At 38.6% G+C, this 72,089-nt stretch overlaps 2 protein-coding genes across 2 annotated transcripts; one reads left to right on the forward strand and one right to left on the reverse strand.

Annotated features, from left to right (window-relative positions):
- The first annotated feature begins 19,265 nt into the window (after window positions 1–19,265).
- On the forward strand, window positions 19,266–19,745 carry LOC113780275. Its single transcript, XM_027326088.1, has one exon. The coding sequence runs from the start codon at window positions 19,266–19,268 to the stop codon at window positions 19,743–19,745; it is 480 nt and encodes a 159-aa protein (XP_027181889.1).
- A 5,439-nt stretch (window positions 19,746–25,184) lies between these two features.
- LOC113780276 lies at window positions 25,185–26,541 on the reverse strand. Its single transcript, XM_027326090.1, has 3 exons — window positions 26,455–26,541; window positions 25,362–26,324; window positions 25,185–25,286 (listed from the first exon to the last, which is right to left on the reverse strand). Exons 1-3 carry the CDS (start codon window positions 26,539–26,541, stop codon window positions 25,185–25,187), a joined length of 1,152 nt encoding a protein of 383 aa, XP_027181891.1.
- Between the last annotated feature and the right edge of the window lie 45,548 nt (window positions 26,542–72,089).

Genomic DNA, 72,089 nt, shown 5'->3' on the forward strand with positions numbered 1-72,089 from the left:
AGATTTGCTCCACTAGATTATGGGACCCTTCACAATTATGTGCATGGTCTTGGCCTGCAATTGTCGTTTGAACGTTGTGCAATGATCCCTCCCTGTCATCATCAACCACCGACTGTCCATTTGCATCAGCAGCGGAAGCTTCGGCAGCTTGAGCTTGGGCAGTAATGCAGTTGAGCTTATCATCTTGTGGAGGAGTTGTATTCTGTTTCTCAGCTATCCGATCAGGTCCAACAGATTTCTCCATTCCAGATGTGGAAGCTCCTTGGACTGCAACAGCACCAGGTCGCGCATCTTCAGTCGATGTCGTAACCTCCATTGTTGATTTCCCTTCAGCTTTTGGGTTGCCCGTAGGTGTAATAACTAACCCATACTGATTGTTCCCAAGTATCTTAGGACCTTGCTGCAGCCGGTTGGTTTGATGATTGTGGTATTGAAGTTCTCCCTTGGAAACGTTATTCTTGCAGTTGCTAGACGAATGACCCAATCTCCAGCAAGATGAACAATATGGTGGGATGTTGTCTGGAACAATTTTTTGCCAAAATCCTGATTCTCCTTCAACAGCTACCCATATCCTTGGCACAACAATCTTCGCTACATCGATCTCCACGCACACCCTGGCCACACTAGGACGTGTCCCAGCAGCCGTTGCCGAATCTAGAAACAATGGTCTTCCTACTGGAGATAATATGGAGAACAAAGAGTGTTTATTGAAATAATGAATGGGTAAATTTGGAAGCTCCACCCAAATCGGAACCAGAGATGACTCTCTTTGCACATGAAACTCCCTGGTCCAGCGAAATACCCGCATCGGATAATTGCCCAATTGCCAAATCCCTCTTGTCCAAATCCTGTTAAAATATACTTCAGCAGAGCACTTAATCAGGACATGTCTATAATCCATCAATCCAATGGAGATGTGGTCTTTTAGATTTAAAGAAGCAAAGAACTTGCGAATATCCTCCAACGAAGGTCTCCCATGAGAAAATTTTCCAACCAAAGCCCATCGAAACGGCACTGCTAGTTTTTCCACATCTGCTCTCGAGAAGATGACCGCAGCTTCACCTTTGTAAATAGTTGCCTGCCGAATTTGGATAGGAGATGTTGAAGGCTGTGAGAAAAGTTGGGAGAAAGTTTTTTTTCTTGTAGGAGATCCTTGCCCCTCAGCCGATGGCTGAAGGGCAGCCATGCAAGAATTACGAACCCTAATAAATTTTTGCAGAAAGAGAGAGAAATGAGGAGAATTGGTATAAATTTTATGGTTCCTAGTAGGTTATTAGACTATTGGCCTACTAGATGAAATTGAGAATTATTGAGAAATAAAGTAGCTCCTAGTAGTAAACTAATGGTCATCTATGTTGATGATTTCTAGTGAGGCTACCGGCTACTAGGATGGAAAAACTTGAAAAATATTTAAATGTAGGTTCTAATATGTATGTATTAGGTTAAATGTACCTATCATGATTTTATAGCGTATTATGAATGTTGGGTAAAAATCTTAAGCAATTAAACAAATTATCTTTTTTTTGTCCAAAATTATTTACAAATGACATAAAGAAGATCAAGATTGGAGAAATGCTAACTCAGGAGTTGTTTAACTTGGCTACCAAATGTCATAGAGGATTCTAAAGATTGAAAATACTTTACATACCAAGGCCAAAGCATCATCCAGCAAGCCCAAATCAACGAACAAAGGGAAAAAAACCACTATAGGAAACAAAGGTTGCAAATCTAGAATCAAGCGACAAAAATTCTGAATATGAATATGAGAAAGAAAGGGATGATGACAAAGATGCCAAAGAAGATGATTCCGATGAAAATGATGATGAGGGCATAGATGAGGGAGCATCTGGAGCGAAGCAATTTAGAATTCCTAACTTAAAATGAAATAAACTGTTTCTGATCATTATAACATTAACTAAACAACTTGTAACTCCCTATTAATTGTTTGTACACATTCACAATACAAGTGTGATAAATTTAGCAGCTGTTTCTGTGGGTTTCATGCATAATAATCGCATATCTATTATGTACTTATACAAATAGTTGACATTATCTTATAGCAATTCAAACAATGTTACATTCATTCCTTGTCCACTTTCAACAATTTGTAAATTCAATCAACATGAATATGAATAATATTTAATAATTTGTAACAATTTCATAATTCTTTTTAAATTTTATACGGTTGATTTACTGATGCCTCAAACAACTTTGGCCGACATGTACATAGTAGCCGAACTCCATTCTCATCAGATTGTTATCGATGAGTCGATTTCTAGTTCATCATGCTAACTCATGGTTATATTTTATGTATATTTTCTACTACTGTAAATATGGTTAGACTCAGCATTCCTTAAATTCTATTGGGAGATGAGGACTGGCAGCCATCTTTGATGGGGATCTTCGGCACCAGCAGTTGTTAGTAGCAACTATTCTGAACGATATAATAATTTTTGAACAAGGTATAACTTTATGTAAACTACTCGTAAAACTTAACAATAGAGGCACAATTTTTGCATATGAGACCCATATATAAATAGTAATAAAATATCACATCTCTATTGTAAAGACGTACAAGTAGTTAAGGAGGAGTTACAATTTGTGCAGAGAGGGTTACGCCGTTTAGGGACGGTTGATTTGACTGCCCCGAATCCCTTTGGAGGGTGTTCTAATTTTATAACAGGTAGTAACTCAATTTCAACTGCTTGTATGTTTTAGTGACATAGATGTTATATACAACTATTACTTGTACGTCTCAATTATTATTGACTCATAGTCACGTGGTACTTTCTAATCCTTACATATCTTATGATAATCATTACTTGCAAAGGTTGTATGCCATTGAGTACAATCATTCCTCAAAGGTGTAATGGCTTACCAATAAGTTATAAGATATAGGTAACTATTTGTAATTTCTCATAACAGTGATGCAATTACTATATCTGTAACCCATATCAATACTAGATAGAGCATCTGTAAGACCCCGATTAGTCCTTAATTTTGATATTATTTGAATAAGGAATATTAGCGTTATTTTTGCTATAAAACCTGGTTTTAAGGTTGGTGGTAATTCTTTAAAATGTTATTTTGCCTAAATACTTTGAAAACCCTAATTTGGGTTGTTACTAACTAAAACCTCTAGTGTTACCATCCATTAGAAACCCTAAGTTGGATTTAAAGCTTTTGATTTTGCCATGTTAAAAAGTGTGTTGTTGAGTTGCTTTTATGTGGAATAAGGGATGATTAAGAATGGGTGATTAAGATAGAAGGGTGGTTAGTGAAGTGATTAAGTGTGATTAAGGATTTTAGACTAGATTAAGTATATAATCTATGGAGTTAATTGAAAGCTTTTCATATACATGGGCAAGAGTGTAAGAAAAAGAAAGTGAAGGTGTAAGGGCTAAGGAGTAAAATTCAAACTTTTGTGTGATTGGTTGAGGTGAAAATATCTCCTAAGGGTCTTGACTTATATTACACCATATAAATACAAGCTAACCATAAGTCTTTGAGCAAACAAACATCAAAGGAGGGAGAGAGAGAGAGAGAGAGAGAGAGAGAGGGGGTCGAGACTTGAAGCCAAGGGAGAAGAGAAAATTTCTTCCAAGTTCATCCAAGTTTAGCCATCCATCTTGATCTTGGAGCTTAGGGCAGCAACTTTGGCACTTGATTGTTGGAGTTTCATCACTTGCAAGACTTGCTTGAAGGTAAACCATCTCACTTGGAAGTTAACTTTTGGTGATTGAATCTTGAAGCTTTGAAAGTGATGTTCTTGTTGTGGTTGTGAACTTTTATGGTTTATATGGTGATTGTAGTGTAGTTTGATGGTTTATTTTGGTGATATATTGCTGCATGAATTCCGGTCAAGGCTAGGGAAAGTAGGGTTTCTTGCTTCATGGTTCTTTAAGTTGATTTGGTTGGTTATTTGGCTTGTTAATGGAATCTTGGGTGTGATAATTTCACTTGTATGGTTGTTTATTAACAAAATTCAGTTTGGTTATGAAACCCTAGTTTAAAGGGAAGTTAGTTTGGTTTAGCTAGGGCTTAGATGGTCAGGGTTTGATTGGTTAGGTTTTGAAGTTAGTTGGGTGGGTAAGATTAGAGCATAGAAAATGGTTAGTGTTTGCTAGGTTTTGGGGTTAATTTGGAAAAGGAATTTCGGGTCTCTTGTGGAACAATTAAGAGCTAGTATATGTGTGTTTATTTGGTATGATATTGGTTAGAAAACTTGCATGAGAATCATAGAAACAGATCATGCGTTTATGACGCGCGAAACCGTTCAAACTGGAAAACAGGGCAGCCCAGAACCCGAACTTTGGTTCCATTTTTCTTTGTGTTATGTATTGATTCAGGGTTTGTCCAAAACACAAAAGTTGTAGATTCTTAAATTCTTGTTGTGCCTGCAAAATTTCAGCCCAATCCGATCAGTGTAGCTCCAGTTATTCCCAAAACAATGTAAGGTGTCAGAATTGCCGTTGAAGCTGGTCAGTTCTGAGCATGAACTTTGGGCCCATTTTTCCCTATACTCTGTACTGATTCAACCTTTGGTCACAACATAAAAGTTGGAGCCTTATGTACTGGCTGTCTATTTCTTTTGGAATTTCCTGATTTGCATTTGTGACCAAGAAGTTATGGTCATTCAAACATACCCTGTCCGTCAGCCTAAATATGAAATTCTGGAACCATTTGTCCCAATTTTGACCTGTACCCATTGAGATCTGGGTTGAGGTGTCTTCATGAAAGTTGTAGCCTTTCTTCTTAGCTTCGCGATGGTACTTTATACACCTTAATCTGACATTCGTAGTCTAACTTATGGTCAAAACGGTTCAGGGTAGCAAATCTGCCCATTTCCGTCATGCCGGCCGTTTCCGTTTTGCCGACCGTTTCCGTTTCCGTTTGCCGTTTCCTCACTCGCCCATGTCCGTTTTGCCGTTTTTGCTTGATTTATACCTTTTAGTAGCCACTTGTGGAATAATGTGGTACAACCTTCTATTGCAGACTGTAGCAGGCTAGGCGGAGCCAGTGGGACCCACTAGCTGTCGCACGCGACGTGATTTTCGCACTTTTGCTATACTTGATCTTTATGTAAGTATTCGGGCCGTTTCTATGTATAACTTGCTTATGTACTTTGATGTGAATGAGAGGGTACTTAGGCGAGGGTGTACTTGATCACACTCGACCTAAACCCTAATTTGCACCTGTGTTTATATATGAGATGTATATATGAATTATTTCGGAGTTGAACCCCTTAAGCTTGTAGTTCAGGATGACTTTTGTGGGGCCCGATCTCAAGACCTAGACAGATTATTCGATCTGGCCGGGGCTTGGTCGAAATCAGTCCAACCTAGTCTTGAGGTCACCAAGTTTGTGAACCAAGTTTGTGAGCCAAGTTCAATTTCATTTCGTTTGCTCGAGCCATTTTGTGAGGTGACTGGCCAGTGAGAGCGATAAGGTATACGGTGGGAGTATAAGTGGGGTTTTACGGACCCCTATTTGTAATCGACGGAGTGTCGACAAGAGGTCACACGTGGCAAATGAATTGGCTTTGGAGCCAACTTGTTTCCTTAACTTGTATTGTTACTTTTTGCGTTTGACTCTGCATTTTTGTGAAATAGTTGTTTCCCTTGATGTGTAACATACGCTTTTACCCCGTGTACTTACTAAGCTTATAACTTACCCATTTTCCTTTATTTTTTTTAACAGGGGCCGATGCGGGAGAGTTTTTGGCACTATCACTAGTATAGTTGGGTATAGTTTGTAATAGTCGGACAATAAAGATGTTTCTTCTTGTTTTGGTGATCCGTGTAAGGACCCTCCTTAGGGTCTACTACCTGCTTTTGGTTATTATCATAGGATAATGTAGTGGTTTGGATATCTACTTTTGAGGATGTAAATAGCACTCTTTTGCCAATGTAGCCAATGTATATGTTGTAAATAGTGCTCTTTTGGTTCATATAGTTTTATTTGTTTTTTTTATTTCGAGTCCTGGCGCGAACTAGGCAGACGGTCCGCTAAGCCTTTTTGGTACGCCTCTGGGTGCGGTGGGATCGTCACAGGTGGTATCAGAGCGCCTAGATTAGAGAATTTGGACAATTGGGACATACGTGATAGGCATTAGAAATATGTTTTTTTATTTAAGATAAATGATCTATTTTAAACTGAAATGCCGAGGAACTGACTGAATAATGTTTTGTAGGAATAGAAGCCGGGGAACCTAGTGGATCAGGACCAAGACCGAGACCTCCGAGTGCGGGGGGCCCGGTGAACCAGGTGCTACGCCAGCGTGTGCTCTGATTCCAGAGGAGGCCTGGGGGGCGGTATACGCTGTATTCCCCTTTTGGTCGGCTGAACCGGCCATGTGAGTGCCGACACACGTTCGGCTACCCAGACGAGGTCGTCCTGGCAGTGGACGACGAGCGACGTCGCCTGGGGAAGGCGAACGATCGCTTGGTTAGGCAGTTGGAAGAGGCTAGAGGGGTGGCTCACGGGCAGGCTATGCGCATTAGGGAGTTGGAGCAAGGCCTCAGGGATGAGGAGGAGAAGACAGACGCTTTTCGTCGTCGGCTCCACGACACACACCAGCACCTCTTCGCTATGAAGGGACAGCTGAGGAAGAAGGCTCGAGGGATCATACTGGACTGTGAGGTCCTGTTAGATGTGGCCGCGGAGGCACCACCACGAGCTATTGGTCCAGAGCCGATGGATGAGGTTGACACTCTAGGCTCTGTTGGGGATTGGGGCCCTAGGGAAGGCGCGTAGGGCCGTTGTTTGGATTTTCTTTTGACCATCTGACATGCTTTTGTTATAGCCAGTATGGCTGGTTTCTTTTGTTCTCTGGTGACTGACTAGATTTTTGGAGCCGGAGTGCTCATGTATTTAATGGGTTTTGTACCGACCGGATGTCAGGTAACTTGTATATCTTTTGGTGTGACATGGTAAATATATGAAAATATTTGAGTACAATCTTTTGGGTTTATCTTTTGCATGTCTTTTGTGCATATGCATCTATATTTTGTGTGCTTTATTTTGTTCATATCTCGAATAATAAGTACACGTTATGTCTCGATTTATAGACTTTTAAACCTAAATGGACTCCGGTGGTCGAGTTAGAGGTAGAGGGCGAGGACGAGGCCCCGAGGGAGAAAATGAAAGTGAGCCGGATCAGGTAGCTACAGCCATCCAGCGAATGGCTAACCTGTTAGAATGAATGGTTAATCAACAGGGTCAGGGCCAGGAGAGTAATGCCAGAAACCCTGGAAATAATGCGGGTAATCACGAGGGAGAGGACCGTGCCTTAGAACGGTTCCAAAAGTTTGCACTCCCGAAATTTATAGGTGGACCTAACCCTAACTTAGCGGAGGGTTAGTAGGACCGCATGTTAGATATATTTGCCGCGCTTGGGTATTCAGAGGAGCGACAAATATCTTTTGTTGTTTTTCAGTTTGAGGGAGCCGCCCGAACTTGGTAGAATGTGATTAAAGCCAAGTGGGAGCGGGAACAGACCCTCTGGACGTGGGTCAATTTTACTCGAGAATTCAATGAGAAATATTTGCCCCCTATTGTACAAGAAAGGCGAGAGAATGACTTTATCCGCTTGCACCAAGGGGCATCTAGTGTGACAGAGTACGAAACTCAGTTTACGAAACTCTCTCGCTTCGCTCCGGATTTGGTGCTAATGGAGCAAAAGCGAATCCACCGCTTCGTTCAAGGTTTGAATGTGGAGATTTAGAAGGCACTAGCTGCTGCTCAGTTGGACACATTTAGCTAAGTACTAGAAAAAGCACAAAGAATTGAGACAGTTAGGGGACAAGTAAAAGCCTTTCATGACCGGAAAATGAGACAATCTAGCTCGAGCAATTTTGCGGCCGGGCAGAGCTCGAGAAGCGAGCCACCCTCTAAGATAGGTCGAGAAACAGGTGGTCCATGACCTACAGGGATCCCAAATCGGGATAATCTTGGGAGAGGTCAGGCAGGGCGAGGGCCCCAGAGGGGTGCCCAGCGTGGAGGGTCAAGTGCGGGAATTAGGCAAATATGTGGTTTCTATGGGGGTAATCACACAGACGATAACTGCTGGAAGAATAGTTCGGTACTAAAATACTTTAAATGTGGCAGTACGGAACATTTGATTGCCCAATATCCTAAGATACAGAAAGAAGGACATATCCCACTGGCAGAAGGGACCACGGTTAAGCCGACAAATGCAGCGGGAAATCGACCCAACGTACCGGCCAGAGTATATGCCATGGGTCAATAAGAGATGACTGACCCTTCAACAGTCATCGAAGGTACGCTCTCTCTTTTTCGGCGTACCGCAAGTGTTCTAATAGACCTCGGTGCCACGCATTTTTTTGTAAACCCTATATTTATGGCTCATATAGATATTAAATCTGAACAATTACCGTATAACTTAGAAATAAAAACTCCCATTACCAATAAGAGCTTAATTGCTAATATGGTCTATGTGACAGCCCCACCTCCCCCTAAGGCGAACCAGAGGGTTCGGCAGACCGCCTGCCCAACTCTCGCCGGAACTCAGTCGTTCACTTCAGTCCTCAATTAAAATCGAAATAAAACACAGGAATAAATATAACGACAATCCAAAATTTAACGCAAAACTTATATACATTGCTATCTCAAAAGGGAGTACAAACATCGAATATACAAAGGTTCTCAATTCACCATACATCCAGCCCGCCGAGCATTAGGGCGAGAACCATTACAAAACCAAAGAAACCAGTCTAGGCTAGACTCTACCGACCTCTCGTCCTTGCTCGCCGTCCCCTGTTAAGGAAAACAAAACTAAAGGAATGAGCTAAAAGCTCAGTGAGGTTCCGAACACATAGGCAACAAGAAGTTCAATGCATTCATTACATATAACCAATAATTCAAGATACAAATACAAAATAAAGCGATAAACACATTCATTAAAAGGATACGGGCTCACAGGAAGCTATATATTCGTTCGTTCGTTCGTTCTCCTGTCATTCCCCTTATTCCTCCGGTCAATTAAATAAAATGCATTTTTGGTAAATAAACCCCTCGTTCGTTCTTTCGTTTCGTTCACCCCCTCCTGGAAATTGGCCAGGCTCCACCAACCTACAAGGTAATACTCGAGTATACCAACGTTCACACCCAGGGTCACCATATCGCCCGACCGAATCCGCTTCTGGCTCGAGTCGATCGGTAACGAAGGGCAGGGCCCAGTTCAGCCAAACGGCTTACATTCATGCACAACTAATGTAGCAATCATTAAATCATTGAAAATTTCACGTTTCATTTAGGTCGAGCGCGGTAAAGTACACGCTCGCCTAGAAAACTCGTTTTGGAAATCTTGAAAGCACTTAACACATTATCAAACAAGAACACAAGTCATAAAGTCAAGAAAAATATAGTAAACAAGGAACACTCACCTATATACGCAAAACAACGTGCAAAATATCCTTCCGGATATTATCTTTAGTCACCAAGAAAACCTAAGATTAAACAAGAAAGAATATTACAGCTCATCTAACACAAACAATTAGGTGAAATCAAAGAACTCGACAATTGATGAGTAGAACGTATAAAAGACTTTAAAGTGAAACGAGGACATTTGGACCCGTGGACAAAAATAACTAGGGTTTCATAGTCGAAACGTAAAATCCAACTTAAAAGGGTTATAAAATTTTCCAATGGAAACACTTGAACCAAAAACAAGTCGGAATCCAACTAGACAGGCTAAGAAATACTGTTTTCGGGATCGTTTATAAGGTTCAAAATCATCTCATATTCAAGTAGATATTATAGACTAAATGTCTTAATGAAATTCATGTAAAAAGGGAGGACAAAATACCCAAGAAAACCCTAAACCACTCCTTTTTATTTGGTAAGCGTAAGTAAACATTTGGAGTTTCCAATTGAAGAAGGATCATGTTTTAAGATGGAAAACGGTCATAGTATTTACCAAACAAAAATATACAAATTCAAATAGAAACTTAGCCCTCGAGCGAAAATTTGGGCAGCACGCCCTTTGTATTTACCTATTTTTCCAGCCATTTATGGCTTCATTGTTTTGCTCAATCAATCCCAAAATCACACACAATATCATCTCATTTCAATAGCCATTCCATAGGCTCAAAGTCATATAAGTACAAAAATCAAGCTAACAACATGTGCGGAAATGAAGTTTAACAAAAGACAGCTTTGATGGGTTTTACGTAACGGACACATCCGAAGCTACGCTTATCGGATTGGGATATAATTTATACCATTTCGAAGTTAAGGCAGAGGGTTACAATTTTGATGAAGACCACTTAGTCCAAATTACTAGTGTAACCTAGTCAAATTCCCAATTCCCAGAACCAAGTTCCAACTAATCTGCTAATTAACCGTACTACTTTAAATGGCCATATCGCAGGCTACCAAAGTCCGTTTAAGGCGTTCTTGGAGGCGTTGAAAACCTAAGACAAAGACCTACAACTTTCATGAAGACCACTCAGTCCAGTTCTCACCTAACTAGGCCAAATTTACCAAAACACTCCAGATTTTCCAGTTCAAAATTCACTGCGGAAATCCACTAGCAGTCCTGGTTTATTCACTCATATCTCAGCACACACAACTCCAATTCAGGTAATTCCAAAGCCATTTGAAAGCTAAGATACAAGGCTATAATTCTTAAGAAGACATCATCAACCAATTCGGTAATATTCCTGGTCAAACTAACCACTTACAGAGGCTGATTTTCATTTTCGGACAGAAACAGGGCAGCAGGGGTATTTTGGTCTTTTCACAGGATACGTTGCTCCGATTGAGCTGAAATTTTGTAGGCAACTATAAAACATCATTCTCTACAACTTTATGTTTTGTGCTAAGGCTAGTTCGGCCTCTAACAAGGTGAAATAGAACCGGGCAGAATTGGGAAAAAAAATGAAACCCTAATCTGGAATTCATGCATTCAAGTGCTAATCTTCCACAAAACAACATCTAAAACAACTAAAAACCACTACTAAGCAATTAATTGAAGTAAAGAAGAGGTTCTTGGCAAAATACCTTATCTCCCTATGAAAGATGGTAGCTTAGGCTTTGTCCTCCAAATATAACTCCACAAACACCTTGGAAACTACTTGGAAAGTAAGTTTTATGGAGTAGTTTGCAAATTAATCGGTTGAAACTCAAGATTTGGGCAAGAAATTGAAGTGGAAGATGAAGAACTCTCTTGATTTCTCTCTCACTAATTTCAGCCAAAGGAGACAAGAAAATGAGTGAATTTTGGTCAAAAATCTGATTTTAGTAAAGTTACCAACCTTGGTCAAAAGTCCAACTTCTAATAGCATAGTGACACTTGGCTCCTTTTAGGGTTTTAACCTTATCCTTTTGTCTACCAATGGTAATTTATCTAGCTAACTTATAATTGTCTCCTAACACCTTGTAAAATAATAATATTTCGCTCAAAAATCACTTAATCACCAAAAGTTTATCGCACTAGCGGGTCCCACGTCCATAACGCACTTCAAATTTAACCCGAACTAACTTATACTAGAAAAATGGTTGGAAAAACTATATTCACTTATAAAGTGTCCAGAAAATTAATGTAGTAAAATAAAATGAGGAAAATGCATGAAAAGGAATAGAATTAAATGGTATAAATTAAGAAAAATTTTACGGGCTCTCACACTCTCTCCCCCTTAAAGAAATTTCGTCCTCGAAATTTTCCTTTTAATGGGATCCATCAAATCTAAAGTAACCAATGGCCTGTACCTTCTACGTCCTCAGAAAAAACGAGAGTCTTCATTCCAGTCCCTTCTCTATTTGACGGTCCAGGGTCGGTCTGGGTTGGCTGCTGGGTTTCTTTCATTTTGCGCAATTGAACCGGGCAATTAGCAATCCGATACTCGGCGCTCCCACAGCGCAGACATCTTTCCCCATTTTCCCAACAACCCACTTCAATATGATTGGATTTTCTACAATAGCTACAAAATGGAAAAGGAATTGAGGTTTGATCTTTTCGTGAGATACCTCTCAGTGGTCCTTTTCCACTCGGGTCTCCTCCTGGAGTATCCTTCCTAAGTGTCTCCAAAATTTTCACACCACCCGCTCCACGACCCTTCTTAGCAAATGGCCTACCTTGCTTACCCTGTTCTGGCCTTTGACTCTCAAGAGATGCGCTTCTTTTCTTTGCATGGAAGGTCTTCACTTGTGCCCTTGCAATTTCTGTCCTTTGAGTTTTCTCTGGAACCCCCATAGAAGTAGTGCTTGGTGCCATTGCTAAGGCCTCCTCGGAAATTCCTTCGTATTTCCTTTTTAGCTCTAAGTTCTTGTGGAAGAGCTCAATTTTTTCTGAATACTCGTGCTTCCATCGCCCTTCCCAGTATGCGGCTAGTTTCTTTTGGACTTCTATTTCGTCTCGAAAAACCACGATTTCCTTATACATCTCAACCCAATGTGCCATCTCACAGAATTGCTGGAACTCAGATGATAGCCTGTCGGGCAAAACAATGGGTCATAATAAATTCTTAAATACAAATGGCACTCTCGGTCCGTGTTTTGTTCAGCTGTTGTTTCCTCTTTATTCTCTTGACTCTTGGCCTCGCTTTGTTCCACTGCTATGACCATGTCCGCGACTACGTCTTCCTTCCATATATATATATAGTTTTTCCCCTCCCTCTTTCTTTTCTTTTCAAAAGGGTACTTTAATGAATGAATGCAGTAAATTGACTAAAATAACAAAATCCAACATACCAAATACACAAATAAACATATCCGCACATAACATGCCATATCAAGAAGACAGATAAGCAAATACATAAATACATATCAAGTTGGCCAGATGACCATGTACACAAACACACATACTACCGTCAGGTGGTAGCAATATACGGGAGAATCAAAAGGAAAAGGTGAAGTCGTCCCAGTCTCAGCTAAGATAACCCCGTCCGGTCTCTCACGTCACTTACTATCCAAACTAGATGTCCATTGACCTCTTGTACTCATTCTAACCAGACAAAGCCTGTTCATGTTCCCAAAATGCAAATCTCAAATACTTAACCCCGCCTCAACTCTGGAGTACTCGGGTACAAGAATCCGAAATAAGACAATTCACGTCTCGAGCTGGCCAGTCCCAAGAGTAAACTATCTACAATCGAAATTTCTCCCTGACGTACCTATCTACGGTCCTCAGATACCACGGGAAAGTTATAAGGCCTATAATATTCACAGTTCATAGCTTATGCTCGATAGAAAACACTTAATCCTTCATACCTATTCACCACTCAGTTTAGGCTCACTTCACGCAGAGACCACGCGAAGCAGGCTCTGATACCAACTGTGACAGCCCCATCCCCCCCTAAGGCGAACCAGAGGGTTCGGCGGACCGCCTGCCCAACTCTCGCCGGGATTCAGTTGTTCACTTCAGTCCTCAATTAAAATCGAAATAAAACACAAGAATAAATATAACGACAATCCAAAACTTAACGCAAAACTTGTATACATTGCTATCTCAAAAGAGAGTACAAACATCGAATATACAAAGGTTCTCAATTCACCATACATCCAGCCCGTCGAGCATTAGGGCGAGAACCATTACAAAACCAATAAAACCAGTCTAGGCTAGACTCTACCGAACTCTCGTCCTTGCTCGCCGTCCCCTGTTAAGGAAAACAAAACTAAAGGAATGAGCTAAAAGCTCAGTGAGGTTCCGAACACATAGGCAACAAGAAGTTCAATGCATTCATTACATATTACAAATAATTCAAGATACAAATACAAAATAAAGTGATAAACACATTCATTAAAAGGATACGGACTCACAGGAAGCAATATATTCGTCCGTTCGTTCGTTCTCCTGTCACTCCCCTTATTCCTCCGGTCAATTAAATAAAATGCATTTTTGGTAAATAAACCCCTCGTTCGTTCTTTCGTTTCATTCACCCTCTCCTGGAAATTGGCCAGGCTCCACCAACTTACAAGGTAATACTCGAGTATACCAACGTTCACACCCAGAGTCACCATATCGCCCGACCGAATCCGCTTCTGGCTCGAGTCGATCGGTAACGAAGGGCAGGGCCCAGTTCAGCAAAACGGCTTACATTCATGTGCAACTAATTTAGCAATCATTAAATCATTGAAAATTTCACGTTTCATTTAGGTCGAGCGCGGTAAAGTGCACGCTCGCCTAGAAAACTCGTTTTGGAAATTCTTGAAAGCACTTAACACATTATCAAACAAGAACACAAGTCATAAAGTCAAGAAAAATATAGTAAACAAGGAACACTCACCTATATACGCAAAATAACGTGCAAAATATCCTTCCGGATATTATCTTTAGTCACCAAGAAAACCTAAGATTAAACAAGAAAGAATATTACAGCTCATCTAACACAAACAATTAGGTGAAATCAAAGAACTCGACAATTGATGAGTAGAACGTATAAAAGACTTTAATGTTAAACGAGGACATTTGGACCCGTGGGCAAAAATAACTAGGGTTTCATAGGCGAAACGTAAAACCCAACTCAAAAGGGTTATAAAATTTTCCAATGGAAACACTTGAACCAAAGACAAGTCGGAATCCAACTAGACAGGCTAAGAAATACTGTTTTCGGGATCGTTTATAAGGTTCAAAATCATCTCATATTCAAGTACATATTATAGACTAAATGTCTTAATGAAATTCATGTAAAAAGGGAGGACAAAATACCCAAGAAAACCCTAAATCACTCCTTTTTATTTGGTAAGCGTAAGTAAACATTTGGAGTTTCCAATTGAAGAAGGATCATGTTTTAAGATGGAAAACGGTCATAGTATTTGCCAAACAAAAATATACAAATTCAAATAGAAACTTAGCCCTCGAGCGAAAATTTGGGCAGCACGCCCTTTGTATTTACCTATTTTTCCAGCCATTTATGGCTTCATTGTTTTCCTCAATCAATCCCAAAATCACACACAATATCATCTCATTTCAATAGCCATTCCATAGGCTCAAAGTCATATAAGTACAAAAATCAAGCTAACAACATGTACGGAAATGAAGTTTAACAAAAGACAGATTTGACGGGTTTTGCGTAACGGACACATCCGAAGCTACGCTTATCGGATTGGGATGTAATTTATACCGTTTCGAAGCTAAGACAGAGGGATACAATTTTGATGAAGACTACTTAGTCCAAATTCCAGTGTAACCTAGTCAAATTCCCAATTCCCAGAACCAAGTTCCAACTAATCGGCTAATTAACCGTACTACCTTTAAATGGCCATAACGCAGGTTACCAAAGTCCGTTTAAGGTGTTCTTAGAGGCGTTGAAAACCTACAACTTTGATGAAGACCACTCAGTCCAGTTCTCACCTTAACTAGGCTAAATTTACCAAAACAACTCCAGATTTTCCAATTCGAAATTCACTGCAGAAATCCACTAGCAGTCCTGCTTTATTCACTCATATCTCAGCACACACAACTCCAATTCAGGTAATTCTAAAACCATTTGAAATCTAAGATACAAGGCTATAATTCTTAAGAAGACATCATCAACCAATTCGGTAATATTCCTGGTCAAACTAACCACTTACAGAGGCTGATTTTCATTTTCGGACAGAAACAGGGCAGCAGGGGTATTTCGGTCTTTTCACAGGATACATTACTCCGATTGAGCTGATATTTTGTAGGAAACTATAAAACATCATTATCTACAACTTTTATGTTTTGTCTAAGGCTAGTTTCGGCCTCTAACAAGGTGAAATAGAACCGGGAAGAATTGGGAAAAAAAATGAAACCCTAATCTGGAATTCATGCATTCAAGTGCTAATCTTCCACAAAACAACATCTAAAACAACTAAAAACCACTACTAAGCAATTAATTGAAGTAAAGAAGAGGTTCTTGGCAAAATACCTTATCTCCCTATGAAAGATGGTAGCTTAGGCTTTGTCCTCCAAAAATAACTCCACAAACACCTTGGAAACTACTTGGAAAGTAAGTTTTATGGAGTAGTTTGCAAATTAATCGGTTGAAACTCAAGATTTGGGCAAGAAATTGAAGTGGAAGATGAAGAACTCTCTTGGTTTCTCTCTCACTAATTTCAGCCAAAGGAGACAAGAAAATGAATGAATTTTGGTCAAAAATCTGATTTTAGTAAAGTTACCAACCTTGGTCAAAAGTCCAACTTCTAATAGCATAGTGACACTTGGCTCCTTTTAGGGTTTTAAGCTTATCCTTTTGTCTACCAATGGTAATTTATCTAGCTAACTTTTAATAGCATATTGCACAAAAATCACTTAATCACCAAAAGTTTATCACACTAGCGGGTCCCACGTCTATAACACACTTCAAATTTAACCCGAACTAACTTATACTAGAAAAATGGTTGGAAAAACTATATTCACTTATAAAGTGTCCAGAAAATTAATGTAGTAAAATAAAATAAGGAAAATGCATGAAAAGAAATAGAATTAAATGGTATAAATTAAGAAAAATTTTACGGGTTCTCACAGTCTACAAGGGGTGTGAAATATGGATAGGAGAGCGAAAATTGTTAGTAGATCTTATTGAGCTAGCTCTTAAGGGATACAATATCATCTTAGGAATGGATTGGTTGGCCAAATATCATGCACAGTTGAATTGCCGTACTAAGAAGGTTAATTTTCACATACCAGGTGAACCTATACTACAATTAGATGTACAGGGAAAGTTAACCTCTACTACTTTTATTTCTGGGATTCGGACTCAGAAAATTACTATGCAAATGTGCCGGAGGATATTTGGCAATGTTGATTAATGCTCTAGTGGATCAGCTGAAGGTAGAAAATGTACCGGTGATATGTGAGTTTCCTGAGATTTTCCCTAAAGAATTGATATCATTACCTCCGGAGAGGGAAATAGAATTTAAAATTGATTTTTATCCTGGAATAGAGCCGATATCAAAAACTCCTTATCGTATGGCTCCTGCAGAACTTAAGGAATTGAAAACACAGTTACAAGAATTGTTGGATCGAGGGTTTATCCAGGAAAGTGAGTCGCCGTGGGGAGTCCCGGTATTGTTTGTAAAGAAGAAAGATGGAGGATTACGGATGTATATTGATTACCGAGGGTTGAATAATTTCACCATTAAGAATAAATATCCCCTGCCACTTATTGATGAGTTGTTTGATCAACTGCAAGGCGCAGTTGTATTTTCTAAGTTGGATTTTCGGCAGGGATATTACAAGTTGAGGATACGAAGGGAGGATGTACCTAAGACAACCTTTAATTCACGGTATGGACATTTTGAATTTGCAGTTATGCTCTTCGGATTAACTAACGCTCCAACCGCGTTCATGGACCTAATGCATCGAGTCTTTAAACCCTATCTAGACCAATTTGTTGTGGCATTTATTGATGATATTTTGGTCTACTCTAAGACTCGGGAGGGCCATGAACAATACTTGAGGTTAGTACTACAAACTCTTAAGGAACACCAATTATATGCCAAATTTAGCAAATGTGAGTTTTGATTGGAGAAAGTATCCTTTTTAGGACACGTTATTTCAAAGGATGGAATAGCGGTGAAGCCCGCTAAGGTAAAAGCGGTCACCGAATGGAAACGACCAGAAAGTTCAACAGAAGTTAGGAGTTTCTTAGAGCTGGCAGGATATTATCGCCGCTTTATCAAGGATTTTTCCAAGATAGCTGGACCACTAACGGATTTGACTAAAATTCATAATCAATTCGTCTGAACTACAAAGTGTGAGACTAGTTTTCAAGAGTTGAAAGGGCGACTAACTTCCGCACCAATTTTGACTTTACCCAATGGAAAGGACAGTTTTGTGATATATACAGATGCATCTCAGATGGGTTTAGGCTGTGTACTTATGCAAAACGGGCAGGTGATAGCGTACGCATCTCGGAAGTTAAAACCTCATGAGCAAAACTACCCCACCCATAACTTGGAATTAGCAGCCGTAGTTTTTGCTTTTCAAAAGTGGCATCATTATTTGTATAGGATAACTTTTGAGGTATTCACCAACCACAAGAGTCTCAAGTATTTATTTTCGCAAAAAGAGTTGAATTTGAGACAACGTCGGTGGATGGAGCTCCTAGAGGATTGTGATTGTACCATTAAATATTATCCAGGGAAGGCTAATATAGTAGCTGATGCTCTTAGCCGTAAAGCTCAGGTGTCCAGTTTGCAGGCAAAAGAGTGGGAACTATTAGAGAAAACTGGGAAAGGGAATCCTCAACTTAAGTTGTCAGCAGTGCTTGTGAGCAATGTTACGATAACTTTTACTCTAATATCTCGTATAAAAGAAGCTCAGAAGAATGATTGTCAGGTGTAAAAATGGAAGGAGAAAGTTGAAAAGGGATCGATACCCAACTTTAATGTGAACTCAAATGGAGTATTGAGGTAACGCACTCGGTTGGTTGTACCGCAAGATAAAGACATTAAAAGAGAGATATTGGAAGAAACTCACCGATCACGGTATACTGTACATCCTGGTACGATAAAAATGTACCAAGATTTGAAAAAGTTATACTAGTGGGACAGCATGAAGAAGGAAATAGCGTAGTTTGTACAAACGTGTCTAACCTATCAACAGATTAAAGCTGAACACCAAAAACCTTCAGGGTTACTCTAACCCTTGGAAGTGCCAGAGTGAAAATGGGAAAATATTACGATGGATTTTGTTTCAGAATTACCACGGACACAAAAAGGACATGATGCCATATGGGTAATTAGTCCCATATCAGTCCATTTAACCAAATCAGTCCATTTTCTTCCCGCGAACATGAAGTACTCTCTAGAAAAACTAGCTCAGTTGTATCTGGATAAAATTATACAGTTACATGGAGTACCGGTGAGTATTGTCTTGGACAGAGATCCCTGTTTTGTGTCACGATTCTGGCAAAGGATGCAATATGCTATGGGCTCTAAACAAACACTTAAGTGCAGTTTACCATCCTCAGACAGATGGACAATCGGAGAGAACTATACAAACTCTTGAGGACATGCTCCGATCATGTGTTATGGATTTTAGAGAGAATTAGAGCCAACACCTCACCCTGATCGAGTTTGCCTATACCAACAGCTATCATTCCACCATACAAATGGCACCATATGAAGCCTTATACAGACGCAAGTGCCGCTCACCGATCTTTTGGGATGAAATAAGTGAGAGAAAAGAATTGGATTCGACCACAGTACCATGGATTGAAGAAGCAATAGAAAAGGTCAAAATTATTCGCTAGAAAATACAAACAGCTCAGAGCCGGCAGAAGAGTTATGCCGATCATCGAAGGAAAGACCTGGAGTTTGAGGTGGGAGACATGGTGTTCCTAAAGGTTACACCGCTAAGGGGAACCGTTGCGGCTCGAAAAAGAAAGAAATTGAAACCCCGATATGTAGGGCCGTATAAGATTCAACGACGAGTCGGGACGGTGGCATATCAGCTGGAATTGCCAACCAGTATGTCTCGAATTCACAATGCCTTTCATGTTTCATTACTCAAGAAATACCACCCAAATCCCACTCACATCTTACGCACTGAGGATGTGGTGCTAGATGAAACCCTCACCTACGAAGAACAACCAGGGCAGATTTTGGATCGAAAGGTGAAAGAATTAAGGAATAAACAGATACCATTGGTGAAGATTTTATGGAGAAATCATGATATGGAGGAAGCCACCTGGGAAGTGGAGGAAGATATGCAGAAGAAGTATCCTTCTCTATTTGCGAATAAAGGTATTAATTTTGAGAACGAAATTGTTCTAAGTGGGGAAGGTTATAAGACCCCGGTTAGTCCTTAATTTTGATATTATTTGAATAAGGAATATTAGCGTTATTTTTGCTATAAAACCTGGTTTTAAGGTTGGTGGTAATTCTTTAAAATGTTATTTTGCCGAAATACTTTGAAAACCCTAATTTGGGTTGTTACTAACTAAAACCTCTAGTGTTACCATCCATTAAAAACCCTAAGTTGGATTTAAAGCTTTTGATTTTGCCATGTTAAAAAGTGTGTTGTTGAGTTGCTTTTATGTGGAATAAGGGATGATTAAGAATGGGTGATTAAGATAGAAGGGTGGTTAGTGAAGTGGTTAAGTGTGATTAAGGATTTTAGACTAGATTAAATATATAATCTATGGAGTTAATTGAAAGCTTTTCATATATTCATGCGCAAGAGTGTAAGAAAGAGAAAGTGAAGGTGTAAGGGCTAAGGAGCAAAATTCAAACTTTTGTGTGATTGGTTGAGGTGAAAATATCTCCTAAGGGTCTTGAATTATATTACACCATAGTAAATACAAGCTAACCATAAGTCTTTGAACAAACAAACATCAAAGGAGAGAGAGAGAGAGAGAGAGAGGGCCGAGACTTGAAGCCAAGGGAGAAGAGAAAATTTCTTCCAAGTTCATCCAAGTTTAGCCATCCATCTTGATCTTGGAGCTTAGGGCAATAACTTTGGCACTTGATTGTTGGAGTTTCATCACTTGCAAGACTTGCTTGAAGGTAAACCATCTCACTTGGAAGTTAACTTTTGGTGATTGAATCTTGAAGCTATGAAAGTGATGTTCTTGTTGTGGTTGTGAACTTTTATGGTTTATATGGTGATTATAGTGTAGTTTGATGCTTTATTTTGGTGATATATTGCTGCATGAATTCCGGTCAAGGCTAGGGAAAGTAGGGTTTCTTGCTTCATGGTTCTTTAAGTTGATTTGGTTGGTTATTTGGCTTGTTAATGGAATCTTGGGTGTGATAATTTCACTTGTATGGTTGTTTATCAACAAAATCCAGTTTGGTTATGAAACCTAGTTTAAAGGGAAGTTAGTTTGGTTTAGCTAGGGCTTAGATGGTTAGGGTTTGATTGGTTAGGTTTTGAAGTTAGTTGGGTGGGTAAGATTAGAGCATAGAAAATGGTTAGTATTTGCTAGGTTTTGGGGTTAATTTGAGAAAGGAATTTCGGGTCTCTTGTGGAACAATTAAGAGCTAGTATATGTTTGTTTATTTGGTATGATATTGGTTAGAAAACTTGCATGAGAATCATAGAAACGGATCATGCGTTTGCGACGCGCAAAACCGTTCAAACTGGAAAACAGGGCATCCCAGAACCCCAACTTTGGCTCCGTTTTTCTTTGTGCTACATATTGATTTAGGGTTTGCCCAAAACACAAAAGTTGTAGCTTCTTACGTCCTTGTTGTGCTGCAAAATTTCAGCCCAATCCGATCAGTGTAGCTCTAGTTATGCCCAAAACAATGTAAGGTGTCAGAATTGCCGTTGAAACTGGTTAGTTCTGAGCACGAACTTTGGACCCATTTTTCCCTATGCTCTGTACTGATTCAAACTTTGGTCACAACATAAAAGTTGGAGCCTTATGTATTGGATGTCTATTGTTTTTGGAATTTCCTGATGTGTATTTGTGAGCAAGGAGTTATGGTCATTCAAACATACCCTATCCGTCAGCCTAAATATGAAATTCTGGAACCGTTTGTCCCAATTTTGACCTGTACCCATTGAGATCTGGGTTGAGGTGTCTTCATGAAAGTTGTAAATATGAATTATTTTGGAGTTGAACCCCTTGAGTTTGTAGTTCGGGATGACTTTTGTGGGACCCGATCTCAAAACCTAAACAGACTATTAGAGCTGGTCGGGGCTTGGTCGAAGTCAGTCCAACCTAGTTTTGAGGTCACCAAGTTTGTGAACCAAGTTCAATTTCGTTTCATTTGCTCGAGCCATTTTGTGAGGTGACTGGCCATTGAGGGCGATAAGGTGTACGGTGGGAGTACAAGTGGGGTTCTACGAACCCCTATTTGTAGTCGACGGAGTGTCGACAGGAGGTCACACGTGGCAGATGAATTGGCTTTGGAGCCAACCTGTATCCTTAACTTGTATTGTTACTTTTTGCGTTTGACTCAGCATCTTTGTGAAATAGTTGTTTCCCTTGATGTGCAACATACGTTTTTACCCCGTGTACTTACTAAACTTATAGCTTACCCCTTTTTCTTTGTTTTCTTTAACAGGGGCCGACGCGGGAGACTTTTTGGCACTGTCACTAGTATAGTTGGGTATAGTTTGTAATAATCGGACAATTAAGATGTTTCTTCTTGTTTTGGTGATCCGTGTAAGGACCCTCCTTAGGGTCTACTACCTGCTTTTGGTTATTATCATAGGATAATGTAGTGATCTGGATATCTACTTTTGAGGATGTAAATAGCACTCTTTTGCCAATGTAGCCAATGTATATGTTGTGAATAGTGCTCTTTAGGTTCATATAGTTTTTCTTGTTTTCGAATCCTGGCGCGAACTAAGCAGACGGTCCGCTAAGCCCTTTGATACGCCTCTGGGTGCGGTGGGGTCGCACAGCATCACATAGTTATTGTTTAGTTGTACATGTCATGCATTGTGTCTAACAACTTATTGAAATAGCATTATACTATCCATAACACGATTCACTAATTTAATCAACAATCTGAAAAGTAAACAGTGGGTAGGAAAGTGAAAAATAGCAATATTGCCCAACATTCACATAGTTTACTATGTAATTTGTATAGTTACAGTAAACATGCTGAATAATAATTGACCTCTACCAATTGGCACTGTCCAATTTTTTTTATATGTTATAACAATTTGTGAAATTTTTGAATACAGATGTAAAAGTGCTAAAATCAACTAAATTCTAAGAATGCAGGAAATGGTCTCAATTTTGGAATCAAATAGTACATTCGTCCAAAGAATTACAAATGCTTGGAGCACTGCCTTTAAAATTTTGAACTTAACACCCAAACTCCATACAACTTGTTTTGTTCTCTTTCTCTCAAGATGGTGCCGGCAATAGAGAGCCATCTTAGCAACACATAATTATGCTCCAACTTTAGCTCCAACTTGTGGTAATTTCATCATTGTCTTTGTTTAAGTAGTCCTATCAAACACTAAATTTTGTCACAAATCCATGTTTATTGTAGAAATTATACGCTTTGTCTTCTATATCAAACTCCACTCCAATTTGCGAAGATTTGTCTTCTTTCTATTTCAAGCATTCCACTACATGAATTTCATTTGTTTAGAGTGTATAAATTCATCAGCATTATGTAAACATTCCATAACAGAGTGTATAATTGCATGCATATCTTGTACATGCTATCTTAGATCATGTAGAATCAAAACTCTAAAATAAATTATAGTACATTGCAGTTAAGGATTCATGACAACTGAATCCAAGCTATCATTAAGAAATTGGAGATCCTAGGAACCTAAATCCGACCAGAATCAAAAGAGATAAGCCCAGATAAACCAAAACAAGATGTAGAAGAAATGAGGACTATAATTCATTCCTCAAAGACTGCTTTACTCTAGAGCTACTAGTGTGTGCTACCTTTTTCAGCCATCAAGAAGAATAAACGAAAAAAACTGTTGCTCTTTGTTCATATCTACTCTTCTCGTACTTAACTAATATGCCAAATCATCGAGGGAAAAATTCGAATAACTAGAGTTTAATTTTGTACCTGTAATATTAAATATATATAATTGGAAGAATCTTTCCAAAAGACAAGCAAACTTGCATAGAGACAACTAAAGATGATTGTTATGCATTACAAAAGAAACTATCTAGCAAAGAACATCCAAACATATGGAATATGTAGGAACAAAGAGATAATAGAATCACAAAAGAACTGTTGTATAATATAATAAAATTTTTTCATAAAAAACACAAGTAAGAGAAGAGGCAACTATAATGTACAAATCATGGTGTCTCTCAATCCGATTATGCAACATAATACCCTAGTATGTACAACATAACCATTACTATAATAATTCTAACCATGTGTGATACTGTTAAGATTATCATATAGCAACATGATGACTAAATAGTGCTTTAACAAGACATACTTGTACATATACCAAAACTCAATGTAATACTCATGAAACACATTGTGAATATTTTCTAACGTTGCGTATAGACACCATATGTATATATTTGCTATTTTTGACCTTACATCTACATAGCCAGGATTTATTTCCATTAACAGTACTTATATAATAACTATTATAATAGTAATGATTTTTTCACTTGTACATACAAATGAATGCACTGTTCTTCCTGAGTAACAATGTGTACAATCAGACAGACACACTGAACAAACAGACCATAACTTCTTTTCCATTCAAATATTAGTTTCTACTAACACTGCTACCACTACAATTTCTATCCAATTCATATGATATTCAGAATCATTACCTTCATCAATTTCCGCCGCATTGTTGTAACTATTTGCTCACCCTGTTATAATGTCTACTGTCTTGGCCATTATTGTATGCTACAACTGCAATAGCCTTTTCTAGTTTAAATCACTTCCTGGAGGCGATGATGATGCAAATACTATGATTGCTTCAGTGTTTATACTTGCTCGTACGCTTACCATCCCAGTTATGGGTGGAGGTCCAAATTATCAACATTTAAAACCCACCACAGCAAGACCTTCTAACCCTAATTTGGTACACAAATTTGCATTTGTTATTTTGCCCTCTCCTCTTTGGAGATAGATTGTTATTTCTCACCATTCTTCTCTTTCCACTATACCTTCAAAGAACTAAAATGAAAGCCTTCTTTTTTGTCAAGGTTTTCCCAGGTTTGTTTTTAAAATCAGTTTTGAATTCAAATTTCATATTTTAACAATCCTGTTCCCATATAACGCCGTTTATGTTGGTGTTTTTGAAATTAATAATTTTTTTTGGAAACTTGAGGATTAAATGGTGTCGTTTTGATGCATTCTTTCTACCTGTCGACGTAGATGCATAATAACCACTTCTTAAGTTTTGTGAGGGGACCGTTCAGGGATGGTCTTTCGGATGACCGTCCCTGCCTCAAATCCGCCCTTAGTCATTACTCTTCACCTAAGTATTTGCAAGGACCTGCCTTATTGAATAGAAAGGAAAAGAACTGTCCTTAGTCATTACTCTTCACCTAAGTATTTGTTCATTGAAATGACCTGCCTTGTTGAATTGAAAGGGAAAGGATGAGAAAAGTCACATGTTGATTGCAACAACCTACACATTTTTTTTATTTGGCTAACCCCTTATGCGGGGAGGGACGCCACCCCCTTAATTATTAATGATCACAAAGCAAATTACAAAGGCTTCATTTGCGAACAGCTTGAATGCGTATGACGGGGATTTGTGATCTATCTAAACCCAAGGCTCCCCTCGCCAATCTTGGTAAATCCAACTGTGAGGTATAAATGACAATATCCTTCGACTATGCCCCAACCTTGGCTAAAGTAGCTGCCACCTGATTCGCCTCGCAAAAGCAGTGCCCCACTGTCCATTCCAAACCTTGTATTGCCATTAACATATCTAGCTACGATCGAATTAACCATGGGCACCTTGATTTATGTAGCAGGGTGTTTACTAACACTAGAGAGTCCACCTCTACCTGTATCCGTGAAAAGCCCTGAAGAAGACATTGTTGCACCCAAAAAAGTAGTGACTTGACCTCAGTTTGAATACATGTCAGCTCCCCGAATGGAATAGAAAACCCAAACAACAATGCACCAGATGAATCCCGGAGCACACCATCCCCGCCACTAACTCCCAGGTTACCTAGTGAGCACCCATCCGTATTTAGCTTACAACTCCTTTGGGCTGGGAACTCCCAACAAACCACCCTATGGGAATACCGTGGCCTCCATCCAGAGATGCTGGAGTAGAAGGCATACCAAGACCCAAACCCATCAGGCTCTCCCACATCTTTCCTACAAAATACCCCAACTACATCCGTCAGGATACGATCACAAATGGTCTGCCTACCCAGGCACTGCCCTTCAAAGTGTGCAAGATTCCGTGCTAACCAAATATGCCAGCAGAGTATGCTAGGCAAAACTATGTTTAGCGACTCCATACGAGAATGACGTTTCGGTTGACACCACCAACTAGCCAGTCGTGAACGCATCCCTGTCCCTCTGTATACCACACCTGCAGCGTTCCCAAAAAATGCCCAAAGAAATTGAGCTAATTCTCCTTCCGAAAAAATGTGCACCAACGATTCGGATTGCGAGTCTGTACAACAAAAACACTTTGATGGGCCATGCACATTCAGTCTTCCTAATGATGGTAAAGACAGCCGATCCCACAACAGACGCACCATGAAAAATGATATATTGACCAGTAGCAAAGGGTACCAAACCCTGTCAAACATGAACGAAGAAGGCGTCTGCCTACTGAGTAGCAAGTAAGATGAAGCAATCAAGAAATCCCCTGACTCCGTCAACCCCCACACCGTACAATCATGCGCGTACCCCACTGGGACTGACTTAGTAACAATCTCTGAAACAATGTATTCTGGGACCCATTGCCTCAACAAATGTTGATTCCACCATCCATTCGACAAAAAAGTCAACTACAAAGTGATCCGAGACACTTTGTAGGCGCTGGCACAAAGGACCTGACCCAAGCCAATTGTCAAACTAGAAGTTACACTGACCTGACCGCACCAACCACCAAAGGTTTTGCTCCGCCACCTCACATACTTGGAGCATTCGACGCCAAACATATGAGTTGCCTTTCACCACCCCCACCATGCATGGATGACTATGGCTACAATACTTGGCACGCATAAATGTCGACCATAAACAATCACTCGTTCAGAATCGCCACTATAATTTGATCGAGAACGCTGAGTGAACCTCCAATAACGAGTGAACACCTATTCCCTCGCGTGACGAGTTGACACATAACTCTTGCCACTTGATCCAATGATGACGGAGGCCACTCTCCTGCTCCCCCCAAAGGAAATTTGCCATGACCCGTTCAGCCAAGGCAAGGACTCCTTTTGGAGGACTCGAGGCCGTAAGCAGGTGAATCGGAATCGCTTAAAGAACATGCTTAATGAGTATGATACGTCCCCCACTGGAAAGACAGCTGGACCTCCAAGAGGAGATTTTATTAATGACTGATTGCACCAACTCCATGAAATACATGCTCTTCCGCCGCCCAGAAAATAGCGGGCAACAACCTACACATGAAAGGACTTAAAAATTGAAAACAAATAACATTAATTGTAATAACCTACCAAGTTGAAGACAAAGAAAAAAGATGAAAAGAAAAGGAAATGTCTCGATGAATTAAAACACTTAAATTACATCTAATTTGTGACAGCCCCACCGCCCCCTAAGGCGAACCAAAGAGTTCGGCGGGCCATCTGCCCAACTCTCGCCGGGACTAACGGTTCAGTTTGGAGCGATCTAATACGTTCCGGAACATACAAACGCGCGTAAACAAGTCAAAATGTCAAAAATAAAAAAAATGAATCCGGAGTCGGCCATAAATAGTAACCGACACGTCAAAACCCAACCAATCATCAAGCAAATCTTTACATGTTGAAATTAAGCATATACAACCCAAAGTGGCACACAAAAGTATTCAAAAGTTGATACATGTACGGTTTGCCAAATCAAAAGAGAAACGGACCCAGAAGTACATTTAGGGTATTCAATCAATGAGCTATACAAAAGATATGTCCATCCAGCTCAAGTCGGCAACCAACTATCAAATCCAGTTCAAAAGGATTTATTTTCCTGTAAGGAAAATAAAAGGGACAGAAAGGGGTGAGTTTGTGCTCAATGAGGTACCAGACATATAGCAATAAAATCATGGCATTTCACATGTAACAAATCAGGTACACATGCCAGATGTAAAGTAAAGGAACCAATGATTCAAATAGGAAGGATACAGGTGGCTCTCAGGAGCCAAATTCCTATTTACGTCACCGAAACTTGATCGAAATAACAGTTGACACTCTGTCAACGCTAAAGGAGTAACCAATACCGTAGACCCCACTTTCTTCGATTCCTTCCACCTCACATACCCCTACCGGTCCCGAAATCCAATCAGATTAGAAATGGTAATACTCGAGTATACCGGAATCAAGGGTCTCAATACCCAAAGATCCCAAAACAGACTACCATGGTTCGTTATCTAATCGACCAGGCGCTTGCCGGTCCGATTCGAGTAACTGGCCACAGGTGTTGAGTTCAGAGGTCACAGAAAGGTCATTGGATACAAGCTTCCAAACGACGTCAGAACAGATACAAATCCAGATACAGATAACAGATACAGATACAGATAGCAGATTCAGATACGCACTCAAAATTGGCATATGAACAGACAAGAGAACGAGCGTGATAAAGTACACCCTCGCCTCCCTTTTATCAAAACAGTATTTGGCTCCAACAGTCATAAATCAAGTGTTTCAGATATTCAGATATTTCATATAACGGGTAGCAGGTAGTGGAACACTCACCAAGGTCAATACAGATACCCCCCAAAAGAGAGTTTTAATCACCAAGAAACCCTAAAATAATCCAAGGAAAACAATTGAAGGTTTCACTTTCAAAAATCGAGTATACAGAATGCACATGTGAGACTCGACTACCAGTCGTATGCCTCGCCAAATAATTACTAATGCAAGGGTGCAAAACATGATTTTTGGAAACGAAAAGGTAACATGAAGACCTAGGCTCAAACAACCCAAAAGCCCTTCATTTCTACCAAAAGACAATTCAAACTTAAAGGAACCAAACGGCCTAGAAAATTGGACAGCATTTCCCCTAAATTTGCTTACTTTTCCAGTCTTCATGGCTTCATTATTTTTCCTCAGCCAGTCCCAAAGTCACACACAACATAAGTTCATTGAATAGCCGTTTAATAAGCTCCAAGTAGTACAAGTACAATTCAAGCTAGGGAAAAGTCCGGAAATCAAAGTCAAGCCCTAAAATATTCAAATAAGCACAATAAGACTCAATGACAAGTCATAAACCAATTCCAAATACCACCAAAATAAGGCTCCATAAGCATTAGAGGAAACCAGAAAATCCGGAAATGGAGTTAAGCGTTAACCCGAAAAAAACAGTTTTTGACATCATTTTACGGTTTCGGTACCAATGGCACTACGATTATCGGATGAAGGTGAAAGATACACCGTTTCGAAGCTAAGAGATAGGGATACAATATTACAGAAGGTCACTCAGCCCAGTTTCGAGTGTAACCAGGTCAAAAATGCAAGAGACTACACCAGAACCGCAAAAACAGGTTCACAAATCGCATTCTGGTGTAAACATCATAAATCAGGCTACCTAAGTCCAAATCCAGTAATTCCAAAGCCATCCGAAATATAAGAAACAAGGATACAATTCATTAGAAGATCTCAACAACCAATTCTGAAGCATTCCCAACCAAAATAACCCATTACAGAAGCAATTCTCAAATTCGGGTAAAACTAGGGCAGCAAGGGTAATTCCATCTTTTCATAAGCTACGCAGCTCCGATTGACCTGAAAATTTGTAGGCACCCCTAAAATATCATTTCCTACAACTTTCATGTTTTAACCCAAGGCCAATTTGGCCTCTAATTAGGAGCTAGAAAATCGGGCAGAATGTAATTCAAAGAACCCTAACTTTCCAATTTTTCTTCCAAAACAGAAATTGCTTACAATTTACCACTTTTTCCACCTTCAACCTTCCTTAAATATCATTTCTAATCATCATACATGACCACATAATCATATTCATATGAAAACAGAAAAATCCCCAATAATTATAAAACTTCATCAATTCAACCATAATCAAGATATAATCCATAAAAGTGCATCTTATACTACCACCAATCATGATTTAAGCATCATTAGAGGGAGGAGAGGGGTCCTTCTCAACTTACCTTAGCAACACAAGAGAGAGAGCAACTAATCATTTTAGCCTTCCAAACAACTCCACAAAACAACTCACTATCACTCCCTTAAGTGTTTCTATGGAGCAAAAACAAGATTCAATGGTTGATTTGGTAGATTGGAGCAAGATTGAAACAAAACTTGGAGAGCTTTTCCCTTTCTTTTTGTCCTTGAAGTAGCCGGCCAAGAGGAGAAGAAAATGGTGAAATTTTGTAATTTTTGTGATTTATTTGGATCAAATGGAAAAAGGTGAATAGTGGTCTTCTAGTCCAATCAATCATTGAGTGACACTTGTCACTTTATTTAATGCATTCCTATCTTTTTGTTTCCTCTCACACCAATCCAAAAAGCACCCTCGAATTATCTCTTAACACCCGATAAATTAATTTCAGTATCCAAAACTTAACCTAGTTGGCCGAATTTTTCCAAACTTTTCGCCCTAGTGGGTCCCACGTCCGGTATACGCTCTTAATTTCTCAAAACCTATTCAATACTAGAAAAATCGTCTAAAAACTATATCTACTCCTTAAAAATATCTAGAAATTTTCCTAATCACGAAAATGCAGAAAACAAGCCATTAAAGATAAGAAAACCAAGAAAGATAATAAAACCTAGAAAATGGAAAAGTTACGGGTTCTCACACTCTCTCCCCCTTAAAGAAATTTCGCTCTCGAAATTTTCTTATCAACGAAATCTATCAAAATCTAAGGTACCCAACGGACCATACCTTCTACGTCCTCAGACGAGTCAGGATCCTGATGGTGTTCTAAAGAGTACACCTGAGCCGGTACATTGGATCCAGTCCCTTCCTTTTCCGACTGTCCAGGGTTAGTCTTAATGGGTTGCGAGGTCCCTTTTCCTTTTCGCAATAGAATTGGGCAGTCAGCAATCCGATGATCGGCATTTCCGCAGCGCAGACATTTTCCCTCTTTCTTCCAACAATTTGCCTCCGTATGATTTGGCCCTCCGCAATATCCACCGGGACCACGAGTAGCAGAGACCGGTCCCCCCTGAGAGACATCACGCGACACCCCTGGTTGTCGTACTCCTCCGTTTCCCTTTCCAATCTTAGGGGGCGTATTTGTACCTTCTTGCTCAGAGCTACACCCAGGAAAGCCCCTTTTCTTGGCTTGAAAGTTTTTCACCTGCAGCCTAGCATTCTCTACTCGTTGCGCCTTCTCTACGGCCTCGCTAAAAGCATTAATCTGGGCCACCGCGAGGTCCTTCTGAATTTCTACATTTAAACCCTGGATAAAACGCCTTATTCGCCTCTGCTCGGTCATGATCAACTCAGGAGCAAATTTGGACAGGCGGGTGAACTGACTCTCGTATTCCGCGACAGACTGGGCCCCTTGGCGAAGTCGAATAAACTCATCTTCCTTCCTCTCCTGAACTAGAGGAGGGAAGAATTTCGCATTGAATTCCCTCATAAAATTTACCCAAGTCCTGGGCGTTTGTTCCCGCTCCCATTTTTGCCGAATGACATTCCACCAGGAACGGGCCGCCCTTCCAACTGGAAGACGACAAAAGACACCTGCCTTTCTTCGGTGTAATGCAGGGCCGCAAAGATATCCACCATCTTCTCGAGCCACCTTTCAGTGACATCCGGGTCGGGTTCCCCAATAAATTTCGGTAGTGCGAACTTTTGGAACCTCTCAAGTGCCCTATCGTCACTTTTGACATGATTGCCCGGGTTTCCAGGATTAGGGTTTGGGTTTTGGCCTTGTTGCTGCACCACTTGTGCCAGCAGGTTGGTCATTTGCTGCATAGTAGCGGCTATTTGCACGTTGGGATCAACCCTCAGTTCAGGATTAGATCCAGATGAGGTTTCCCCAGCACCCCTGTCCGGCGTGGGTTGCCTACGCCCGCGCCCACGTCCCCGGCCACTACGTGTGCCATCCATTAATCTAAGTCAATCTAGGGGTGCAAAGATAATATTAAAGATAATTATAAGCATGAGGTACACACAGACCAAAAGCGTATATACACTCAACTGGACCGAACCAGTCACACAGTAGCAGTCAATTAGATACAAATATGAGAGATTCATGAAAGTAGCGGGATGATCAGAAAGTACTATAGACAGACTAGGTCACGAGTACAAAAATAACTCATGAAGAGCTTTTCCCCCTCTAGGGCTCCGTCCATAATCTACGACAGCAACACCATCTATATCTTAATCAAAGTGGATCACGCTTAACCACATCCAAACAAATCACATGGAGTTCCATAGAATCGCCTTTCTAGTTCGCCCAATCCTTTCTAACCTAGGCTCTTATTTCTTTTGTATCCGGGCGCAAGAATCCCATCTAAGATAATTCACAACTCGACCCGGCCGGTCCCAAGAGTAAATCATCCATATTATAGATTCCTACCCGACATACATCTCTATCTGCCTCAAGTTTCATGATAAAGATTTTTACACTTATAACATGCACAGTTCATAGCCTACGCTCAAAAGAGCACTTATACCATTAGACGCATGCACAAAAGCAGGACCATAACACCACTTGGCCCTAAACTCACTCCGCGCAGAAACCACGCGAAGCGGCTCTGATACCACCTGTGACAGTCCCACCAACCCCTAAGGCGAACCAAAGGGTTCGGCGGGCCGCCTGCCCAGCTTTCGCTAGGACTAACGGTTCAGTTTGGAGCGATCTAATACGTTCCGGAACATACAAACGCGTGTAAACAAGTCAAAATGTCAAAAATAAAAAAAATGAATCCGGAGTCGACCATAAATAGTAACCAACACGTCAAAACCCAATCAATCATCAAGCAAATCTTTACATGTTGAAATTAAGCATATACAACCCAAAGTGGCACACAAAAGTATTCAAAAGTTGATACATGTACGGTTTGCCAAATCAAAAGAGAAACGGACCCAGAAGTACATTTAGGGTGTTCAATCAATGAGCTATACAAAAGATATATCCATCTAACTCAAGTCGGCAACCAACTATCAAATCCAGTCCAAAAGGATTTATTTTCTTGTAAGGAAAACAAAAGGGACAGAAAGGGGTGAGCTTGCGCTCAATAAGGTACCAGACATATAGCAATAAAATCATGGCATTTCACATGTAACAAATCAGGTACAAATGCCAGATGTAAAGTAAAGGAACCAATGATTCAAATAGGAAGGATACAGGTGGCTCTCAGGAGCCAAATTCCCATTTGCGTCACCGAAGCTTGATCGAAATAACAGTTGACACTCCGTCAACACTAAAGGAGTAACCAATACCGTAGACCCCACTTTTTTCGATTCCTTCCACCTCACATACCCCCACCGGGCCTGAAATTCAATCAGATCAGAAATGGTAATACTCGAGTATACCGAAATCAAGGGTCTCAAAACCCAAAGATCCCAAAACAGACTACCGTGGTTCGTTATCTAATCGACCAGGCCCTTGCTGGCCCGATTCGAGTAACTGGCCACAGGTGTTGAGTTCAGAGGTCACAGAAAGGTCGTTGGATACAAGCTTAGAACAGATACAGATCCAGATACTGATAACAGATACAGATACAGATAGCAGATTCAGATACGCACTCAAAATTGGCATATGAACAGACAAGAGAACGAGTGTGATAAAGTACACCCTCGCCTCCCTTTTATCCAAACAGTATTTGGCTCCAACAGTCATAAATCAAGTATTTCAGATATTCAGATATTTCACATAACGGGTAGCAGGTAGTGGAACACTCACCGGGGTCAGTACAGATACCTCCCAAAAGAGAGCTTTAATCACCAAGAAACCCTAAAATAATCCAAGGAAAACAATTGAAGGTTCCACTTTCAAAAATCGAGTATACAGAATGCACATGTGAGGCTCGACTACCAGTCGTATGCCTCGCCAAATAATTACTAATGCAAGGGTGCAAAACATGATTTTTGGAACGAAAAGGTAACATGAAAACCTAGGCTCAAACAACCCAAAAGCCCTTCATTTCTACCAAAAGGCAATTCAAACTTAAAGGAACCAAACGGTCTAGAAAATTGGACAGCATTTCCCCTAAATTTGCTTACTTTTCCAGCCGTCATGGCTTCATTATTTTTCCTCAACCAGTCCCAAAGTCACACATAACATAAGTTCATTCAATAGCCGTTTAGTAAGCTCCAAGTTGTACAAGTACAATTCAAGCTAGGAAAAAGTCCGGAAATGAAAGTCAAGCCCTAAAATATTCAAATAAGCAAAATAAGACTCAATGAAAAGTCATAAACCAATTTCAAATACCACCAAAATAGGGCTCCATAAGCATACATAAGTATTAGAGGAAACCAGAAAATCCGGAAATGGAGTTAAGCGTTAACCCGAAAAAATAGTTTTTGACATCATTTTGCGGTTTTGATACCAATGGCACTACGATTCTCGGATGAAGGTGCAAGATACACCGTTTTGAAGCTAAGAGATAGGGATACAATATTGTAGAAGGTCACTTAGCCCAGTTTCGAGTGTAACCAGGTCAAAAATGCAAGAGACTACACCAGAACCGCAAAATCAGGTTCACAAATCGCATTCTGGTGTAAACATCATAAATCAGGCTACCTAAATCCAAATCTAGTAATTCCAAAGCCATCCGAAAGCTAAGAAACAGGGCTACAATTCATCAGAAAACCTCAACAACCAATTCCGAAGCATTCCCAACCAAAATAACCCATTACAGAAGCAATTCTCAAATTCGGGTAAAACCAGGGCAGCAAGGGTAATTCCATCTTTTCTCAAGATACGCTGCTCCGATTGACCTGAAAATTTTGCAGGCACCTCTAAAATATCATTCCCTACAACTTTCATGTTTTCACCCAAGGCCAATTCGGCCTCAAACTAGGAGCTACAAAACTGGACAGAATATAATTCAAAGAACCCTAACTTTCCAATTTTTCTTCCAAAACAGAAATTGCTTGCAATTTACCACTTTTTCCACCTTCTAGCTTCCTTAAATATCATTTCCAATCATCATACATTACCACATAATCATATTCATATGAAAACAGAAAAATCCCCAATAATTATAAAACTTCATCAATTCAACCAAAATCAAGATATAATCCATAAAAGTGCATCTTATACTACCACCAATCATGATTTAAGCATCATTAGAGGGAGGAGAGGGGTCCTTCTCAACTTACCTTAGCAACACAAGAGAGAGAGCAACTAATCACTTTAAGCCTTCCAAACAACTCCACAAAACAACTCACTATCACTCCCTTAAGTGTTTCTATGGAGCAAAAACAAGATTCAATGGTTGATTTGGTAGATTGGAGCAAGATTGAAGCAAAACTTGGAGAGCTTTTCCCTTTCTTTTTGTCCTTGAAGTAGCCGGCCAAGAGGAGAAGAAAATGGTGAAATTTTGTAATTTTTGTGATTTATTTGGGTCAAATGGAAAAAGGTGAATAGTGGTCTTCAAGTCCAACCAATCATTGAGTGACACTTGTCACTTTATTTAATGCATTCCTATCTTTTTGTTTCCTCTCATACTAATCCAAATAGCACCCTCTAATTATCTCTTAACACCCGGTAAATTAATTCCAGTATTCAAAACTTAACCTAGTTGGTCGAATTTTTCCGAACTTTTCGCCCTAGTGGGTCCCACGTCCGGTATACGCTCTTAATTTCTCAAAACCTATTCAATACTAGAAAAATCATCTAAAAACTATATCTGCTCCTTAAAAATATCTAGAAATTTTCCTAATCACGAAAATGCAGAAAACAAGCCATTAAAGATAAGAAAACCTAGAAAGATAATAAAACCTAGAAAATGGAAAAGTTACGGGTTCTCACACTAATTATTATTTATACACATTCACATTTATCATTCCCTATATTTAGATTTCTTTTAATTAATTTCAATCTTAATAAAAATTTTATGTTTGAAACTATTCTAACTGTTGTTAAATAATTTGAACAATGCTAACAAAATTGAAAGCACAATTTGATCAAGTTTGAGTCGGCTAAATAGCACTGTCCTAAAAAACTATTTCAAGAGATTGAAATTGTGACGACTTGAAAATTCACCTATATTTTCCTTATAATTTCCTCTTATTTTGAATAAGTTAATTTATAATTTCTTTATTACTAATTTACTCACTCAATAGTGGTAATAAATCATAGAATCGAGAGTTTTACTTTTACTTTTATAGGTAGAACAAATTAGGGTTTTTGTGCACTTTGATCATGTGATCACTTAGTGAGATATGTGTACTAAATTTGGTGGATAAGAGTGAGTATTAGGTAAGAGGAAGTGTGTGATTATAAGTGCTACTAATAAGTTAGTGAATCATAAGTTAAAACACAAGTATACGAGAGTTAAGGAAAATAGCCTTGAACTGATGTGCACCATTTGTTACCGATTGAGTACACCACTTGACCACTACTTTCTTACCCTAATCTTCTTGTTTTTATTTCACCTAAACCTCCCTATATTAACCCTTAAGTCAGCCACCATTATTGACTAAGGAAAAGGAAGAAAAGAAAACAAAAACAAAGAAAAGATCTTAAGTGACAAGTGTTGGCAATCCATGGAAGTTTGACCAAGACATTTTCCTTTCTTCTTATCTTTCATTTTGGCTAAGTTTCCTTCATTTCCTTCTAGTGTTGGCCGAACTCTTGGAGAGGAAAAACAAGAGAAGAAACCTCCAACTACATCTTAATTTTAGCCTTGTTTAAGTTGAATCACAAAAACTAAACCGATTAAACTTGCATCAAGGGTGTTAGGAAGCTTGGTGTGGTGGAAATTTTGAAAGAAATAGCTTGGTTTCTCACTTTCAAGAAGGTTTTGTAAGGTATAAGTCTAAAACTTCCTTTTTCTTTCTTATTCTTGCTATATATAGTCTAGATGGCATGAATCTTGGCATATTATGGATGATCTTCTAGTTTTGGTGTTGATTAGTGACATTTCAGCTAGGATTTGGTAATTTTCAGCCTTGATTATGTTGTTTAACTATCAAATGTTGGTTTTGAGTTTGGATATGAAATTTGTGAGGTGATTAGTAACATGAATATGACTTTTTAGCTTTACAAGATGAATTTCCAGCTTTGTCAAGAAATTTCCAGCTTTGATATTGGATGGTTACTTGTTGGAAATGAGTTACTATTTGATGGTTTTAAGCCTAGATGAAGAGCTATCTTGATATGCTTACTTGTGGTGTTTGAATTGGGTTGATTTGAGGGAAAACAATGAAGCCTTAATGGCTGGAAAAATAAGTAAAAACAAGGGAAATGCTGCCCAAATTTTCTTTCGTAGGATAAACGAGCGAAATTGGTACTTGAGCGGTGTTTTGGGGATGAATTGAACTTGAATTGTTTAGAGAACTCAAGTTTCCCTTAGTAGGAGTACATAAGCTGAATTTTGGCAAAACTCATACCCTTTAAAAGGTGAAAGTAGCGACCACTATAAATACGTTTTTCTCGTCTTTTAAATCAAGTTGCGAACTTAAAAGTGTTAATCGTTTCTTTATCGAAACCAAACGAGCGAGCATGAATTTTCTAGAGTTTGATAAGTGAAATGAACGCTACTTCAACGAGTGTCATTTACTTGATTTTCTTTAAGCAAAACTCCTATATTTTGAACCTTAATTGTTTTCAAATTGTTCAATGATATTTTATAGTAGATTTGGATTCCAACCAAGGAGTTGACCTTGGACATGGTTTTGAAAAGAAATAAATTATTGGTGAGCATTTTCAAGTGCATAATTGAACTTGATATTTGAAAGAAATACTTGACTTGTTTGGACGAGCAAAGGTGTACTTTATCGCACTTGCCCTAATGTGATTTCTTACTGTTTATTATTTACTAGTTTGTGCTTGTGCTTGACTTGTAAGTGTTGAGCGGTAGCATGTACCACACTCAATCTGAGTGGGAGGTGCCTCTCATCCCGTCTCACTACTTTTATCCTCACCCTATTGGCTAGTCAGTCGAATCGAGCCAGTAAGTGCTTGGTCGAGGAGACTGGCGAACCATAGGTACTGTTTACTGTTTATTGTTTATTTATAATTCTTTGGATATGGTCCACTGGATTCGGTATACTCGAGTATTACCATCACCTTTACTTTGAAGTTCGAGCTCGGTAGGGGATTGATTGGTGGATGGAAATTGGTGTAAAGTGGAGATCTACGGTCATGATTTTGCTTCTTCAAACGTTGACGAAGTGTCAACGGGTTCAGATCAAGTAATGCAACGGAAATTTGGCTCTTGAGAGCCATCTGTATCCTTTACCTGGAATTGTTGGATATCTAATGATTTGCTAATTTCAATTGTTATTGCCCACTTTTATGAACTCTTATGCTCGCTACTTTGATATTTCAAGCTTTACATAATGACCAACTTGTTACTTGGGTCTGTATGAAGTTTTGGAACCTCACTGAGTTTTGACTCACTCTATTCCGTTAAAATTTGTTTTCCTTACACGAGGTACGTGAGGCTGGTACAGGCTAGCATTGTCTAGCTTTTGAATTTTTGCGATTGTACTGGCGCTAGTGCTCAAATAGAGTTGAATGTATCTAGAATGTTACATATTTTGAGATATTTGGGAATGTATGAGTCTTGGAGCTTAATTTAAGCATCAATGTATATTTTAAATTTGGAACTGTTGTTTTTTGTTTCCTTTCGAAGTTGTAACTTGTTTTCTTGAAATGAGTGAGCAAGTCCTGGCGAGAGTTGGGCAGGTGGTCCGCTAAACTCTGGAGTACGCCCTAGGAGGCGGTGGGATCGTCACAGAAATGTTTTCTTAGAATTAAACAAACCCCTCTTCTTATAAGCAAGAAGGAAAAGGAACAACAAATATCGAATAAACCATCAGTGAAGAAGAGAAAAGAATAAAGAGGAGGAGGAAAGAATAAGCAGCCAGGAAAGTTTAACTGGAACTCGTGTTGTGAGAATACTTTCTAAACTGGGAGTGACCGGTATTTATTGGCCTAAAGAAATATAGGTTGGATAAGAGATAAAATTTCAGGAACAGAAGTAATGTTGGAAGTAGATTCTTTTTGTAACATCGAGTTGAAATTTTGTGTGCTTATCTCTATGAAGAGGAAAATGTATAGAATTTTATTGATCAAAAGTTTTGTCCGTGTGCAGAATACTAATGTTATGGAAAGAGTCAAACTCTATCCATATTAAGATAAACTCCGATAAAATCTGATTTCACTGTAGGAAAACTTTACTTGGTTAATTTGGGTAGAAAAACTCTTTGTAAAAGAAAGTTTTATCCATGTGCAGAATACTAATGTTGTGCAAAGAGTCAAACTCTGTCCATATCAAGATAAACTCCGGTAAAATCCAATTTCACCATAGTAAAACTTTACTTGGTTACTTCAGGTAGGAAAACTCTTTGTAAAAGACAATAGAAGTAAAACTAAACTAGGCCGTGAACGCGCAAAGGGGGAGAGGGGCAATTCATCAATTTTCAGGTAGCAAATCCATTAGTTTGCAATGGATAGGAGCAATTCAGTTTTCTGTCTCCTATGCGCGAGTCCAAACTAGTTATCAACTTAACACAAGCCTAGTAAGAAGGTAAGTGTCATAAAATGATTGGAAGTCTCTTTAGTTTTTCAATGTGAGACAAAATCTTTTGAAATACACTATTATATATAACAATTTCCTTCCTATTTCAAAAGATTTTAGATAAAAGTGTAAATCAGAAAAATAATTTGCCGGATTTGTCTAGATGTAATGTAATTAGTTTAGTGTCTTTTGAATTATGAACCAAACTTAGATTGACAAAACATGACCTACAGAATTATTAGTGAAATATGAATTTCTATGAACTAATAACTCTTAATGTATGTAACAGGTGTCGAGTCCTGTACAATAATAAATAACTACTCGAAAAAAAATACAATTTTTACATATAGCGGTGAGTAAGGTCGAATCCACAAGGACTAGGGATAATTCGTTTTGTCTAGAGTCCTGAATTGGGGGAATTTTAGAAAATATAAAAACAACTAATTAACCAATTAATAAAACAACTAATGAAAATAAATAGGAATTAATCAACAGTAGATATGACTCTAGTCAAAAGTGTAACTTTTCAAACACGGTCTATTCAACTGATCATCGATGCAAAGATAATTCGATAATTCATTAATAGATTGGTTATAGCCATAAACAAGTGTTGATAACCAACAAGTTTTATTATTGATGTTATTAATAATGATGACGTTTGTTGAGATAATAATAATGATTATGGCAAAAAAAAAGATACGGCCGTTGACTATTTTTCTAACCAAAACACAACCCTAGGTACGACTGTAGGATTCAATTTCTTGATTGCATTAAGAATTAGAAAACCCAATCCTAACCAACAAACACGCTACGACGATTTTGTGAGAACCTAGAAATTTCACTAATTTACCTAGTCTAACTACATCGTACCTTCTTTATTTAGTCATCTATTAGTTTATTTATTGAATTGATAATGATTTTGTTTTAATGTTTTTATTAAATTTTACATGTGAAAATTTATGCGTGGGGTAAAATGCAATTTTCCTTTTTAGTGGGGTATGAAAGGAACTTTTGAAAAAAATGAGGGGTGTGAAAGGAACTTTTGAAAAAATGAGGGGTTTAGTGCAATAAGAATTCTCTAGAAGTGACATGTGTCACCATAAGAGCTAAACTTCTTTTTTTTTGACTTTTGACTAAGCTTTCCTACCATTTAATTTTCCTTTCTTGCCTTAAAAACCAAACAAAACAAACTCAAGAAAAGGGAGAGACAGAGAGCCGTGAGTTAGGGAAAGAAAAGGGAGAAACGTTTCACTAAATTTTAGCTTTAATCTTGCTTGAATTTTGATGGAAAAGTAAGGAGATAACTTGGGGGTTTCATCCATCTTAGCTTATACTTGGAAAGGAGAAGAAGTTGGTGGTTAGAAATTCATCTTGGTTGGAAAGCAAAAGAGAACGGGGAAGTGAGGTCGGAAGTACACCCGAGACGAACACTTGAACCTGTTGCCGTGGTGAGTGTTCTAAGTGCTTGTAAAGTTCTTATGTGTCATGTTTCTTACTTAAATGACATGTTCACTTGTTTGAACTACTTGCTCTCGTTATTCTTGAACTATTAATATTGGAACGAGGATGTAATTTATCATACTCGCACCTTTGTGACTTGATATTGATATGAGATGAATTGTTGTGCTTGTACTTGACTTGTTGGTCGATGGGATGGTTATTCCATCGACTCTCTTGCGTGTTTGGGCCCAAATCCCATTGGTTAGTTGGTCGGGTTGAGCCGGCAAGGGCTTGGTCGGCACGATCGACGATCGACGAACCTTGGGTCTTGTAACTTGGACGCGAACTCGTACTTGAACCCTTGAACTTGAATTGGTATACTCGAGTATTACCCTTCTTAAATTTTGACGTGCGGACCCGGTAAGGGGTTAAACGGTGGTTGGAGAATGACGTGAAGTGGTGAAATACTTGTTAGTATTTTGGAAAAATGTTGACGGAGTGTCAACGGAATTTTGATCAAACTGCCTGAATATGCTCTTAAAAGCTCCGTATCCTTTTACTCGAGTAGGTGAATTCTCATTTGATGAGTTCTTGCACTATATTGTTGTGAATTATGGATTCATTGCTTAAAATGTGATATTATTATTTGCATGATCTTCTTGGAACCTCACGGGGCGAAAGCTCTCCCTTTGGATTTGTTTTCCTTACAAGACGTGAGCACCTGGGTGAGTGATTGAAAAGGGGCCGAGTTTTGTCGGAAACTTTTGTCCTAACTCAGTTGCACCAACTTTTAGCTTGTTTTGTAAGTTGGGGAAACTCGACTGATGTAAATGAATCTAGTAGTGTATTTTAAAGTTTGTATCATCTATAAACTCGCGTTTTGGCCAAGGGTTATTTTATATTATCTTTGGGGATATGACTCTTGTTTTAAAAGTTGTTAATAGGTGAGTGCTCGAGTATCGATGAGAGTTGGGTAGGCGGCCCGCTAACCCCTTTGGTTCGCCTTGGCAGAAGGTGGGGTCATCACAGTTGGTATCAGAGCCTAGGTTAGAAATAGCTTGGGCGAAATAGAAATTTGATCCTAAGGAATATAGTGTGATATGTTAGAGTATCATTAAGTATGATTAAACTTGCTTAAGTTATAAATTGTATTTACCCTTGTAGGTGATGGACGGAGACACTAGAGAGGGTGGAGGTGAGCCGTTTTGAAGGCACTTTCGAGTCATTGATTATGAGGAGAGGCCAGGAGGACCGATCCGACATTGGAGTATCGCTAGTCAGATTAGACGATGTAGTCGTTGCCGATCATGTGGTCTTGGCAGTACTGGATGAGAGGAGGAGGCTTAAGCTTGGCTGTGATAGGGACCAGACTGAGATGGTGAGAATGAGAGGCATCATGAGGATGTAGGCCGACAGGATTTGGGAGCTCCAGGAGGACATATTGATGGAGCAGGAGAGGACTAATGCTTTTAGGGAACAGCTACAGGTAGTTAATGACCACCTCACTCTAGTGGTCAGGGAGGTTAAGGATCGATCCGGGGGTATCATTGATGAGTGTGAAACGCTAATCCAAGGAGTGATTGGATCTAACGCACCTGTGGAGATTCTGGGCGACGGGGCCCCTAGAGAGGGAGATGCACCTAGTCCTACCCACGAGAGAGAGGCTGTTAGCTCGATTGGGAACTAGATTAGAACTCTATAGGGTGTTTTGGATGTTTTATACTTTTGGCATGGTTTTGTACATTGTGCTTTTATTATGATCCTGTTACTTTAAAAAGGGATTGCATTTGCTTGTATCTGGCTACTATTGTGTGACATGTATGATAAAGTTGTGTTAAATATACCTGACCTTTTGGTTTGTTTATGTTCTTACTTTTATTCATGTATCTATGAAATTTTAACATTTGCATTTATATTCCGATCCTAGACTTGTTAAAATCAATGGAGGGTAGGCGTAGTAGACGGGGACGAGGTCGTGGGCGTGGATCCAGGCAACCCCAAGATCAAGGGGGTGACCGAGAGCCTATAGGTAATCAAAATCAGAAGCCTGGGGCTGGAGCAGGAGACCAAGTGGCTACGGCCATTAACCGTATAACCGATTTGTTGGCTCATTTAGCGGACCATCAAGGCCAAAATCTTCTTAATCAACCTAGAAACCCTGAAAATCCTGCGGAAGGGGAAGATAGAGCCTTAGAACGATTTAAAAAATTTTCTCCCCCTAAATTCTTGGGTGGACCCGATCCTGAAACTGCCGAAAATTGGCTTGCTAAGATGATTGATATTTTCATGGTTTTAAACTATTCGGAAGAGAGGCAAGTAAACTTTGCCACTTTTCAGTTTGAGGGAGTTGCTCATACTTGGTGGAATGTTATACGAGTTAGGTGGAAAAGGGAACGAACTCCTAGAACTTGGATAAACTGTACTCGAAAATTTAATGAAAAATTCCTTCCACCCTTGATCCAGGAGAAGAGAGAGGATGAGTTTATAAAATTTCGTCAAAGGTCTCAAAGCATAGCCAAGTACGAGATCCAATTTACTAAGTTATCGAAATTTGCTCCTAAACTAGTCGCGACGAAGTAGAGAAGAGTAAGGAGTTTTGTGCAAGGCTTTAATGTGGAGATCCAAGAAACATTAGTGGCCGCTCAAATAACCACTTTTAGGGAAGCACTTGAGAAAGCCCAGCAGGTTGAGCTTATAAGGTCTCAAGTAAATGCCTTTCATGTCTGGAAGAGAGGTCCACCAAGTACTAATCTAGGGCAAGTGATAGGAGTGCACTTCCGCCCAAAGCTGGGAGAGGAGCAGGAGGAACGAGAGTTCCAGGGACATTAAGAATACCCCCATCTAAGGGAGCCCAAAGTGGGCAAGGACAACCAAGAATCACCCCACCAGGAGGGCAAGTACCAGCACCAGGAGTGTTGGAGGAAGGGGCAGAAATATTTACGTTGCGAAAGTACTGAGCACAGGATTGGCAGTTGTGCGAATGTGCATCGAGAAGGGAGTAATACCCAGCGGACAGATAGGGTAAACCCTAAGCCACCAGTTGCAGGTGGGAGCAGGCCCAGGGTGCTAGCCCAGGTATATGCGGTAAATCAACACCAAGTTCCTGATTGGGCTGAAGTTGTCGAAGGTACGATCCTTATCTTCCATCGCTTAGCTAAGATTCTGATAGATACTGGTTCAACTCATTCCTTTGTGACTCCTACTTTCATGTATGAAATTGATGTTAAACTTGAGCAATTGCCTTATGATCTGGAAGTTAGAATCCTTACCGGTGATCAACGTATAATTACCAATACTATTTATAGGAATTGCGAGATTTGTGTTGGAGAGCACAAATTGTGGGTAGATTTGATAAGTTTGGGCATCCAAGGGTACGACGTTATATTATGGATAGATTGGTTAGCCCGATATCATGCTTGACTATATTGTAGGAAGAAAGTGGTGGAATTTTGTATACCTGGAGAGGCCATCCCAAGGCTAGACGTAAAGGGTATTCTAGTCTTGTCTGCTCTTATCTCGAAAATTCGGGATAGAAAATTATTAAGTAAAGAAGGTCAGGGATACCTATCTTTTCTCATTAATACCCCAGGAGATAAGTTGAAGGTCAAAGATGTGCCGATAGTAAGAGAATACTCGAATATTTTTCCTAATGAGCTAGTATCACTGTCATCAGAGAGGAGAAAGGTGAAATTTAAGATTGATTTAGTGCCCGGAACAATGCCCATCTCAAAAACCCCTTATAGGATGACGCTTACCGAATTGAAGGAATTGAAAGTACAATTACAAGATTTACTAGAACGAGGGTTTATTCGAGAAAGTGAATCTCCGTGGGGAGCTCCAGTCCTATTTGTCAAGAAGAAAGATGGGAGTTTGATGTTGTGTATAGATTATCGGGGCTTGAATAATGTCATGATTAAAAATAAATACCCTTTACCATACATCGATGCGTTATTCGACCAGCTACAAGGAGCAGTGGTGTTTTTGAAATTGGACCTAGGTAAGGATACTATCAATTAAGGATAAGGAATGAAGACGTGCCTAAAACTACCTTTAATTCCAGATATGGACATTTTGAGTTTGCCGTTATGCCTTTTGGACTAACGAATGCCCCAGCCACCTTCATGGATTTGATGCATCGAGTCTTTAAAGCTTATTTGGATCAATTTGTCATGGTATTCATTGACGACATTTTGGTTTTTTTAAAGACTTATGAGGAGCATGAACAACATTTGAGGATAGTTTTACAAACCCTAAGGGAGCATCAGTTGTATGCCAAATTCAGTAAATGTGAGTTTTGGTTGGAGAAGGTATCATTTCTAGGGCATATAATTTCAAAGGATGGAATAGCTGTTGACCCGTCTAAAGTGGAAGTTGTTGCTAAATGGAAATGACCTGAGAACCCGACTGAGGTCCATAGCTTCTTAGGCTTAGCAGGATATTACTGTAGATTCATCCAAGACTTCTCTAGAATTGCAGGGCCTCTAACCGAGTTGACCAAAAAGTATGGTAGATTTATTTAGGATGCAAAGTTTGAGGCTAGTTTTCAAGAGCTAAATAGGTGATTGACCACTGCACCAGATTTAGTTTTGCCAAATGAGAAGGAGGGTTTCGCGGTGTATACAGTTGTTTCGAGAAAAGAATTAGGGTGTGTATTGATGTAAAATGGGAATGTAATTGCTTACGCCTCTAGGAAGCTGAAACCCCATGAGCAGAACTATCCAAGTCATGACCTAGAACTAGCTGCTATAGTTTTTATTCTAAAGAAATGGCAAGATTATTTATATGGGATAGTTTTTGAGGTATATACAGATCATAAGAGTCTTAAGTATCTCTTTTCCCAAAAAGAGTTAAATCTAAGGCAACGTCATTGGATAGAATTTTTAGAAGACTACGAATGTACTATTAATTATCACCTTGGAAAGACTAATGTGGTGGTGGATGCCTTAAGTCGAAAGGCTCAAGTGGTCAGTTTAATAGTTAAGGAATGAAATTTGTTGGAGAAATTCAGTGAATGGAATCCTCGCCTTGAAAGACAAAAGATAATTTTTGGAAATATTACGGTGAGACCTACCTTATTGGATCGAATTAAAAAGGCACAAGCAAAGGACCCTATGGTACAAAAGTGGGTGGAAAAAGTACAAAAGGGAGAGACACCAGATTTTAAAATTGGGGCCGAAGGGATTCTAAGATTCCGAGATCGGTTAGTAATACCAAAAGATGCGGAGTTGAAAAGGAAAATTTTGGAGGAGACTCATTGTTCTAAGTATACCGTACATCCCGGAAGTAGTAAAATGTATCAAGAGTTAAAGGGACTATATTGGTGGGACAACATGAAAAGAGAAATCGCTCAGTTTGTCCAAACCTGTCTCACTTGTCAACAAGTGAAGGCTGAGCACCAGAAACCCTCTGGATTACTACAACCCTTAGAAATACCAGAGTGGAAGTGGAAACATGTCACTATGAATTTGTACCAGAGTTACCACGAACACAAAAAGGGCATGATGCGATTTGGGTTATTGTGGATCGTTTGATTAAGTCGGTTCATTTTTTGTCAGTTAATATGAAGTACTCCTTGGAGAAACTTGCTACGCTATACTTGGATGAAATTGTGAGATTGCATGGGGTGCTGATGCGAACTCGACCCAGCAAGAACCTGTCTTGAAGAACCAAGTTGATCAGGCAGCGGAAGGATCTATCTTGATCAGGTTATGGAACAATAACTACCTTACTAGATCTAAAGAGAACCCGTTTCTAGTAACCTAGTGGATTGGTTATTGGTTATTGAACAATAACTACCTTACTAGACCTAAAGAGAACTCGTTTCTAGAAACCTAGTGGATTGGTTATTGGCTTGAAAGAATAAGATGATGTGATCATCTTACCTTGAACACTACAAGTATCCAAGCTAAATACTTGATACAGTTCAAGAAGAAACTCAAGTTCCATCAAGGAACCCCATAAAAGGAGACAACTCTCTTTTTATTAATTCATCTTCAATATCATATGCCTTCTTTTCAATAGTTAAATAAAGTTGGCTATTTATAGCCTTACAAGACTCAAAAACCCTAATTTAAATTGGAAACAATACAAGTTTCCATATTTGACTTGGCACAACTTTCTAAATAAATTTGGAGGCAATTAACTACATTCCTAAAACTCTAATTCAACTCGAATAAAACTAACTTAAATTGACTTAATTATGGTCAACATGACCTTAGCCTTTATTCCCTAATTCAAACAACTTACTTAACTCTCAATTTGGAAATCAATCAAGATATCAATCAAGATTTGGAAATCAATCAAGATTTCAATCAAGATTTGGAAGCCAATTAAAATTTGAAAAATTTGGATCTTCAATGATTCTAGAGTCCGATTGCACCATCAACCATCATTGTAATGTGAAGACTTGTGAAATGAAAGGAATCCAAATAAAGGAATCCAAATCTTCATGTTCTCATCAGGTGCCAGTGGGTATAGTCTCGGATAGAGATCCTCAGTTCGTATCCCGATTTTGACAAAAGTTGCAAGAAACTTTACGGACCAAACTAAGTTTTAGCACGACTTATCACCCCCAAACGGATGGATAATTCAAACCCTTGAAGATATGCTAAGGGCATGTATTGTAGATTTTGGTGGAAGTTGGGGCCAATATTTGACTCTGATTGAGTTCGCATATAACAATAGTTATCATTCATCCATCTAGATGGCCGCATACGAAGCTCTCTATGGAAGGAAATGCCGATCACCGATTTATTTGGATGAAATAGGGGAAAAGAAAGTTTTAGATTCTTCAACGGTGCCATGGGTCGAGGTAGCTTATGAGAAGGTGAAGTTAATACAACAAAGAATCCAAACGGCCCAAAGTAGACAGAAAAGTTATGCGGATAATCGGAGGAAAGACTTAAAATTTGAGGTTGGGGATAGAGTGTTTCTTAAGATTACACCACTAAGGAGTATCACGGCCGGGAAGGGGAAGAAGCTGCAACCGAGATATGTAGGACCCTTTAAAATTCTCCATCGAGTGGAAAAAGTTGCATATCGGTTGGAGTTTCCCGCGAGTTTATCTAGAATCCTTGATGTTTTCCATGTTTCATTGCTAAAGAAGTATTATCCAGATCCAACTCATGTTCTCCAGTTATAAGATATTGAAATCGACGAGGCCCTAACTTATAAGGAATGACTAGTGCAACTTCTAGATCGATCGAAAGTGGAAGGGCTAAGAAACAAGCGAATTTCTTCGGTCAAAAATCTTTGAAAAAATCATGGACTGGAAGAAGCAACCTAGAAAGTAGAGGAAGAAATGCAAAAAGAAATACCTTAATCTATTCGTAAAGCAAGGTGAGAATTTCGAGAACAAAATTCTTTTAAGGGGGAGAGGGTGTAAGAACCTAAAAATTTCACTAATTTACATAGTCTAACTACATGGTACCTTCTTTATTTAGTCATCTATTAGTGTATTTATTGATTTGATAATGATTTTATTTTAATGTTTTTATTAAATTTTACATGTGAAAATTTGTGTGTGGAATAAAATGTAATTTTCCTTTTTAGAGGGGTGTGAAAGGAACTTTTGAAAAAAATGAGGGGGTTTAGTGTAATAAGAATTCTCTAGAAGTGACATGTGTCACCATAAGAGCTAAAATTCTGTTTTTGACTTTTGACTAAGCTTTCCTACCATTTAATTTTCCTTTCTTGCCTTAAAAACCAAACAAAACAAACTCAAGAAAAGGGAGAGAGAGAGAGAGAGAGAGCCATGAGTTAGGGAAAGAAAAGGGAGGAAAGCTTCACTAAATTTTAGCTTTAATCTTACTTGAATTTTGAGAAAAAAGGAAGGAGACAACTTGTGGGTTTCATCTATCTTGACTTATACTTGGAAAGGAGAAGAAATTGGTCGTTATTCTTGGTTTTGATGATCACAAAGGTCTTTGAAATATTTATCTAACTCTTTTCAAATATAAGTGTTTTTTGCCTATCAAAGAATCAGGTTCGAATATGTCATGAAATGAAAATCAACCAAAAGGAGAAGCAAAAACAGGACACCCATGTCGGACGTCCAATGGAATCTGTCGGACGTCCGAAAGGATGAAGAACATCATGAAGGAGTTTCTGTCGGACGCACATCGATCGTGTCGGACGTCCTAAAAATTTCACAAAGTTTTGATGACTCTCTGCCAAGACTCTGTCGGACGCTCGCAAGGAAGCATCGGACGCCCTGAAGGATCGGACGCATGCTTCGGACGAACATCAAACTCATCGGACGTCCTAAAAATTCCTCGAAGATTTGATAACTCTCTGGACGACGTTCGGACACTGAAGCTCGGACGATAAAATTCCATCGGACGTCCGAACAACAACTTGACTGTTTTTCGGATGATGGGTTCGGATGATGACTAAGCCGTCGGACGTCCGACAGCCCCAACGGCTAGCTGACTCTTCATATGCCTTCTATCCGTTGGAAGTATTAATGAAGCCCATTTTTTGTTCCCTTCAAATAAAAACGATTCTGAGTCATATAGGGATTTTTACACACTTTGTCTAGAAGATCTGAAGAGATATTTTAGCTAGAAAATAGTCTCCAAAGCAAGATTTGTTCTTCAAGTGGTGTGAATTTCTTGTGAGCATTTCTCTTGTGGTTGAAAGTTTCATTAGTGTAGCTTTGTTGAGGGTTATCTGAGTGATTGTAAAACTTCTTAGCTTGACTAAGTGAGGCTTAGGGCAAGGAGGAAGTGCTCCCTCCATTGTACATCTAGTTGATCATCTTTCATCAAAGAGAAGTTGCTCAACCTAGTGATTGGTCTTCAAGTTTGAGGAAAGCTTGGTAGACAATCGGTTTGATACTCTATCTTATTATTTTTGTTTAATAAAATTCTCATTGCTTATCTATACTTGTTTTTCGAATCAATATTGCCCTCTTCTTCTAATCTACTTGATTGAACATTACTAGAAAAGAAGGTAAAGTTTTATTAAGCAAAAATCGCCTAAATCTGATTAAGATTTTAAATAACCTAATTCACCCCCCCCTCTTAGGTTGTCTTTGAGCCTTACAATTGGTATGAGAGCTTGGTCTCCTAGAGATTAAGCTCAAACGGCTTGGAATAAAGATGACAACCAGTCATGCTATGTTTGTTGAGGGGCAATCTGTTACTAGGCCTCCCATGTTCAGTGGCTCCAATTATGTTAGCTGGAAAGAAAGGATGATTATCTTCTTGCAATCTATTGATATTGAGCTATGGTTTATTGTGAGTGAAGGACCGCATGAAACTAACTTTCTTGATGCAGATACAGGGCTGCTTCGGCCAAAAACGAGAGCTGAAATGAATGCTCAAGATAGGACTAACCTCACATTGAATGCCAAGGCCATGAATGTTCTTTATAGTGCCTTAGATTCAAATGAATCAATTAGAGTGAAAGGCTGTAAATCAGCCAAAGAAATGTGGGATAAGTTAAGAGAATCCATGAGGGTGGTGACAATGTGAGAGAACAGAAAAAGGCCATCTTGGTCACAAAGTATGAATCATTTAAGATTGAACCTCTTGAGGATATTGACAAAATGTATTGCAGATTCAATGACTTGATCAAAGATCTCGAGGTGTTGGGTAAAGAGTACACCTTGGGAGAGAAGAACAGAAAAATTCTCAATGCATTGGGCAAAGAATGGGAAAATAAAGTGACTGCAATAGAGGAGGCTAAGGATTTAAATTCTGTGCCTATTGAATCTCTCATTAACTCACTAACCTCTTATGAGTTAAAACTGAAATCTAAAGTGCAGGAGGAAGAGGATGTTAGAGCAAAGAGAAATATTACTCTAAAGACTACTCAAAGTGAAGATGATCCAACTCACTTGGATGATGAAGATTCGGATGGTGATGATAATGATCTTACTCTCATCACAAGAGGCTTCAAAAGAATCTTGAATAAAAGGAAGTTTAGAAAGGGAGGACCTAGCAATCAATTCCAAAATTATTCATCAAATGCAAGGAACAAAGGAAAACAAGAATTCAACAAGAAGCAAGTGGACAAATGCTATGAATGTGGACAGCCTGGACACTATGCAAACGAATGCTCCATGAAGAAAATGAAAGATGGAAAAGCTGATCGAAAGCCAAGATTCAACAACTTCCAGATTACTTGGAATGAATGCAACTCTGAAGGGGAAGTTGAAGAAGAGGAAGAATCAGCTCAAATGGCCTTCATGGCTATTGGAGATAATGAGGTAACTTCCATACACTCTCAATCTGAAAGTGATGATGAAGAAAATGATGATCTTGAATCCTTTGTTGAAAAACTGCATAATGCCTTGAAGGAATCTTATGATAAGAACAAGCAGCTAAAACAGAAAATTGCTTTTCTCATTCATGAAAATGCATGTCTTCTTCAACAAAATAAACAACTAAAGACTGACAATGAATGTCTTGTAAGAGCCGGATTTGATGTTCAGAATGAGCTTGATAGAAAAATAAATATTTGTAAAATGTTGAAGGAAAGACATGGTGAGTTGAAGAAAAGAATGGACAACTTGGATGAGACTTTGAAAGCAAGAAAACAAGATTTTCTCAAAAAGAACGTGTCATCTACCTTTCGTACTGCTCATCAAAGAACATTTGCACACAACAAAAATGCACATGGTTTCGCAACATATAGAAGAAATGGATTGAGATATGTCAAACCAGTACATGTTAAGGACTCTTCCATTATGTGTGGTTTTTGTTGTCAAAAAGGGCATTTGAAAGAAGATTGCTATGTGAAAAGAGATCTGAACAGAGGGATGAAATGCATGTGGTTAGTTAGATACAATGCTAACTATTGTGGACCCAAAAATTAAAAAGGGTACCAAACACTTTCTATTTTCAGGAAAAAGGCTCAAACAAGTCCAAATGGTTTATTGATAGCGGCTGCTCAAGGCATATGACCGGTGATCCCTCCTTGTTCATAAAGCTAAAATCAAAATCAAGTGGAAAGGTGACATTCGGTGATGATGTGAAAGCTAAGACAATTGGAATAGGTGATGTTGGTAAGGATGGTGAAACTTTTGTTCATAATGTGCTCTTAGTTGATAATTTAGGATATAACTTGCTTAGTGTTAGTCAATTGTGTGATAAAGATTTGAATGTGTTGTTTAAAAAGCATGAATGCATTGTGCTTGATTCCAAATATAATGTTGTGTTCAAAGGTAAGAGGTTTAATGATATATATATTATGGTTCTTGATAAAAATTGATTCTTCTAGCTTCAAATGTCTTAAAGCTTCAAATGAAGATCCTTGGTTGTGGCATAGGAGACTTTGTCATTTTAACATGGATTTACTAAAGGAAATTTCGAAAAAGGAGCTGGTTAGAGGCTTGCCAAAAATTTGTTTTGAAAAGGATAAAATTTGTGATACATGTCAGTTTGGAAAGCAAACAAAAGTCTCTTTTAAGCCAAAGAAGTGTGTTTCAACTTCTAAACCTTTAGAACTCTTGCATCTTGACTTATTTGGTCCTACTCAAATCACTAGCTTGGGAGGTAAGAAATACTGCTTTGTGATTGTGGATGATTATTCTAGATATACTTGGGTGATATTTCTTGCTCATAAGGATGATGCCTTCAAGAATTTCACTTCATTGTTTGCTAAAGTGCAAAATCTGCTTGGCTTAAAAATTGTTAGGATTAGAAGTGATAATGGAACGGAATTCAAGTATTGTGGTTTTTCAGATTTCTGTGATCATAATGGCATTACACATGAGTTTTCAATTGCAAGAACTCCACAACAAAATGGTGTTGTAGAAAGGAAAAACAGGACACTACAAGAGGCTGCTAGAACTATGTTAAGTGAATGTAGTTTGCCTAAATACCTTTGGGCTGAAGCCGTAAACACTGCATGTTATGTGATGAACAGAATCCTTTTGAGACCCATTTTGAATAAAACATCTTATGAACTGATTTTTGATAAGAAACCTACGGTTGGATATTTCAAAATCTTTGGTTACAAATGCTTTATTTTAAATTTAAAGGAACATCTTGGTAAGTTTGAGAAAAAATCTGATGAATGAATATTCTTGGGATATTGTGAGAACAAAAGAGGATATAGAGTCTTTAATAGAAGGACTCTTGTGATAGAAGAAGCCATACACATAACATTTGATGAAACTAATGATGATAATTCCAAAAGTTCGCGTGAGGATGATGATGTAGGTGTTCGTGAAGGAATGGAAAAGCTGAAAATTGGTGATGAAGGAATATCTAAACCAGCAGCAATGGAAACGATGGATGAAGCTCATAATGATCAAGAGAAGGGTGATGAAGATGAGAATGATGATTCAGTCAAAGACCTTCCCAAGGCTTGGAAATTTAACCAAAATCATCCAAAAGAACTTATAATTGGTGATCCATCCGAGAAGGTAAACACTCGCTCCTCATCTAAGAAATTGTTGGACAATTTTGCTTTAGTTTCTCTTTTTGAACCCAAAAATATCAATGATGCTTTAAAGGATGATAACTGGATTTTGGCTATGCAAGAGGAACTTAATCAATTTGAAAGAAATAAGGTTTGGACAACCTCAAAATCAACCTGTCATTAGCACAAAGTGGATATTCAGAAATAAATTGGATGATAAAGGTGTTGTAGTAAGAAATAAAGCCAGATTAGTTGCTAAAGGATATGCACAAGAAGAAGGGATTGATTTTGATGAAACATTTGCTCCTGTAGCGAGATTAGAATCTATTAGAATGCTTCTTGCTTTTGCTTGTTTCAAAGGTTTCAAATTGTTTCAAATGGATGTTAAAAGTGCTTTTTTAAATGGTTTTATTGATCAAGAAGTATATGTGGATCAACCCCCCGATTTTGAAAATACAAAATTTCCAAGTCATGTGTTTAAACTGTCTAAAGCATTATATGGTTTAAAACAGGCTCCAAGAGCTTGGTATGAAAGATTAAATGGTTTCTTGATTGAAAATGGTTTAAAAAGAGGTATTGTGGACACCACACTTTTTACTAAGCATGAGTTAAATGACCTTCTTATTGTGCAAATATATGTTGATGATATTATTTTTGGTGCTACTAATGAGTATCTATGCAAGGATTTTTCCACCACTATGCAAAGTGAATTTGAAATGAGCATGATGGGAGAATTAAATTTCTTCCTTGGACTTCAAATACATCAAGCCCTTGAGGGAATTTTTATAAATCAAGCAAAATATACCAAGGAATTGCTGAAAAGGTTTGGCATGGAGGACTCAAAGCAAGTTGGAACTCCAATTTGCACTTCTACAAAACTTGACAAAGATGAAGAAGGTAATCATGTGGATGAAAAGCACTATAGAGGTATGATCGGAAGCCTACTCTATTTAACCGCAAGTAGACCTGACATTATGTTTGCTGTTTGCTTATGTGCTAGATTTCAATCTTGTCCAAAAGAATCACATTTGAATGCTGTAAAAAGGATTTTTAGATATTTGAAAGGTACATTAGACTATGGTCTTTGGTATGCTAGATCTAGTAAGTTTGCACTATATGGTTATTCGGATGCTGATTTTGGAGGTTGTTGTGTGGATAGAAAGAGTACTAGTGGAACTTGTCACTTTCTTGGAAATTGTTTAGTCTCTTGGTTTAGCAAAAAGCAAAATGCAATATCTTTGTCTACAACTGAAGCGGAATATATTGCCGCTAGTGCATGTTGTGCTCAACTTTTATGGATGAAGCACACCTTGAATGATTTTGGATTGTCATATGACTGCATGCCTATATTCTGTGATAATACTAGTGCTATTAATTTGACCAAAAATCCAATTCAACATTCTAGGACAAAGCATATAGATATAAAGCACCACTTTATTCGAGATCTTGTTCAAAAAGGTGAAATTTGTGTAAATTATGTTTGTTCTAAAGATCAATTTGCTGATATTTTTACCAAAGCTTTGCCATTAGATCAGTTCATTCATCTAAGATCAAAATTAGGAATAATCGAAAAATCATCTTAAAATTTCTCAAATTCTTCGGACGTCCGAAAGAAGATGAACGGACGTCCGATAATGTTCTTCAACTATTGTTTTCCAGAAAACACCTGTTCGGACGAAGCTGTCGGACACACCACTTCGTTCGGCCGTCCGACAGTGCAACGGCTCACTTTTTAAAATAACTTTCTCCCTCATTTGCTTCAAACTATTTTTCTTCTATTTCCTCTCGGACGACAACTCTCTCATTTCTCACTCTCAGATTCATACCATTCTGAAGCTCTCATTCCCAAATTGACTCAAAAAAAACTTTTCCTGGTTGATTGCGATTCATTTCTCCTGATCATTTCACCGAATCGCTTAACAATTCGTAAATTCCCAAATTTCCCCCAAAATCCTACTTTCTCATAACCGCTCTGTCAAATCTTGTTCAAGGCCTTTTTGTCCCAAAATTTCTGTGCGATTCACTTCCCTACTACTGTGTGCATCATTTGCATCCTTCATTCCACACATTTCGCACAATGGTGAATCTAAGAGGAGGAAAGGTTACTGCCGGACGCAAGCATCCACTCAGGGATGAGGATGAGGATCTTCCTACGGTCAAACGTTCATCCAAACGCTTCAAGAGAGGAGCCATAAAGGGTCAAATGTCACGGCCTACTCCACAACCCACCTCTCAGCCTGAATCTGGACAGGGAACCTCTGCTCAACCGCCTCCAAAATCAGCCCCACTCCCTACATTTTTTGATGATGCTGCAAAAGACAAACACTCCTGGATATCTCAGAAAGGTGTCATCCCTCAACGCACTATAAACTCTTCTGAATTTCGCCACATAGGTTTAGAATCTATTCTGAGTCTATTTGCTTTCCAGAAATGGTCACATCTCGTTTCTATGCCCAATGTCTATTATCCTGAAATGCTGCATCAATTTTTTGCCAATCTTAGGAAAGGCACTGACCAAACTGAGATCATGTCCAGGGTTAATGGGGTAGACTTAATCTTTGATTCTGAAATTGTGAATTCCATTTTAAAAACTACTATTGAACCTGGATGCAAGGATAAAATTGTAAACTTCTTTTCCTATGAGGAGCACCCTACTGCTGATAATCATTTTGATGGGGCTAAAATGTTGACTTATTTTAAAAGAAGTTTTTCCTCCCCTGCTGATGCTAAACTGAATGATCTTGCTCCTGTGAATCTAATTGCCTTTTCAATCATTTCAAACCTGCTTGTACCCACTGATGATCATAGAACTGATGCAAACAAAATGGAGTTGTATCTCTTTTACTGTTTTCGAGAAAAAATTCGTATTGATTTTGGTTTTGTCATATGCAAGTTTTTACTTCGCTATGCCACTGATTCTCGCAGAAAATTATCTTATGGAAAGTTTCTTCAAAAGATTTTTGAGTTTTACAAAGTCCCAATTCTAGGTGTTTGTCCCAAAGAAGCATCTTCTTATGCCTTTACCAAAAGATATTTTGAAAGGAAAAATCTTATTTTTAAAGATAATTTGTGGGCTTATAAGGGGGCATCATCTAGTGAACAGAGGTCTAAGACTGCACATGATCCTTCATCTGTTTCACTCACTCCCATTCATCCCAGGAAGTCTGCCACTAAGGCATCTTCCTCCTCCAATGATGAAGTGATTGAGCTCCTTCGTGAACTCAAACAACATGTTCTTCTTCTAGAACATGGTCTAATGCTCACCATGTCCTCTGAGCAACAAACAGCCTTCATAGACAAAAAGAACCTTCTTTTTCCCCCACCTGTGGTTGAGGAAGTGTCCCATGACAAAGAGCCACACCCCACTGATCCCAGCTCATCAATTCCAGACCCTGGTTCATCAACTCCTGTGACTCCTCATGGCCCTTCCACAGCAGATAAAGGCAAGGCACCAGTTGAAGAGGCTGCTGAAGCTGATGAAGAAACTGAAGAGGAGGACCTCTCCCAATATCAGCTCTCTCGAAGAACTCCTGGATCCACATAGTTCACCATTTAGGACATTTGCATTTTGTTTGTCTATTTCATGTGTTTGTGGTGTTCAACAATGGATATGTAGATGAATTCAACATTTGGTTTTGATTATGTTTATGTTTCTTTTGGTACTGTTTGATAGATGTTTAAGTATTTTGAATGATGATTGTGTGGATGTAATGAAGTTTTTTTTTGGTTTGCATTGATGAATGTGTGTGGATGAGATGAATGTGATTGTTTGCCCTTTTGTGATGACAAAAAGGGGGAGATGACTGGATTGGTTGATTTGGTTGATGATTGATGATTGATGATGTTGGTTTGATTGGTTGATTGATGATTTGATTAAATTCGGATTGGCTGATGGATTGAATTGGTAAAATGTTGGTGGTTGTCTGCTTAATTGTCATGTTGTGGATAATTGTTTAATTCGGTTGCGCAGCCAAGTGAAGGGGAGTTTTTCAAAATTTTTATGATTCACTAAGTAAGGGGGAGTTCTTGTCTATTGAGAAAGGGGGGGTTTTTATTGCAATCATCAAATCTCATTTCAAACCTTTGTTTTGTCATCATCAAAAAGGGGGAGAATGTTATTCTTGGTTTTGATGATCACAAAGGTCTTTGAAATATTTATCTAACTCTCTTCAAATATAAGTGTTTTTTGCCTATCAAAGAATCAGGTACGAATATGTCATGAAATGAAAATCAACCAAAAGGAGAAGCAAAAACAGGACACCCATGTCGGACGTCCAATGGAATCTGTCGGACGTCCGAAAGGATGAAGAACATCAGGAAGGAGTTTCTGTCGGACGCACATCGATCGTGTCGGACGTCCTAAAAATTCCACAAAGTTTTGATGACTCTCTGCCAAGACTCTGTCGGACGCTCGCAAGGAAGCATCGGACGTCCTGAAGGATCGGACGCATGCTTCGGACGAACATCAATCTCATCGGACGTCCTAAAAATTCCTCGAAGATTTGATAACTCTCTGGACGACGTTCGGACACTGAAGCTCGGACGATAAAATTCCATCGGACGTCCGAACAACAACTTGACTGTTTTTCGGACGATGGGTTCGGACGATGACTAAGCCGTCGGACGTCCGACAGCCCCAACGGCTAGCTGACTCTTCATATGCCTTCTATCCGTTGGAAGTATTAATGAAGCCCATTTTTGGTTCCCTTCAAATACAAACGATTCTGAATCAGATAGGGACTTTTGCACACTTTGTCTACAAGATCTCAAGAGATATTTTAGCTAGAAAATAGTCTCCAAAGCTAGATTTGTTCTCCAAGTGGTGTGAATTTCTTGTGAGCATTTCTCTTGTGGTTGAAAGTTTCATTAGTGTAGCTTTGTTGAGGGTTATCTGAGTGATTGTAAAACTTCTTAGCTTGACTAAGTGAGGCTTAGGGCAAGGAGGAAGTGCTCCCTCCATTGTACATCTAGTTGATCATCTTTCATCAAAGAGAAGTTGCTCAACCTAGTGATTGGTCTTCAAGTTTGAGGAAAGCTTGGTAGACAATCGGTTTGATACTCTATCTTATTATTTTTGTTTAATAAAATTCTCATTGCTTATCTATACTTGTTTTTCGAATCAATATTGCTCTCTTCTTCTAATCTACTTGATTGAACATTACTAGAAAAGAAGGTAAAGTTTTATTAAGCAAAAATCGCCTAAATCTGATTAAGATTTTAAATAACCTAATTCACCCCCCCTCTTAGGTTGTCTTGGGCCTTACATTGGTGGTTAGAAATTCATCTTGGTTGGAAAGCAAAAGAGGATGGGGAAGTGAGGTCGGAAGTGCACTAGAGACGAACACTTGAACTTGTTGCCGTGGTGAGTGTTCTAAGTGCATGTAAAGTGCTTATGTGTCATGTTTCTTACTTAAATGACATGTTCGCTTGTTTGAACTACTTGCTCTTATTATTTTTGAACTATTAATATTGGAACAAGGATGTACTTTATCATACTCGCTCCTTTGTGACTTGATATTAATATGAGATGAATTATTGTGCTTGTACTTGATTTGTTGGTTGATGGGATGGTTATTCCATCAACTCTCTTGCGTGCTTGGACCCAAACCCCATTGGCTAGTTGGTCGGGTTGAGTCGGCAAGGGCTTGGTCGGCACGATCGACGAACCATGGGTCTCGTCACTTGGACGCGAACTCGTACTTGAATCCTTGAACTTGAATTGGTATACTCGTATATTACCCTTCTTAAATTTTGATGTGCGGGCCCGGTAGGGGGTTGAATGGTGGTTGGAGAATGACGTGAAGTGGTGAAATACTTGTTAGTATTCTAGAAAAATGTTGACGGAGTGTCAACGGAATTTTGATCAAGCTGCCTGAATATGCTCTTTAAGAGCTCCGTATCCTTTTACTTGAATAGGGGAATTCTCATTTGATGAGTTATTGCACTATGTTGTGGTGAATTATGGATTCATTGCTTAAATGTGATATTATTGTTTGCATGATCTTCTTGGAACCTCACGAGGCGAAAGCTCACCCTTTAGATTTGTTTTCCTTACAGAAGGTGAGCACCTGGGTGAGTGATTGAAAAGGGGCCGAGTTTTGTCGGAAACTTTTGTCCTAACTCAGTCGCACCAACTTTTAGCTTGTTTTGTATGTTGGGGAAACTCAACTGATGTAAATGAATCTAGCAGTGTATTTTAAAGTTTGTATCAAATCTATAAACTCGCGTTTTGGCCAAGGGTTATTTTATATTATCTTTGAGGATATGACTCTTGTTTTAAAAGTTGCTAATAGGTGAGTGCTCGAATCCCAACGAGAGTTGGGCAGGCGGCCCGCTAACTCCTTTGGTTCGCCTTAGGGGAAGGTGGGGTCGTCACAGGTTTATTTAAGTTAGATCATACGTTCCCCAAACATGTGTAAACACTAGTCGCCACTAATATCAATCAAGTAAATAATTATGAATTCAATCAATTAATCTGGCAGTAGATTATTAGGTTAATTCGAATATTGGGCCCTTGATATTCAAATAACACTACAATCATAAGAAGTTAAACTAGAAAACATACAAATACCAATGAATAAAAGAAATAAATAAAATTAATTCGATCTCACAGATGTTTGAAATCGAGTCTTCAAGTTGACCGTCGACTAGAAAATGGAGATTTAGCTACGCATCCTCAAAGAAAATCTGCAAGACTCCCTTTGAATTTGATTGCATAAGTTTTTCTCTAAATAATGAAAAGGCCAACCGAAAAGCCAAAGCAAGTGATGACTCTCTTTTGCTCCAATAAATCCCCCGCCAAAATGGCTGCCACCAACTCCTAATCAAATGGGAATCCGACTTTTCCTCCTCGCTCCTAATTGAAGTTTGCTACTAAATAAAAACTAGTCTCCTAAATAGAAAAATAAATCGCAAAAAAAACCATTCCAAGTTTCCTAATTCAACCATAAAGCTAAACCATGAAAATTCAAGTCTTCCGAATCTTCCTCTAAAGTTGTCCAGAGTTTGAATTGAACTTGGAAACAGACCCCGAATGTGCCACCATCAAATTAACTGGAAAATTGCCCCTTTTATCACATTTTGCTCTTTTTCCTACAATGAGCACCATTAATCAAATATACATAGAATCCATCAATTAAAACAATATTTGGCTAAAATCAAGGGGAAAATAATTATAAATTAAATAGCAATTTTACACCCTATCAGTACGACAAAGATTTTATCTGTGACACCCCCACTTCTTCCTAAGGCGAACCAAAGGGTATCCGCGGGACGCCTGCCCAACTCTCGCCAGGACTCAAGCAATTCCATTCGAGCTTATTACTAATCTAAACGTCACAAGAAGAATAACATAAATACAAATAATACGGAAGCGTTCAACTTAACAATAGTCATCTATTACCCAACCCGTACATCGGGTGTTCAAAATACAACTTAAATCCCAATTATACATCATGCCCAAATATTACATTTCAATTTCAAAAGTACAACCCAAAACCCAGGGCATAGCCAAAATATAATGGAAACCCTAAGACAAAAGTACAACAGGAGGGTTTCTCCAACACTTCTCCGGATTCAATCCTGTTAAGGAAAACAAATCTACAAGGTGAGCAAAACGCTCGTGAGACCAAGAATACACATGCAAGCACATTGTTCAAATAGCAAGCCAAGTATACAAGTCGAGTAATAAAGGTTCGATAAATAACAATTTACCGGAAAAGTAAACAGAAACAATTCAAGGATACTGGAGCTCTCAGGAGCTATATTCCACTCGCGCGTTCAGGAACCACCACGACTTGACACTCCGTCAATCGGGTAGGTTCAGTCCGTAGAACTTCGCTTATCATGTCCCCTTTCACCTTACATACCCCTGTTTCGGGCCCGCCTGACATATGTTTGGGCAATACTACATCGAGTATGCCAAACGAGATCTCTTATTAGATCAAGCTTTCATGTTTCCTCATGGTTTATCGAGGAACCCGACCAAGCCCATGTCAGCTCGAACAAAGGATGGCTATTGAGGTTTGGGCGTCCCCCAAGCATATATATGTGTTGAGAAGATTTCACTCCAACGACGTATGCAATCATAGCATACCATATCCAAGCCATCCAAGCATGTAACATGTTCAAGCAAGCAAGATGTACAAGTGTTCAAATTCAAGATGTTCATATCGGAGAGAACGAGTGCAATAAAGTACACCCTCGTCTCAAGTTTCCAAAATTCCAGCATTTATGACAAGTAAACATGTATCGAGTTCAAATAAGCACACACTTGACATTCCCCGAGCAAAACAAGAAGAAATATTTTCTGGATGTTCAAGTGTACACTGTAGGATCCTCTTGAAGGTCCTCGTGTGCGCCTGAGCAAATAATAATGTATTATCATTCATGTGCCCCAATTATCAAGGAAGATTGTATGTTAGTACAATCTAAGGGAATTTCAAGAAAGCGAACCTCAATTACTCGTAAATCGAGATTCAATTAGAGTTTCTTAAATTACAAGAGCAATCAAGTTTTCATTTTGGGAAATCAAGTATAAAATGTTCAAGTAATATCGAAGGAATAAGAAGTGCTTGAAAACTCCCTTCCTTTGGAATTCGGAAAATTTTCAGTTTTTGATACGATATTTTGAAAAATCGTATCTCACATTCTACATGTCAAAAATTGGAAAACTTGGTACTGTTGGAAACCTCTTTGAAAGTACTAAAAGTTCTTAGAAGACACTTTTCCATGATTCTAAATGGAAGATATTCAAAAATGGGCTCAAAGTTACTGTTTCAGAGTACTTAAGGTTGTGTTGGGGTTGGTTTTTCGCTAACTTTGGAAATTCGGAAAAATTCACACGTTGTGAGCTAGCCTCTAAAATTTGTAACTCAATTAGAGTTGTAAGTAAGGTTTATAACAGAACAAGCATATCAAGAATCGGAGTTTCGAGTACCGAGATACGGTAGCTCAAAGTTTGGGAAAAATTCAAAACTGGTGAACAAATTTCCAGATTTGAGCTTCCAACTTTGGGACTTTGGTTAGGTATCGAAACGGACTTGGATTGGTACTAACTTTGGCAGTATAACACTCCTATATAAAGGGTATCCCTCTATCAAATTTCATGGAAAAATACCTTCGGGAAGGTAGTCAACTAACCAACTAAAGTTTCGAAAAAAATTTCAAAGGCAAAACTGTCTTGAGCTTTTTGTTCTTCATTTCCAAACATTTGTCCCAGAAAATCCTTCAAACATGGTTCATTTGTATAGGTAAAGTCTAAGGAACATTCATGGTACATTTGGTAAGTGTTTAACTCCAAGAAATCCAATTGACAGGTTCACATCAAGTCAATATTGAATCTGCCCAGAATTTTAGGGTTTCCCAGAACAGGGCAGGTTTCGTATTTTGATCATAAATCACTCAATTCAACTCAGAATTGAGAATTATTGGTGTGTTGGAAAGCTCTTTCATAAGGCTAGAATTTCTTAGAAGAAACCATTTTCAAATTCCATTCACAAACAGCTCGTTTTTTAGCATCAAGATACAAGTCCTGTCCTGTCTCCTAGAGAGAAACGAAACAGGACAGTGATTTTCAATCGAATGGTGTGGCTCACTCAAGTGGAACCAGAACGTGCATTTGGTACCAATGGAAAGATGGAAATGTCTAGTTTCAAACGCCACTGACGGCACTCGATTTCGACATCGGGGCACCGAGTTATGAACAAAACAAGAGGGCTGCCTGAGTATTACGGGAACAGTTTTCAGGTCTGCTACCTTCACGAAAATAATTCATTTGACCAACCAAACCTCAATAGTTTTCAATGAAATTTTGTACACCATCTATACAACATATAAACATCATATACAAGCCATTAAACCCTCAAAATTCCGCAGAAATAGGTAAGTTCAAAGTAGGGGCATTATCAGAACTTTTTACTCCATGCACTCCTTGAAGTTTCCTCTAGTTATGCAACATTAATCTACCATTTTGAGCACTAAATCAACATTAGATCCATCATCAAGCATGAGATCAGTCCCCAAGACAAAGGTGGGAGTTCATAGAGCCCACCCATTTCATTTTACACCATAAACAAGCTAACCAAAGGCATGCTAGAGCTTAATCATGCTATATGACTTCCAAAAGACAAGATTCTATGAGTTGATCATCACCTACCTCTTTGGTGTGCAAAAACCAGAAATTTCGGTCTCCCCTTTTGCCAAGAAAACCGTGAAAGCTTCCCTTTTTTTTAATAGCTCAAGATGATCCTCTAGTGTAGAGCTAAGTGCTGTGAAAATTTGGTAGGATTTGAGTGAAGTTTGATGATGATTTTGGTTAAGAGAATTTTGAAAGAACTTGGTGTTCTTGTTGCTCTCCTTGGCCGCCTGAAATGAGAGGGAAGAGAGAGGGAAATTTGATCAATTTTTAGCTTCCTTGAGAAGCTTCAAACGTGTGGCCCATGTTGATGCAAAGGTCAACTCTTCTACACGCGTTTCGTGCTCGATTCCTCTCGCGTTTGTTTCACTAGTGCACTAAACCTCTAATGCACTTATGTACATATATATATTATTCACTCTTAATTGTCCCAAAATAAGAGTCTAAAGTCCATCAATTGAAATCACGCGTGTGAAAACGCGTATCTCCAATTTGAGCGCGATAACGCGAAATTTTCGAGAAATTCTTATAACAATAATACTAATAACTATTGCTTGAGTATTTAAACATTAAAATACCTAATTTAGGTCCATTGTATAAGTCTCCAATATTCCAAGTTTATTGCACACTCAATCGGTTAAAATTTCCAAGCACTATTCACTATTCTCACTAAACGCGCTTCCGAAAATTAATTTTTTGAAACAAGTCACTTTAAAAATATAATGAAGCTATATTTCCATGTAATTAGGTTCAACGGGTCTAGAAAATAATATTCGGAATAAGTGAACAAGTAGATAATTAAATAAGCTCAATTTAGGGTTTCAAAGTAATTGAATTTTTTTTTTTGAATCCTCACATTATCAATCACTTTGCAACCCCCAATTTGCTGTTTAATACAGTTTTGTGCATTTAGGCCATGTGCGCTTCCTAGTTATTCATGAGGGATCTAAAGATTCGGCCAAAAAATCTTTTAGGGATGGGCTCACTCCACTGTTATATATGTGAATTCATCAAATATACACTACTTAAATACACCTCTTTAAAGGAATATAAATTCATTAAGAGTTTTAAACACAACCTCACGATTACTAGAAGTCAAAGCACTTATCTCAGTTGGGACTTAATCTTGAAGTGCGCCACAATCAATATTAACTTGTTATTACCCATATGAATCTATTTTATGAGATCTCCAATCACATAGGTTGGATTACCATCTTTATTAACAATTTGTTGGTCTAAATTACATTTTTCTTGTAGTTTAAAGAATTATTTTTCTTCCTACAGGTTTAGTTAGAGGATCAATTAAGTTAAACTTTGACTTTACAAAATCAATGGAAATTATTCCATCTCTAAGTAGTTGCTTTATGACACCATGTCTCAATTTTATGTGGCGACTTTAACAATTATAGGACTTATTTTTAACAATAACAATTGCTGCTTGACAATCACAATGTATGGACACAGGAGGCAACAGATCCTTGGTTGAAGGAATATCGACTAAGAAATTTCTCAACCAATCGCCTCAAAATCAGCCAGCTCCAGAGCTATAAACTCTGATTCTATAGTTGATCTAGCAATGATTGTCTGTCTAGCTTTTCCATGCTATTGCACCACCACTAAGGGTGAACACATGATCACTAGTGGATCTTATCTCATTTGAATCAAAGATCCAATTAGCATTGTCGCGCCCCATTTTTACAAGAAAAATAAATAGTTTAAAAAGTGAATTTTTTGATTTGAAAAATGATTTTTCATTTACAATGAAAGTGGGTCTAAATGGGACTTGAAAATGCGACGATTTGACCCAAAACATAGTTTAAAAAGGGTTTTTGAAATAAAAATCGGAGTCGCCACTTGGTATAGAGTTAAGGTGTACCAAGTCACCTAAAAATGAATTTTTTAAAGAAAAATAGGAGAAAACCCTTTTTAAACGACTCCAAGTCTACGTAAATCAAAGAAAAAGGTTCAGGAGTAACATTTGAAGAGAGGGAAGGCAAGGACGAAGTCCAAGGCACCCTCTCAATCTAGCCAAGGCTAGTTGCACGATTTAGTCAAAGATTTTCTTGTTTTAACCAAAAGATTTATCACATTCGGATGTACTATATGAATGCAAAACCTAGACCTAGGGGGGATTGGGGGGCAAAATTTCTCTTCAAAGTTTGAATGGTGCCAATCACATTAATTGTGATGCCCAATGCGGATTCTTTGGAGAGATCACGAATAATGCTAATGACGTAAAAATAAGTGGAATGAATGTATGCAATGTGAGAATATGAGTTTGTGTGAAGTGAAAAAAAGTAATAAAAGATAATGGTGTATAAGTGGGAGTGTGCAAATGAGTGTGCAATGTAAGGTGAGTAAAGTGATAGTATGAAGTGCACGTGATAGCATATAAAGTGCTAGTGGTAGAGTGAGAATGTGTAAGATAAGAGTCATGTGCAATATGAAATGCATGAGCCCTAGAGGAATGCAAGCAAGACAGGTACGGGGGACTAATGTTCGTGACTTAATTTTCCTTTTGGTTAGAAAAAGAATGAGCGTGCTAAGGCTATGTATAGCCAAACTCGTCCATCCCCCTTACCAAAAGAGTGACTCCCTAACCTATACAAGCAAATGAGCTAATCTAAATGAAAATGTAATCCTAAATGTGTAAGGGAAAGGGAGTGAAGGGTCATGCAAAAAATGTAAAACTAAAAGGAAAGAATGAATGAAGATGTAGTGAAGGCATGCGAGTATGTACTAGCGAGAAGGGGCCCTATTGGGTCTAGCATTGGACTAGCCCTTTACTAACGCTCGTTTACAAGCATTGGACTTGTAAGAGCTCGAGGGGACAATCATGACTAGCATTGGACTAGCCACGGTTACGTGCATTTGCATCCATCATACACGTATATAAGTAATATGCATAATTAAAGCAAGTAGGCATGTGAGCACATAATTCACGTAACATATAAGCATGCATATCTAGATGCCAAAACCTAAGAAAACAATTAAACACATAGCACATAGACATGCAAAACACATAAGGCAATTAAGGCCCTAACTATTACATTTTTAGGGGGGAAGGCCTACTACAATCTAAAAGGGGAAACAGAATGAAATGAATAATTTAAAAAAAATCTAACTATTACAATTGTGGCATTCAAGTGCCTTCCCAAATGATCAAAAAGGAACTTAAATAAATATACGAAAATAAGCAAATAAAGCGATAAATAAATAAGTAAATAAAAACATTCAAAAGGCATGCAATTGAGCACATATAGTCACATAAGCTCACATAGGGTCAAATAAAGTCAAAAAATAAAGGATAAGATGTACCTCCCTTGAGCTGGAGCTCTAATGGGGTGAAATGACTTATTTACCCTCCAAAAATAAAGAAAAGGTCAAGGCACCAATTTAATTTGAGACAATTAAAGAAAATATGCAACTAACAAACTCACTTGATCATAAGCTCTTAAAATCATGAATTAAGTGCAATTTAAACAAAGTAGGGTAGTTGATTGAAGCAAACAAGTAATGAAAAGTTATAAAATTAGAGCTGCCAAGGACCAAATTGAGGAAATTATTCAATTGGTTAGGTCATAGTAGCATTAACCAAAAGCCAAAGGGATGAAATGCAATTCTTGAAACCTTTTCCATGCAAACCATGCAAACTAATACGAAGAAAGCTTCTGCAACTACTTCATATACTCTTGCAACCGAGAAAGAAAATCTGCTGCATTCCTTCCTCAACCGAGACTGGTTGCTAATTTTCCAACAAATGTTCTAACATGATTCAAATGTTTCAGACCTACACATGCAAACCCAACTCGCTCACCCAATTTTCTCTCATCAAGTAGGTAATGAGACCCACTTGGTGGGCCGTTGCGGGAGAGGAAACAGCAAAACAGGAGCATGAAATGCAGCTTTCTTATTTCCCTACCTCAACTTAGATAGGTTTACATGCCAGTATTCGACAAACTCTAGTAATCTAACATTCAAACCAAACTACCAAGCTTCAACTCATTGTCATTAACATCCCCAAGCATAATCATCTAACCCCCATAACATATGATTGAAACAGTCGGGCACGAAATGCAGCAAAAGAAACAGTGAAACTTGCGGCAAAGCAATCTATGCACACGATCAAGTCATTCCATTGGGGTAAATAAGTGAAACTGGACCACAAACCAAAGACATACAACTTCACCTTGGTTCAAACATAGCATCAAAACTACAAGCCCTTCCTAGCTTCTGGTTTACCAAGACTTTGGCAAATAAAATCATTCCAACACTACCAACTCACTCACTATCAAAACATTGGACCCCAAAGGAAAAGACAATGAAAGCGTATGAACTAATGGGTATGGATACCAGCTTCAGCTAGAACAGCCGAAGTTTCTAAGACATAAAAAAAAACTCTATTGCCGTAACAGACCTGCCGTATTGTAGTCTGATGCTACATCGCATCTTGCGGCTTAAAATTGCAGCAGAGCATACACGGCACTGCTATCATACAGCAGGTCAATCCAAACACAAAACAAAACTGAGTCAAGCAAGAAATTCAGTCACCCGAAAAAGAATCAAAATGAACAGATCATACAACTCTTCCTCGTTGGTTTCCTCTACAGCAACTTATTCAGTCATTTCTCGCAATTTCAAACGCAAACCAGCAAATTTATTACCCAAAATTCATTAAACTTCAATACTAACACAACCTCACTATAGGAGATCAGTCATTACAGATCAAACAAAGAACCAAATGGGTGAACATGCAACGACAGAGAAACGAAATCAGCTTTCTAAAGAACCCTGGAGGCGTTTGTCAGAGGCTAACATCTTGATACTAAACTATAACCTAGGAATCAAAAAATCAAACAGACTGCAGATCCTAACATGCTAATCATGCAACGTAACAGCCAAAGATAACAACTTTAGGCTAAAAATCATAACCAACAATATGCCTCCCATTGCCTTCCAACAAAATCTAGAGTTCCGAATACAAGCATGGAAAGGATAACGTTAACAGATGGAGAGAGTAATATACCTGGACAGCCGGAAAAAGGGATTAGATTGAAATGATCTTTAGCAAACACCTTTGCCTCTCCGCGATGATGGAAAACGGACGAGGGCCGTGGGTTTCTTCTTCCTCAATCACTTTTCTTTTGCTCAGTTCCGTCTCTCTCCAACTCCCTCTCCCTTTTTCTTAATCTCCGCCGCAACTCCAGCTCTCGGGTTTTTCCTTTTCTTCTTGCTTCTGACCTCTCTCTCAAAGCTGCATTTCTTGTTCTCAAGCACCCCAGCCGCCACTCTCTTCACTCACTCTCTTTTCGGAAGCTCTCCCCCCAGCTCTCTTTTCCCCTTGCTCAACCCAGCCGTCATCCAACCTCTATCTGGTTTCTGTTTTTCAATCCCCCAAAGACCTAGTCTTTTCTTTCTATTTTGCCGCTCCTTTTCTTCTTTATCTCACACTCTCTCTCGGCCACTGTTTTCTCTATTCCCTCAACCTCCCCCAGCCGTCACCAAAAAGCTCCCCAGTCGGCTGTGTTTTCTGTTCTATTTATACCAAAAACACCACTCTCAAACCCTCACCTCAAAGGTGAGGATGAGAGTGGAGGTTTGCTGGGCATCTAGGGCCATCCGATGGATGTTGTCCTAGAAAGATTAAAAATGAATGGAAACCAAATGGAGCTGCAATCCCTTTCGTACTGATGCCGCATGCATGGACCTCTTTTTTTTCAATTAATTAATTAAACAAAAATACAAAATGACAGCTTAAACTTAAATAAAATGTAGAAACTAGCAACAAAAGATAAAACTAAAAAACTAAGATTTTTCTTCTTTTTTTTTCTCTTATTTTCGATTTTTTTTCAATAAAAATAAATAAAACATATTTTTCCCTAATTTTCTCTTTTTTTTGGCAAAAAATTATGCTAAAAAGTCTTATAAAAAATAAATAGCTAAAAGAGTAAAAATGAATACAAAAATAAAACTAAAAATAAAAAATGATAGATAATAATAATCAAAAATACTAAAATGCTTATACAAAAGCTAAAAGTCTAAGAACTTAAAATCATGGAATTGAGAGAATTATTACTAAAACTAAAAATAAAATTAGGATAAAAATAAAATTATTTAAAATTTGGTGTCTATAGTTTGCCCCTCTTTGTCTGAATTTTGGAAAAACTTGAGACAAAAAAATAGACACCAAATACTTACCTGCAAACTAGTCAAACGACCGCCGTTCTTGAAATGAGGAATGACCCAGACAAGAAATTTAAACATGGGACTGGCCCGAATATGAAATTTAAAGCGGGAATGACCTGAACGAATTTAAATCATAGGACTGACCCGAACAAATCTTAAATCATGGGGCTGACCCGAACAAAATAAAATCATGGGACTGACCCGAATAAAATTAAAATGATGGGACTGACCCGAATAAAATTTAAAATCATGGGACTGACCCGAACAAAATTTAAATCATGGGACTGATCCGAACAATTTAAAATCATGGGACTGACCCGAATAAAATTTAAAATCATGGGACTGACCCGAACAAAATTAAAATCATGGGACTGACTCGAATAAAATTTAAAATCATGATATGCTAATAAACTTACCTGAAAAAGTGCTCAAAGCTTTGCCCCAGTAGAGGTTAAGTTTTTGCATCCGAGCCTATAGTTAATTCTGCATTGCTATGTTGTTGCACCTTTTGAGCAAATTTGCTTGTGACATTTTCGATCCGTCTTTGTTCACACGAAATTTTCTGCAAAAGAGAAAAGGCAAAGAAAAGTGCCACCATCATTTGATTCGTTTGCCCTTGAGAATCATGTAAACATGAGTCTTTTGATGCCTTCACCAACTTTTGCTGCGGCATCTGACTTAGTTGGATTTGTCGATTCCAAACATCTCTGCTTTTCCAGACTGACGGGCGTGCATTTTGCCATATTGTCAAACTTGCGTAACTAGCTTTGTTGAACTTTAACCCTTTTCAAGAGATGACTGAATCCAAGTATGCTTTGAGTAAACCACGGGGATTGTTATTCACCAAAATTTAATGACCAAGAATGATGTATGCAAGGTAACTTCACATGTCATGTAGGAATGAATATGCAAAAGAATGTAAAACACAACCAACTGTGCTTGATCCTACAAAATGCCATGAATACAAGCAATTGAGGAAAAATAAGTTTCATAAGAATGCATTTGCAAAAGAATATTTTTTACAAAGTGACACAGTTTTGGCCAATGGATGTCGTATTCAAATCCCTGGATATCCTTGTTCCGGAATTCGACACTGGTAGAAGTATTTCGAAGAGAAATCCCAAATGAACCAAATCACCAACTATTCCTCCTCGTGCTTGCTTATTGAAGAAACCTACCTTGGCGCCCTTTCGAGTTTTCACCAAGATTGCCCCCCACCCTTTTGTTTTTGTTTTTCTTTTCTTTTCTTTTCTTCTTTCTCTCCCTTTTTTATGAGGTGCCCTTTCGGGTTTTTACCTAAGAAAGCAATGGAAGAGCTCGACCATAATTGACTCATGAATGTAAGTTGAAGATTGCTGGCATCAGTAAAATGCGCTTCCCTTATAAACTTAGGCGAAGGCATCATGGACATCACTTGCAGTTGATTAGCAAACTTCCCAATAGAAATACAGCAAGTGACGAAAGCCAGGACTTTGGGCTTTGTAATGAGGTCAGGTGGGGTATTTTCAAGAAAAGTTGAAACTTGAAAGCAAATCTTGATGAGAGAGGTGTGAAATAACCTGTGATTGCATCATTTTGAGATTATTTCCAATTTTTGAACGAAACCGAGGAAAATTTGCCCCCAGTTTGATTGAATTTCTCTCTTTGCATTTTTCATTGCATTTCCTCACTTTTGCATTTTCCTTTTAAGACTAAATTTGCCCCAATGTGGGGTTTTCTGCCTTCTTTTTCCTTTTACCTTTTGATCATCTCATCTCAAAATAAATTTACCCCAGTGTGGGGGTTTTCTTTCTTCTTTTCCCTCTTGATCATCTTTTCTCAAAATAAATTTGTCCCAGTGTGGGGTTTGCAATTCTCAAGGGCTGCCAAACGAAAATTATTGTTCTGATAGCTCAAAGGGGATGACGAGGGATGAAATGTTTTGATTGGAAAGGAAGATGGCCTGACTTTTGTTTCGCCCCTTGCATGATTTTCAAAAGAAATTTGCATAATCAAAAATAAAAACTTCTTACACATGTCTGAGTTGATAGGTTGAGGGAATGTTTGTCCATCCAAATGTTTCGCCCGGCAACACCTTTTGAACGACCAATGAGCCTTGCCGGTTTGAAGCGAATTCGTCTTTGGCTTCATCTTTCATTGGCAAAACTCGTTTTAACTCTTTGTCCCCTTCTCCAAAGGATCGGTGGGGGACATAGGCCATGCGTTGTGGTAACATTGGCCATGGCACATGGCATTCAGCTGCTTTTCATCAATCAGAATCAATCGTCGGTGACACTGCTTTAACCAATCAGTTTCGAACTTGGCAGAGAAGGAATTTTCTCAATGAAGGGATTTTTCAATGAAGGCTTTCTCAATGAAAGGATTCTTAATGAAGAGATTTTCTTAATGAAGGGGTTTTCTCAATGAAGGGATCTTCAATGAAGGAATTTTCAATGTGCGGCTTCATCGAATTCCAGAACAGTGATATTTAAATGGTCAAATAATTTCATCTTTGGCCATCTTAAAAGAATTAAAAAATCAGGACAATAATCAAATAAATAAAACAAATTGTGCTTCATGAAACTCCAAATCAAAGCGGAAACAAGACAAAACTCAATTGCAAAAGATGCTTTCATTAAACTATTCACATATGTAAGAAGTAGTTTTTGTGAACTTTAGTAAATAACAACCCCTAGATTTACCGAAATTTCCTTGAGAGGAAAGATACTCGGCCATCCAAATTGTGCAAGGTTCTTTCAGGATTTTCAAATTTCGTCATTGGAGGTGGATGCCTCAAATGTGTCCTTGTGTTTGGGAAAAAGGTTTGTACTTAT

The sequence above is a fragment of the Coffea eugenioides genome, chromosome 8 (assembly GCF_003713205.1).
Source record: "Coffea eugenioides isolate CCC68of chromosome 8, Ceug_1.0, whole genome shotgun sequence".
Taxonomy (NCBI): domain Eukaryota; kingdom Viridiplantae; phylum Streptophyta; class Magnoliopsida; order Gentianales; family Rubiaceae; genus Coffea; species Coffea eugenioides.

What these genes read in the sequence shown, in the direction of transcription:
- LOC113780275 (XM_027326088.1), top strand. Translation starts at nt 19,266, where the DNA reads ATGGTGTTCCTAAAGGTTACACCGCTAAGGGGAACCGTTGCGGCTCGA.
- LOC113780276 (XM_027326090.1), bottom strand. Translation starts at nt 26,541, where the DNA reads ATGCGTGCCAAGTATTGTAGCCATAGTCATCCATGCATGGTGGGGGTG. An exon ending in TTTGGCGTCGAATGCTCCAA is followed by an intron (nt 26,325 to 26,454) that starts GTATGTGAGGTG and finishes ATCACTTTGTAG; the next exon opens with TTGACTTTTTTGTCGAATGG. An exon ending in AGGGCTTTTCACGGATACAG is followed by an intron (nt 25,287 to 25,361) that starts GTAGAGGTGGAC and finishes ATTCGATCGTAG; the next exon opens with CTAGATATGTTAATGGCAAT.